The sequence below is a fragment of the Arachis hypogaea genome, chromosome 7 (genome assembly GCF_003086295.3).
Source record: "Arachis hypogaea cultivar Tifrunner chromosome 7, arahy.Tifrunner.gnm2.J5K5, whole genome shotgun sequence".
Lineage (NCBI taxonomy): Eukaryota > Viridiplantae > Streptophyta > Magnoliopsida > Fabales > Fabaceae > Arachis > Arachis hypogaea.
Window position 1 is genome coordinate 75,412,701 of NC_092042.1, and position 72,089 is coordinate 75,484,789.

General features: G+C 37.1%; 3 protein-coding genes and 1 non-coding gene across 4 annotated transcripts; 2 read left to right on the forward strand and 2 right to left on the reverse strand.

The window, feature by feature from the left end:
- Positions 1–2,903: 2,903 nt before the first annotated feature.
- LOC112704700 (small nucleolar RNA R71) lies at positions 2,904–3,007 on the reverse strand. Its single transcript, XR_003155311.1, has one exon. It is a non-coding gene; the product is annotated as a small nucleolar RNA R71 (small nucleolar RNA).
- A 22,081-nt stretch (positions 3,008–25,088) lies between these two features.
- LOC112703483 (large ribosomal subunit protein eL20z) lies at positions 25,089–27,938 on the forward strand. Its single transcript, XM_025754946.2, has 4 exons — positions 25,089–25,639; positions 26,441–26,516; positions 27,209–27,323; positions 27,621–27,938. The coding sequence occupies exons 1-4, from the start codon at positions 25,315–25,317 to the stop codon at positions 27,684–27,686; spliced, it is 582 nt and encodes a 193-aa protein (XP_025610731.1). The 5' UTR covers positions 25,089–25,314; the 3' UTR covers positions 27,687–27,938.
- A 1,080-nt stretch (positions 27,939–29,018) lies between these two features.
- Positions 29,019–34,366, forward strand: LOC112703485 (protein MAIN-LIKE 1-like). The gene is made up of 6 exons (XM_025754947.3): positions 29,019–29,156; positions 29,255–29,334; positions 30,291–30,522; positions 31,365–32,089; positions 32,185–32,266; positions 32,345–34,366. The coding sequence occupies exons 1-6, from the start codon at positions 29,019–29,021 to the stop codon at positions 32,822–32,824; spliced, it is 1,737 nt and encodes a 578-aa protein (XP_025610732.2). The 3' UTR covers positions 32,825–34,366.
- Positions 34,367–50,673: 16,307 nt separating this feature from the next.
- LOC112701609 (uncharacterized) lies at positions 50,674–51,060 on the reverse strand. The gene has a single exon (XM_025752349.1). The coding sequence runs from the start codon at positions 51,058–51,060 to the stop codon at positions 50,674–50,676; it is 387 nt and encodes a 128-aa protein (XP_025608134.1).
- Between the last annotated feature and the right edge of the window lie 21,029 nt (positions 51,061–72,089).

A 72,089-nucleotide genomic window follows, 5' to 3' on the forward strand; every position in this document is an offset into this window, starting at 1 on the left:
TTTTATATTCAATTCTCTTTTATTCTTATTCCAAGATATACGTTGCACTTCAACTTGATGAATGTGATGATCCGTGACACTCATCATCATTCTCACCTATGAACGCGCGTGACTGACAATCACTTCCGTTCTACCTTAGGCCGGGCGCATATCTCTTAGATTCCCCAACAGAATCTTCGTGGTATAAGCTAGATAGATGGCGGCATTCATGGGAATCCGGAAAGTCTAACCTTGTCTGTGGTATTCCGAGTAGGATTCCGGTATTGAATGCCTGTGACGAGCTTCAAACTCCTGAAGGCTGGGCGTTAGTGACAGACGCAAAAGAATCAAGGGATTCTATTCCAACCTGATTGAGAACCGACAGATGATTAGCCGTGCTGTGACAGAGCATAGGACCATTTTCACTGAGAGGATGGGATGTAGCCATTGACAACGGTGATGCCCTACATACAGCTTGCCATGGAAAGGAATAAGAAGGACTGGATGAATGTAATAAGAAAGTAGAGATTCAAGAGGAGCACAGCATCTCCATATGCCTATCTGAAATTCCCACCATGGAATTATATGAGTAACTATTTAATATTTTATTTTCTATTTATTATTTATTTTCGAACTTATCATAAACCATTTAATCTGCCTAACTGAGATTTACAAGGTGACCATAGCTTGCTTCATACCAACAATCTATGTGGGATCGACCCTTACTCACGTAAGGTATTACTTGGATGACCCAGTACACTTGCTGGTTAAGTTGAACGGAGTTATGATCACACCAGGGATTATTAAGATCCCAATTTATCATACTATCATCTCTTTGGGGTATTTTTGATAGAGCCAATATTTAAATTTCATACAAGTACAAAGAGATGAACTTTGAGGATCACAATTTCGTCCACCAAGTTTTTGGCGCCATTGCCGGGGATTGTTCGAGTATGGACAACTGACGGTTCATCTTGTTGCTCAGATTAGGTAATTTTCTTTTCAAAAATCTTTTTCAAAATTTTTCTTTTCTTTTTCATTTTTCCAAACTTTATTTTCGAAAAATATAATAAAAATACAAAAAAATCATAAAATCATAAAAATAAAAAATATTTTGTGTCTCTTGTTTGAGTCTTGAGTTAATTTTTAAGTTTGGTGTCAATTGCATGCTTTTAAAATTTTTTCTTGTATTTTTCGAAAATTCATGCATTCATGGTGTTCTTCATGATCTTCAAGTTGTTCTTGACAAGTCTTCTTGTTTGATCTTGATGTTTTCTTGTTTTGTGTTGTTTGTTGTTTTTCATATGCATTTTTCGTTTGTTAGAGTCCATTAAAGATTTCTAAGTTTGGTGTCTTGCATGTTTTCTTTGCATAAATTTCTTTTTAAAAAATATGTTCTTGATGTTCATCATGATCTTCAAAGTGTTCTTGGTGTTCATCTTGACATTCATAGTGTTCTTGCATGCATTATGTGTTTGATCCAAAATTTTTATGTTTTGGGTCATTTTTATGTTTTTCTCTCTCATCATTAAAAATTCAAAAAATTCAAAAAAAATATCTTTTCCTTAATTTTCTCATAATTTTTGAAAATTTGAGTTGACTTAGTCAAAAATTTTTAAAATTAGTTGTTTCTTACAAGTCAAGTCAAAATTTCAATTTTAAAAATCTTATCTTTTTAAATTCTTTTTCAAATTATTTTCAAAATCTTTTTCTTATCTTTATATCAAATTTTAGAAAACTCACTAACAATTAATGTGATTGATTCAAAAATTTGAAGTTTGTTACTTTCTTGTTAAGAAAGGTTCAATCTTTAAGTTCTAGAATCTTATCTTGTAGTTTCTTGTTAGTGAAGTAAGTAATTTTAAATTTAAAAATTAAATCTTTTTCAAACATATCTTATCATATCTTTTTCAAAATTTTATCTTTTTCAAAAATTTAATTTCAAAATATCTTATCTAACTTCTTATCTTCTTATATTTTCAAATTTGATTTTAATATCTTTTTCAACTAACTCTTTGACATTGTGTTTGTTTCTTATCTTTTTCAAAACCACCTAACTACTTTTTCCTCTCTAATTTTTGAAAATATTTCATCTCTTTTTCAAAAAAAAAAACTCTTTTTGTTTTAAATTTTAATTTTAATCTTATCTTATCTTTAATTTTCAAAAATACTAACCTCTTTTTCAAAATTATTTTTGAAATTCTCCCTCTCTTTTCTTATTCTATTTAACTAATTATTTACTAACACTTCTCTTCACCTCTCTTCATCTAAATATTCGAACCCATTCTTCTTCACTCTCCTCCCCTTTCTTCTTCTACTAACATAAAGGAATCTCTATACTGTGATATAGAGGATTCCTCTTCTTTTCTTGTCTTCTTCTCTCTCATATGAGCAGGAACAAGGACAAAAGCACTCTTGTTGAAGCTGACCCTGAACCTGAAAGGACTCTGAAGAGGAAACTAAGAGAAGCTAAATTACAACAATCCAGAAGTAACCTTTCAGAAATTTTCGAACAAGAGAAGGAGATGGCAGCCGAACCCAATAATGATAATGCAAGGAGGATGCTTGGTGACTTTACCAAACCCACGTCCAAATTTGATGGAAGAAGCATCTCCATTCCTGCCATTGGAGCAAATAATTTTGAGCTGAAACCTCAGCTAGTTGCCTTAATGCAACAAAACTACAAGTTTTATGGACTTCCATCTGAAGATCCTTATCAGTTTTTAACTGAGTTCTTGCAGATCTGTGAAACTGTTAAGACGAATGGAGTAGATCCTGAAGTCTACAGGCTCATGCTTTTCCCTTTTGCTGTAAGAGACAGAGCTAGAATCTGGTTGGACTCACAACCTAAAGATAGCTTGGACTCTTGGGAGAAGCTGGTCACGGCTTTCTTGGATAAATTCTTTCCTCCTCAAAAGCTGAGCAAGCTTAGAGTGGATGTTCAGACCTTCAAACAAAAGGATGGTGAATCCCTCTATGAAGCTTGGAAGAGATACAAGCAGTTGACCAAAAGGTGTCCATCTGACATGTTTTCAGAATGGACCATATTAGATATATTCTATTATGGTCTATCTGAGTTTTCGAAAATGTCATTGGACCATTCTGCAGGTGGATCTATCCACCTAAAGAAAACGCCTGAAGAGGCTCAAGAACTCATTGACATGGTTGCAAATAACCAATTCATGTACACTTCTGAGAGGAATTCCATGAATAATGGGACACCTCAGAGGAAGGGAGCTCTTGAAATTGATGCTCTGAATGCCATATTGGCTCAGAACAAAGTGTTGACTCAGCAAGTTAACATGATTTCTCAAAATCTGAATGGATGGCAAAATGCATCCAACAGTACTAAAGAGGCAGCTTCAGAAGAAGCTTATGATCCTGAGAACCCTGCAATGGCAGAGGTTAATTACATGGGTGAAACTTATGGAAACACCTATAACTCATCATGGAGAAATCACCCAAATTTCTCATGGAAGGATCAACAAAAGCCTCAACAAGGCTTTAATAATGGTGAAAGAAATAGGCTCAGCAATAGCAAGCCTTTTCCATCATCTTCTCAGCAACAGATAGAGAATTTTGAACAGAGCCCCTCTTATTTAGCAAACTTAGTCTCTGATCTGTCAAAAGCCACTTTCAGTTTCATGAGTGAAACAAGATCCTCCATCAGAAATCTGGAGGCACAAGTGGGCCAGCTGAGTAAGAAAGTCATTGAAACTCCTCCCAGTATTCTCCCAAACAATACAGAAGAGAATCCAAAAGGAGAATGCAAGGCCATTGATGTTATCAATATGGCCGAATGCACAAGGGAGGAGAAGGACGAAAATCCTAGTGAGGTAGACCTCCTGGGACGTCTCTCAAGCAAGAAGGAGTTTCCTATTAAGGATCCAAAGGAATCTGAGGCTCATATAGAGACCATAGAGATTCCATTAAATCTCCTTCTGCCATTTATGAGCTCTGAAGACTATTCTTCCTCTGAAGAGGATGAAGATGTGACTGGAGAGCATGTTGCTCAATATTTAGGAGCTATCATGAAGCTGAATGCCAAGTTGTTTGGTAATGAGACTTGGGAAAGTGAACCTCCCTTGCTCATTGGTGAACTAGACACCTGGATTCAGAAAATTTTACCTCAAAAGAGACAAGACCCTTGCAAGTTCTTAATACCTTGTAGCATAGGCACCATAACCTTTGAAAAAGCTCTATGTGATCTGGGGTCAGGGATAAATCGTATGCCACTCTCTGTAATGGAGAAGCTGGGGATCATTGAGGTACAACCTGCCTTGTTCTCATTACAATTGGCAGACAAGTCATTAAGACAAGCTTATGGAGTAGTAGAGGACGTGTTAGTAAAGGTTGAAGGCCTTTACATCCCTGCTGATTTCATAATCTTAGACACTAGAAAGGAAGAAGATGAATGTATCATCCTTGGAAGACCTTTCCTAGCCACAGCAGGAGCTGTGATAGATGTCAACAGAGGTGAATTAGTCCTTCAATTGAATGGGGACTACCTTGTGTTTAAGGCACATGGCCATCCCTCTGTGACAAAAGAGAGTGAGCACAAAGAGCTTCTCTCAGTTCAAAGTCAAGAAGAGCCCCCACAGTCAAACTCTAAGTTTGGTGTTGGGAGGCCACAACCAAACACTAAGTTTGGTGTTAAGACCCCATATCCAAACTCTAAGTTTGGTGTTGGGACTATACAACATTGACCTGATCACCTTTGTGGCTCCATGGGAGCCCACTGTCAAGCTATTGACATTAAAGAAGCGCTTGTTGGGAGGCAACCCAATTTTTATTTATCTAATTTTTATTTTATTGTTATTTTGTGTTTTATTAGGTACATGATCATGTGGAGTCACGAAAAAAAATATAAAAATTAAAAACAGAATCAAAAACAGCAGAAGAAAAATCACACCCTGGAGGGAGGACAGACTGGCGTTCAACGCCAGTAAGAAGCATCTGGCTGGCGTTCAACGCCAGAACAGAGCATGAATCTGGCGCTGAACACCAGAAACAAGCAACATTCTGGCGTTTGAATGCCAGGAATGTGCCTTGAGGAAAGCTGGCACTGAACGCCAGTAACAAGCATGGAACTGGCGTTCAACGCCAGAAACATGCTACACATGGGCATTGAACGCCCAGAACATGCTACACATGGGCGTTGAACGCCCAGAACGTGCATCACCTTGGCGTTTAAACGCCAGAATGGTATGTAAAGGCATTTTGCATGCCTATTTGGTGCAGGGATGTAATTCCTTGACACCTCAGGATCTGTGGACCCCACAGGATCACCTCAGGATCTGTGGACCCCACAGGATCATCTCAGGATCTGTGGACCCCACAGGATCCCCACCTAATATATTCCCACCTTACCTCCTAATCCTATAACACTCTTCCCCATGTCACACTTCCCAACAACTTCAATCTCTCTTCCCAATTACCCCCTTCACCACTCATATCCACCCACTCTTCCCTATAAACCCCACCTACCTTCAAAATTCAAAAACCCTTTTCCCACCCAAACCCACCCTACATGGCCGAACCTACCCTCTCCCCTTTCCCTATATATACCCTTCCATTTTACTTCATTTTCACTCAACACAACCCCCTCTTCTATACCTTGGCCGAAACCTACACTCCCCCTTCTCCTCCATATTTTCTTCTTCTTCTTCTTCTCTTCTTTCTTCTCTTGCTCGAGGGCGAGCAATATTTTAAGTTTGGTGTGGTAAAAGCATAAGCTTTTTGTTTTTCCATTACCATCAATGGCACCTAAGGCCGGAGAATCCTCTAGAAAAGGAAAAGGGAAGACAAAAGCTTCCACCTCCGAGTCATAGGAGATGGAAAGATTCATCTCCAAAAGCCATCAAGACCACTTCTATGATGTTGTGGCAAAGAAGAAGGTGTGGAACAATTAAGGGTGGAACATCATGAGCACTCCATCATTCTCCATGAAATAAGAGAAGATCAAAGAGCAATGAGGGAGGAGCAACAAAGGCAAGGAAGGGACATAGAAGAGCTTAAGGACATTGTTGGTCCTTCAAGAAGGAGACGCCACTAAGGTGGATTCATTCCTTGTTCTTATTTCTTTCTACTTTTCATTTTTTATGTTGTGTTCATTTATGTTTTGTGTCTTCATTTCATGATCATTAGTATGTAGTAACTATGTCTTAAGGCTATGAATAATTCTATGAATCCTTCACCTTTCTTAAATGAAAAAATGTTTTTAATTCAAAAGAACAAGAAGTACATGAGTTTCGAATTTATCCTTGAATTTAATTTAATTATATTGATGTGGTGACAATACTTTTTGTTTTCTGAATGAATGCTTAAACAGTGCATATTTTTGATCTTGTTGTTTATGAATGTTAAAATTGTTGGCTCTTGAAAGAATGAAGAACAAAGAGAAATGTTATTGATGATTTGAAAAATCATAAAATTGATTCTTGAAGCAAGAAAAAGCAGTGAAAAAGCAAAAGCTTGCGAAAAAAAATGGCGAATATTAGAAAGAAAAAGAAAAAGCAAGCAGAAAAAGCCAATAGCCCTTAAAACCAAAAGGCAAGGGTAAAAAGGATCCAAGGCTTTGAGCATCAATGGATAGGAGTGCCCAAGGAAATTAAATACAGGCCTAAGCGGCTAAATTAAGCTGTCCCTAACCACGTGCTTGTGTCATGAAGGTCCAAGTGAAAAGCTTGAGACTGAGTGGTTAAAGTCGTGATCTAAAGCAAAAGAGTGTGCTTAAGAGCTCTGGACACCACTAACTGGGGACTTTAGCAAAGCTAAGTCACAATCTGAAAAGGTTCACCCAGTTATGTGTCTGTGACATTTATGTATCAGGTGGTAATACTGGAAAACAAAGTGCTTAGGGCCACGGCTAAGACTCATAAAAGTAGCTGTGTTCAAGAATCAACATACTTAACTAGGAGAATCAATAACACTATCTGAAATTCTAAGTTCCTAGAGATGCCAATCATTCTAAACTTCAAAAAAAAAGTGAGATGCCAAAATTGTTCAAAAGCAAAAAGCTACAAGTCCTGCTCATCTAATTAGAATTAATATTCATTGATATTTTGGAATTTATAGTATATTCTCTTCTTTTTATCCTGTTTGATTTTCAGTTGCTTGAGGACAAGCAACAATTTAAGTTTGGTGTTGTGATGAGCGGATAATTTATACGCTTTTTGGCATTGTTTTTAGGTAGTTTTTAGTAAGTTCAAGCTACTTTTAGGAATGTTTTCATTAGTTTTTATGTTAAATTTACATTTCTGGACTTTACTATGAGTTTGTGTGTTTTTCTATGATTTCAGGTAATTTCTGGTTGAAATTGAGGGACTTGAGCAAAACTCTTATAGGAGGCTGACAAAGGACTGCTGATGTTGTTGGAATCTGACCTCCCTGCACTCGAAATGGATTTTTTGGAGCTACAGAACTCCAAATGGCGCGCTCTCAACGGCGTTGGAAAGTAAACATCCAGAGCTTTCCAGAAATATATAATAGTCCATACTTTATTTGGGAATTGACGACGTAAAGTGGCGCTCAACGCCAAGTACATGCAGCTGTCTGGAGTTAAACGCCAAAAACACGTCACAACCCGGAGTTGAACGCTAGATACACGCTATAACTCGGCGTTCAACTCCAAAGGAAGCCTCAGCTCGTGGATAGATCAAGCTCAGTCCAAACACACACCAAGTGAGTCCCGGAAGTGGATTTATGCATCAATTACTTACTCATATAAATCCTAGTAGCTAGTCTAGTATAAATAGGATAATTTACTATTGTATTAGACATCTTTTGATCACTTTAGATCTTAGGATCATCTTGGGACAATTAGTTCTCAGATATGGGGGCTGGCCATTCGGCCATGCCTGGACCTCTCACTTATGTATTTTCAACGGTGGAGTTTCTACATACCATAGATTAAGGGTGTGGAGCTCTGCTGTACCTCAAGTTTCAATACAATTACTATTATTTTCTATTCAATTCTCTTTTATTCTTATTCCAAGATATACGTTGCACTTCAACTTGATGAATGTGATGATCCGTGACACTCATCATCATTCTCACCTATGAACGCGCGTGACTGACAACCACTTCCGTTCTACCTTAGGCCGGGCGCATATCTCTTAGATTCCCCAACAGAATCTTCGTGGTATAAGCTAGATAGATGGCGGCATTCATGGGAATCCGGAAAGTCTAACCTTGTCTGTGGTATTTCGAGTAGGATTCCGGGAATCTGGAAAGTCTAACCTTGTATGTGGTATTTCGAGTAGGATTCCGGTATTGAATGACCGTGACGAGCTTCAAACTCCTGAAGGCTGGGCGTTAGTGACAGACGCAAAAGAATCAAGAGATTCTATTCCAACCTGATTGAGAACCGACAGATGATTAGCCGTGCTGTGACAGAGCATAGGACCATTTTCACTGAGAGGATGGGATGTAGCCATTGACAACGATGATGCCCTACATACAGCTTGCCATGGAAAGGAGTAAGAAGGATTGGATGAATGTAATAAGAAAGTAGAGATTCAAGAGGAGCACAGCATCTCCATATGCCTATCTGAAATTCCCACCATGGAATTATATGAGTAACTATTTACTATTTTATTTTCTGTTTATTATTTATTTTCGAACTTATCATAAACCATTTAATCTGCCTAACTGAGATTTACAAGGTGACCATAGCTTGCTTCATACCAACAATCTCTGTGGGATCGACCCTTACTCACGTAAGGTATTACTTGGATGACCCAGTACACTTGCTGGTTAAGTTGAACGGAGTTATGATCACACCAGGGATTATTAAGATCCCAATTTATCATACCATGATCTCTTTGGGGTATTTTTGATAGAGCCAATATTTAAATTTCATACAAGTACAAAGAGATCAACTTTGAGGATCACAATTTCGTCTACCAGTACGCGATACTCCCTTTTGCTCCAAAAGCTGTTAAGTCATTAAAAATTATTTTTATACACCTAACTTTCGACATTCATAACTTTTTCTACAAAACTTTGATTTTCACAAACTTTAAACAGTTTTAAAGCTCTAGAGATTATCTTTAATTTGAAACAAACTTCATTTAAATTCAAAGTCTGAGGCTTAAGTTATGATCTGCCGAAGTTCGTTAAAAACCTATTTTTACCAAAAGAGTTCAAAACCTCTATTTTCCAAACTCTCAATTTCAAAACCAAAGTTCACAGCATAAAATAACTTCAAATTCACTAAAAGCAATTCCCTAACCATTTCATTTCTTTCACAACCTCCCAATACTCAATTTTATCAATTTTTGTCTTACAACAGATAGCCAACAATAGCACAATTCATTAATAATTCATAGCACCACATCTCCACACTCATTGCTCAAACTCATGATTCTCATCATCATACACATTATGCATCACAACCTCACCAACCGTCATCAAGACTCACATTACATCATTATTATTAATAAGTTTCTATACAATTCATTCACACACACACACACACACACACACACACACACACACACACACACACACACACACACACACACACACACACACACACACACACACACACACACACACACACACACATTAACTCTATCAAGTTTAACAATTCAACACATTCAAGCATATCGTATGATCATTTAACCTAATTTTTCACTTAACATTATATATTATCTACGAGAAACCAAAACCATACCTTGGTCGATGCCTCTCTAGTGCCAAAGCACCTCAAATATCCTCGTTTCTCAAGTGTCCAAATTCCTGAATCCTCATCAAACAATAACACAACCTCCACGGATCGCTTTCTAGTCACTGATATCACCAAATTTATCTCCAAAATATATATCTCACTCTAATTCCACATAAATACCACAAAATCAAACTATGGTTCATAATCATTAATGGTTCACAAGAGTTAATGGTTCCTCACCTTATCCACAGAAATTCGGGATAAGACCCGGCAAGTCCACAATGCTAATTTGATCCTAAATACCAAAATTTAACAAAATCTCAACACATTTACTCAAACTTTTCAAAATTGGGGAAAGAAGAATTGGGTGTGAAATTGAGATTTTGTTACCAAATTTTTTAATGGGTTTTGAAAAGGATTCCGAGATGAACACGTGGTTGCTGACGACTCGTCAATCGGAGCTCTGGATTGACTATTACGAGGATTTGAAGTTGGAAGGGAATAGTCATCCAAACAAACTGTAAAAAGGTTCCACATCGAAACACTACCTAAAAAGTTGTTGGATTATGACTAAAAAGCCCGAACAGCGAAGACAAAAAAGTTAGAAGAAGGCTGAAAAGTCCCCTCAACAAACTAAAAGGGGCAATACCAGACTCGCACAGAGGAGAAACTACTCAAAGATCGACCAAAGTCAGGATGCTTGAGCACGACTTCCTCAAAGAGATCCAAGCTCTGAAAGCACGATCTCACAGAAAGATCCAAACTTAAGCAGGGGCAAAGTCATACAGGTCGACGTCAGCTAAAGAAGAGGCGCAAGTACGACTTCAAAAAAGAACAAGCCAAAAGGTTGGGAAACAACTTAAGGCTCAAATGTGCTTAGCCAAAAGGGATACAACTCCACTCAAAGAAGGAACAACCTCAAACAGGGCTACGAACGTCATTTGAGACTAAAAAAGGTTCTGTATAAAGAACACTAAAAAGTCGTTGGACAAGTCACTAAAAGCCCGGATATCAAGCCGCAAGGATAACTTCGCCAAAGCAGAGGGTTGTCAACACAAACTTAAAGCAAGGCGTGATCTAGAAGGCAAGGGTAGAAAACCCACACTACCACTTAAAAGAGGTTGAACTGTGAAGTACCAAACCTCTAGAAAATCTGCAAAGATTGCAAAGCAATGAAGAAATAAGCCAGACAGATGCTTGAGCACGACTTCCAAAGAGATCGAAGCTCTGAAAAGCACGATCTCACGGAAAGATCGAACTCAAACAGGGGCACTGTTCATACCGTGGGTCAAGCTATCCGACCCAGGGATGCTTAGCGACAAGCCGACCGACCTCTTCAAATTAGACTATCCGACCTCTTCTCAACGAGCTCGGCCAATGTCCGACCTCTTCACAAAGGGCTCGGACAAAACGTCACAGAGGCCCAAGTAGGCCCAAATGAAGGAACACAGCCCAATCTAAAGGCAGCTAAAGCCCAGAAAAGATAAAGGCGGTTCCCCAGAAGATAAGATGACCTCACTCAAAGATAAGATAGGATAAGATAAGATAACTAACTTATCTTATCTAAAAAGGTCATTCCACACCATTATAAATACACTGGAGCACCCAGGTATAACTCATACTCTGATTCTACTAAAAACCTACTTAATACCCTTGCTAACTTAAGCATCAGAGTCCCTTGCAGGTACCACCACCCTCCGGTGACAAAGGATTAGCAGCATAGCTAGTCAAACAAGTCAAACACAACAACTCCGGTCACCACCCACCAGCCGGACACGTCAACTCCGACCGGTACAGAAGATCTCGTCCGAGATCGACCTACGGTTTTAGGTAACCTTCGGAACACCTGTGAAAGAGTTTTCAAGCTTTTATTCAAATATTAAATTTCCAATTATAATAAAAGAATCCAAGAAGAATTAGCTTATCTCTCGATCCACTAGTCCTAATGAAGAAAGAATAACTCAATCATGAAATAGATCAATGCAAGACTTCAAAATAAAATAAATATAATGTATATTAATTATCCATAGAAAACATAAACAGAGCTCCTAACCCTTTGATAGAGAATTAGATACCCATGAAATAGGAAAGAAATAATGAAAACACATTACGGAGGAATTTGATGGGATTTGGATCCAAAAATCCTCCTCCTCGATACCTCTCTTGTGAATGAGGTTCACTTATTTATATCCTAATTCTAGAATTCAAATTCAAACTCCTAATCTTATCTTCCAGAGAGCAAGATAAGCTAACTACTTACTGACTTCAATTTCAAATTTAAAATACTAATTTAAATCAAATCCTAACAACCAAATCTCTTATGATTCTAGAGAGATTAATAATTAATCTTCTAGATTTTCAGCTCTTCTGAATATGATTAAGACTTTTGATGATGTGAATAATTAAGTTTGGATCTCAATTATTGAATCCTAAGAGTTGGACTACAATGGGCTTGCATTTTGAGTTGTCTAAGACGCTGTTTTTTTGTATCCGAAAGATGATGGTAGTACATGGCTAAAACTAAATGTCCAATATAAACATATGTATATCATTCTGAAGCTCTGCATGTTAGCTTTCTAATACAATTAGAACCATCTTATTTGAACTTCTATAGCTCAAGTTATGACTTTCTGAGTGTGAAGAGGTCAGGGCTGGTGGACATGTATGCTAGGCGTATGTGTTTTGGGTTCAAGTTTCCTTCCCTTTGGGAACGCTTTTGTTCCTTAGGATATGCTCTTGGGCCACGCTTCTTGGACCATGCTTCTATTTCCTTTGTGCTTTCTTTGTGAAAAAATGTTAATTCTTGCTATTTTTTAAGTCCAAAACTCCTGAAAACATGAAAACACTATCCCAACTCTAAATATTTGATTATTTATTAAATTCTATTAGAAATCATAAGAAATTTAATTAAAAACCTAAGAAAATAAATAAAAAAGAACCCCTGAAAATTACTTAAGATGATGTGTCATTATTTTCAACCGTCCTTGGCCTTCTATGTTTTTCCTCTAATAGATTCAGTCTGCATCCCCAAACCCTCCATCAGTCCAACTTTTGGATGGCCTTCAAAATATCTGTTCTAGTTGCATATCTGACAAAAGTAAACTTTAGAGGGTTATTCACCCTCTTCTTCTTCGCAGAAACACGTCCGTGACCCTCCCTCCCCTTCCAAAAATCTTCTAAATCCATTCAACCGTTGTGCTTAATGGGAAATTGTCAACGAACACCATAATTGAATGCCTTTCGTTCCCCTTTTTGTTTCCATTTTCCTCTTCCTAATTTTGTGACAGTCGCTGGATGCTATGACTGTGATGTGTTAATAGTTGAACCACTCTCCAATGGTTTCTAGTACGATACCTAGTCATTACTTGCCACTCACCGTTCCCCACCCCTTTGATTTCTCTCGCACTTTCTCTCCCTTCTCTTCCGCTCACGCCTTTCTCTCACATTCTCTAACAAAAGATGTTCTCTCAAAAAAAAAAATTCCTCTAGTTTAAACATATAATTTGGATGTATTTTACAACCCTCTTTTGTTTTTGCTTCAAGAATAAATTTGATACCAACAAATATTGCTATCGATGAGAAATTATTTTACTTTAAAGACAAATAAATATTTTTTAAAGATAACTACTATTTGTTTACAGTACTTTCTATTTAAGGGTTTATCGCTAGTCAATGGGTTGCTACACACACAATGCAAAATTTAAACTCCTAATACTTGCTTAAACAGACGGATGAGATGACCACTGAACCAACTAAATTAGTCGAGAGAAATACTATTTATTTTTAATGTTTTTAACATTAAAAATCGCTAAACATTAGTTTTAATGGTGACTTTGTAAAATATTTATAGTGATAATTACTATCTATATATATTTTTTTTCATTTAATTTTTTAATAAAAAATTCATATATTTTTATATATTATCAAATATAAAACATAGAAACATACACTAATTAGCGTATTGATTTTTACTTTTTTATATATATAAATTAACTATATATAATAATAATAAATATGAGATTATTTAACACAATAAATATCTTATAACTTAATTAATAATTTTCGGGTTCAAATTTTTGTATTATTTTATATATTTAAAAATATATTTTATATTTTAATATATATTTTATATAGATAAATAATTTAATAATTGATTTTTATATATACTTAATATAATCAAAATATAACACATTTAAATGTACAACATTATCCTTTAGTATATACAAGGATTTAATTATAATAATTTAAGTTTAAAATCCTTAACCACAATTAACATAATATCACATAATTAAGAAATTATTAAAATTTCAAAATAAAAATTCACATAATTTAACTTAAAAAACATGCCGAGTTGCCTTTCAACATTTTACTTTTTAATTTGTATATGACTTTGAGTTTGTTGATTTTTAAAAGAATGGTAAAATATTGTTATTTATTGATATATGATGTTCATAATTTGTCTTTGGCATATTATACTTTTAAAAAATTCAAAATAATAAAAAAGATAGCAAATTATATTAAAAAATAAAAAAAGATAATTCACAATCGATAAATTTATTTTTTTAAATTAAAAAATAAAAATTGATTATTCACCCTTTGACAAATTTATTTTTTGCAATTTTTTCTGACAAATTTATTTGTCTTTATATTTTTGAAAATCACAAAAAATTCTCATTTTTTGTGAAATTTCAACTCCCAACAAATTATATTATTTTTTCCCTTAATATTCATGTTCATGCTTTATATTTCAAATTAGGATACACTTTTTTTTTTTAATTTCTTTCTAGTTTACTGAAAAAAAAGTATGGGTTCAATTTATGTTGGTGTACACACACTTTGTTACACTATACTAATTAGTTTTGGTAGCTTAAATAAAAATTTACACATAAATATGTCGATTAAATATAATTTTTAACAATATTTGGATTGAGGTGAATCTTAATTTTTTTTAAATATATTTTTTAATTTGTGTTTTTTTATCAATAAAGCTACATGGCCAAACAATTTTATCATTTAAGTTTTCACTAAGTCAGATACACGTGTTTTTTTTTTTTTGAACGTAGTTGTCATTGTCTTTGTCTTCTTTTCTTCTTCTTCGGCAACGTCGTCTTCTTTAACGACTTTTTCTCTTGTTTAATTTTTTTCTTCTTCTTTTTCCTTCTCATCCTCCTTTATTATCATCATCATCGTGGACATCTTTATTTTCTTCTTCTCTTATATATGTTCAAAAATTAGAGCACAAAAGTTTGATTTATAGTACAAAAATTTTAATGTACAACACAAAAATTGTGATGTACATCACAAATTTTTAAAAGACCGCATGTCTAGAACATTGTACCCAACAAAAAAATAGGTACAACATAGAAATTTTGGAACACAATACAAAAAAATTTGGTGCACATCACAAAATCTTTTTGAAGAATTAGATGTCCAAAATATTGACACTCAACCAACAAAATACATACAATACAAAAAGTTTCATACAAAACACAAATTTTTTATGCACAATACATAAATTTTTTATACATAAAATGGAAATCTTTAAAAAATTATAACTGACTCACCAACCAATAAAAGATATTTGCAACAAAAATTTATATGTTATGTATACATTTTTGTGTTATATTAATTGCTTTCACTAGATAATCATGATTATTTCTATGTCTATCACTACTATTTTTTTTGTTGCTTGAAGACAAGCAACCATTCTAAATTTGGTATTGGAGGCTATGCTCTACATAGCCTAAAAGGTGATGAAGAGGACGATGAGGAAGATGAGGAAGAGGATGGCAATGATAACTAAGGTTGTTGAATTCTATTTGTCTCATTCCTTTTTAATTATGTGCATGTATGTTATCATGTTCTATTCTATATAATACATCTATGATTTTTGTCTCCCATGTGCTTATCATGATTTGTCCATCACAACCCAAAATTATAATTGTACTTGCTATAAAAATCAAGCAAAGAACATGTGCCCAGAAAAAAACACAAAGGAACAAGGTATTGAACATAGAGAGTATGACAATATGAGTTTGGAAAGCCAAATTAACTGAAATGTTCAACACTTACTGAGCAAAATTGTTTGGGACCTTAGTCTAGAACACTATTATGGGATCTTCACACTTGACAAAGCCTTGGAGAAGCAAAATATAATGAATAATAATTAATAAAAAAGGGGGTTAAAAGAGAAGTCTAAGGCTCTGAGCACCACTGACTAAGGAAATTGAAAGAAAAATGAGCTCAAAGAACCTCCTAAGTCAAGTGCTTATGGTGATTATGTATCAAGCAAAAACTTGAAAACAAAGCATTTAGAGTCACAGTTAAGCTCAAAGGTGCAAATAACCCCCTAAACAAAGAAAAGCCAAAGACTCTGAGTACCTCTAATTGGGAATGTTAAAAGGACATTGTGAACTAAAGAGCTCCCGATCAAAGAGCTTGTGGTATTTCTATGTCGAGCAAAGTTTGAAACAAAATATTAGTCACGGCTAGACTCAAGGTACAAAGCACCTAACAAAAATAAAATGTGAAAAGAAAGTAAATAAGCTTGCTTTAAGGTGATGATTCAAGGAAGGATTCCATAATCTAATCCAGATAGAGGCTTTAAAAGATTATAACCCTTTGTGTTGAATTGTGCATAAGTGAAACGGCTAACCAAAATCTTTTGAATTGCTACCATTCACCCTTGCATTTTAAGCTTTAAAACTTTGATGATTAAGGCATGATTCTTTGCTTGCTTGAGGACAAGTAAGAGCTTAAGTTTGGTGTTATGATGCATGAGCATCTTATGTACTTTTCTTGTGTGTTTCTTAGGTGAAATTGATGACTTATTGCTTGATTACTATGTGCTTTTATATGATATTCTATTAGTACTTTGAGTTCTTTGATTTCTTGTAAATTGTAGAAAAATAATAGCAAAAGAAAAGCAAAGTACAAGCAAAGGAAAACAACCAGAAAAACATTCTTCAGGAGGCAGAGAACTGGCGTGTAGCATGCCATACAGGGGGCGTGCCACATGCACATACAAGCCAAAACAGAGGACCTGGCATGCCACACACCAATGTGAAGGCATGACACGCTGGTCCAGGAGTCCAAGAAGCAAAAGAACTGCACCAAGTGGGCGTGCAACAAGCCAAGTGCTTGGGCTTGCCACACGCCCACACCAACTCGTCCCAAGGATGATTTTGAAGCCGGCATGCAACGCGCCGAGCAATGGGCATGTCATCCACCCAGTGAAGAAGATTTAAGACAATTTTAACAACCCAGCGTGCCACACGCCAAGGCAGGAGCATGGCACGCTGGGCCAACTTTTCAGAGGCTCAAACCTAAGGCAAATCACAACACGCCAAAGAGGTGGGCATGCCACATGCCTAGAAAAATGGCATTCCCATGCACACAATTGGCATGCAACACGTCATACATAGGGTGTGCCACACACCCAATGCCTCACTTCCTAGGATTGAAGAAAGGTTTAGTGTGCCACACACAGGTTCAAGACATGGCACGCAGGGACAGAACTCCAGAAAACCAACTTGAAGCACCATTGGGTGTGCCACATGCCAGCCTCTGGGCGTGCAACACTCCAGGAGTAGTGCTTTTAGGGGTGTCAAACAGAGTGGTGTGCAACACGCCAGTGGATGGGCATGCTACACGCCCCAAAGGCCCAAGATCACACACTTAAAAAAGATTCTCCTTAATCCCTTATTGGATCACCAAGTCAAGGATTGGATCATTAAGTGATGGACCTGAATCACTAAAAAGATTTGAAAATTAATTGTGAAATATTTGATTAGGTTTTTTTTAATTTTGCATTTAGTGTTTAGTTTTGTTTTAGGTTTTAGTATAAAAGAAATCCTGAAAACTGATCTTAAGGACCGGGAAGCTTTTTACCGTTTTTCATATTCTATTTTTTATTTTGAAACATGAGCTACTAATCTCCTTGGACAAGGTTAGGAGCTCTGTTGATTCCTATGGACTAATGTTATAGCTTTTCTATCTTGATTAATACATTAATTTTTTCTTAAAAAAAGTTTCCGTTCTTCATCCAAAGAATTTGAATGTGTTGGAAAACAATTCTCTTCTGACTTGAATTCTCTTAATATCTTGGAAAAGTTAATTAATTGAATTAATATTGAAAAAATTTCTCATGATTCTTAGATTTTGAACTTGGACTTGATAAGTGACATCTAGGGGTGGAAACAGGCCAGGCTTTGCTCTTAACAGGCCTGGCCTGTCATACAATTGATTGGCCTGAGCCTGGCCTGCAGCCTGTTATAGGCACTTTATAAAGTACTAGACCTGGCCTGTTATTCAGCTTGGCCTGACATGAAGCCTGTTAAAAGGCCTGATAATTTTTTTATAAAAATAAAAATATTATTTAAAAAATTTATTTTTTAATAAAAATAGTTATATGTAATATGTCATATATTTAATATTTATAAAAAAATTTAAACTTTTAACATATTTAAAATATACAAAAATATTTATAATAAAATATAATAAATTTAAAATATCTCATAATTTTATTAATAATAAATAATTATTTATATATTTAATTATATTTTAACAGGCCCAGGCAGGTCTGACAGGCCTATAAGGCTAATTAGTAAGTCTGGGCCTGGCCTATTAATGTATTAAGGCTTTTAAAAGAGTTTGGGCGTGTACCTATTTTATAACAGGTCAGGCCAGGCCAGACCAAACACAGGCCAGGCTGCAGGCCCCTGACAGGTCGCCTGGCCTTTTTCCACCCTAGTGACATCGAATCAACCAAGTTTGGTTCTTGAGGATTGTGTGGTTTTTAAATCAGTGAACGTTCTTAACCTCTTATCACAATTAATTAATCAAAAGGAATTGATAATTGATTAGGATTAGAGAAATTGAATTATCATGGAATTGGAGTTTGATTACTTATGATTTGCCATAGATACATCATTGCTTGATCAAGGTGAAAAGTGAAAAACATTTTTCCGGAAGTTTCAACATCTCTAAAACCTTAACTCTTTTGAATCATATTTCTTTCTCAATTACTTACGACTTGCTTTTATTCAATTTACTGTTTTTATGCAATTGCTCTTGAAACCCTTGATTTTGATTGTCTAACTAGAATAATCAATTGACTATTGCTTGCTTAGTTTGTTAATTCTCGTGGAAACAATAACCCACTACCGTGGTATTACTTGGTATGATTCGGCGCACTTGTCGATTGTTTATGGTTTGTAAAATCTGCATCAACCAACTTAGCTAAACTTAACTACAAAAATATTTATACGGGTAGTATCACTATTTTTTTCATTTGAAATCTAATCTATCCTTTTAATGGATTGAATGAGTGGATCGGAGTCAAAGGACATTATGCTAATCGAATTTCACTACAAAAAGAGACATAAAATGACATTAATATTACAACAATATTTGGGCATTATGATGTTTTTTATTGTTGCCATAATTGAATTGCACTTAATGGCGGTTTTAGTTGATTCTGGTGGTTTCGAAACGCCATTATCACCGCTACATAAAATACCACCCTAATCCAATTCTCATTACACTTTGAATCATACGTTGTGAGTGTGAGAGAAAGATTGGATTGCTGCCACTGTGATCTCCTCTATGACGATCTCCTTTGGCCGATCTCCTCCTCTAACGACTTCCTCCAACAATGACCTCATTCGGCGATGTCTCTTTCAGCGGCGATCTTCTCTAGCGACCTCTCCTCCAATGGTAATCTCCTCTTGCAACAGTTTCCTTTGGCGACATCTCCTTTTACGACGTCTCCTCCTGCAACGATCTCCTCTGGTGACATTCTCCTACACCGAAAATTTCAGCCATCAAGTTACTATGCTGTGAGATTCTTCTTCGACAAACTCGCGAGGTAGGTTCTTTCCCCCTTTTTCTTTGATCTCTTGAAAATATTTTATTCTAATTTCTTTGATCTCTTGAATTATTGATCTAAATTTTTGAATATAACTCTTACTTCCTTAATCTAAATCTAAACTAATAACAAAATGAAAAATGGCTATTGAAAAATCTAAGTGAAAAATGATAGTATGAGTCTGAACATTTATGTGTGTGATTTTTTTGGTAATAAAGTCTGGGTAAAATGGCCAAACCTTGAAAGTGATAATAATTTGGAATGGCATCGCACTAGTCAAAGAAGATTATCAATAGCTAATAAATTGAATCAATCTGATGAAGTGTGTAGTTTGGATTGAAGTGAAGGAGAACAAAGTAAATTTGTAATATGTGAATCAAATAGAAAGAAGGAGCAGAATGGTTGCATCTTTATTCTTCTCAAGGTGAATTAAATGGAATCTTTTTTTTTTTTATTTTGATGTCATGTTCTAAAATTTTTTAAACTTGATTAATTAACTTATGATGTACTACTATCATTGTTGAGATTACATATTAGAGTATTGTTCTACGAAGAGTACATTATGCCCCTTAGATTTACCAATTTTTTGATGTGCCTTTTTTGGTGTCTTCTCCTTGATGAATATTATGGATATTCTAATTTATTTGTTAGGTATCACATACCAATATACCAATACATTTGAGTATGAGGCATTTGCAATTTTAACCATAATTTTTTATTGCGGATGGCAGTTCATGGCGGTGAGCTAAAAATTTGTCATAAAATTATGGCAAATGGCATTGCGAGAAATGACGAATTATCTAAAAAATGAATATATATGTATAAAAAATATACAAAAAAATTGCAAATATAATAAACTGTAACATCTAATCTATATAATCATTTTTTTAGTCATAAATGTTCCGATGGTTACCTGAAACTGTAGGTCGATCTCGGACGAGATTTTTTGTACTGATCGGAGATGATGGGTTTGGCTTGTGTGTGGCGGCCGGAGCTGTCGTGTCCGATTTGTTGGACTGGCAACGCTGCTGATCCTTCGCCACCGATGGGTGGTGGTACCTGCAAGGGACTCCGATACTTAAGTTAGCAAAGGTATTAAGCAGATTTTTAGTAGAATCAGAGTATGAGTTATACTTAGGTGCTTCAGTGTATTTATAATGATGTAGAGCGACCTTCTCAAATAAGATAAGTTAGTTATCTTATCTTATCTTTATCTTATCTTCGAGCGAGGTCGTCTTATCTTCAAGGGAACCGTCCTTATCTCTATAGCCCTTATCTCTAATTAATGCACCAAAATGAGTAAATATAGTAGCAAATTTAACTAATAAACATAAAACATAGAATATAAAAACTAAAAACTTAAAAGAAAGACCAAAGCCATTGTCTCATTGGAATCAGGAGCAAGGACAGAGGTATTAAAATCAGGAACTTGTTGGAAAGTAGACATAGTAAACTGAACAGAAAAAAATAATTTGGAGAAAGAGAGGTTTATCACGGTTCATTCACGGAAGAGAGAAAAATAGTGAACTGAACAAAAAAATAAGAATAATATGCAAGAAACTACGAACCATAGAAAAAGAAACGGTGGTTTGCAGCGGTAGCAAGGAACGACAGTGGTGATGAGGGCGGTGATGACCAACAGCGATGATCAGTGGCGACCGACGACGGGCGGCAGTGACAATCGACGGCAACGAGATGCACCGAGAACAAACAGGGAGAGGAGTTTTCACGTGAAGAAGAGGCGCAGAGAACAGAGAAAAATTTTTTGAATAATTAAAGTTAGTGATATCATTTAAGGTTGCCTAATTTACCCAATTATCCTCATATTCTTTTAAAAAACCCGTAAAAACCCGATATTTCCACCATGGCACCACCGCAATCGCGGCCGCCTTTTCGCTCACCATAAAAAACACGTTGCGGCGACCTCTTTATGGCGGCGAGGCCAAAATCTGCCACGCCATAACGCCGTGGCACCGCCATTGCCGTTTTTTTAAACCTTAATTTTAACTAGTAATTGATTTATTTTCTAGCTATCTACCTCGCCGACAGAGCCTGCGATCGTGCAAGGTCGTCGCAAGAGTCCTTAGCCTCGCCTCTTTGTCCTCTGCCTCGCTGACTCACCCTATCCTTCTCCCTCACCGCCCGGCAGCCTCACAGCCACTAGCCTCGTTAAAGATATATACTTTCTTATGTTCCTATTTTCTCACATGAATTACATTAGCATCTTATGCTCATATCTTCTCACAAAAAAGATATATGTTCTCTCATATCAATTTACTTGGAATATCTCTTTCATATTGCTGGTGAAGTGCTCACTTCTATTTGGTGCTTTTGTAATTCTATTTGTACTTTTCAGATGCTGCTGTGAGACAGGCTAGTTGGAGTGCATCAAAAGTCAGAGACATATTTGCATTGCGATATTCAGTTACATGCTTCATCTGTGCATGACAGAAAGTTATCAAAAATAACAACTAAATTTGAGGTAATGGTATCATCACATCATAAGAGATTAGTCATTTGATGATGTTTCATATCTCTGTCAAACACTGAAATGGAGGCTTTTTTTGGGGTAGAAACAATTGGCCAAGGCCCTGATTGAGCCTGTGGAGTCAGAGTCACTATTTGAAGCAGGTGAAAAAGACACTTGGATTTCAATAAGAAAATTTTTTAAACGTGAGACTGAAGCTGCTGTATCAGAACTTTCAGCTTGTATTTCTGGTTTTGACTTGGATGAAGAAATAGTTAAAAGAATGCAACAAAACTTAAGGGACTATGCAAAACAAATAGTGGAAAATAAAGTAAAAGAAGAGCCAAGAAAGATTCTCTTTCGCATGAAGGATAGGTAACAATATTCTGAAGCTAACTCTTGTTATTTCTTTAATCTATGTATCAATCATGTGTCTGTATTGCAATTTGCAAGATTTATTTTATAAATTGATTTATGTTTGGAATTTGGGAATTGGATAGTAATAAAGATTGAAATTAGTCATGATGCTTTGCTATGTATTGGTGAAGTCCTTGAACGATATAGGAATGCCAGAGACAATTATTATAACACTGGTATCATCTTTTTCTTATTTTTTTTATTATGTTTATAAATTATATTTTTTATGATAGAAATTATAGACGAGAGCGAAGTTGCACCACCAAGAGAATTAAAAAGTAACGTTTTTAGAATGAACAACAAAGAAGCATGATCTATTTTTAACGAAGTCTTTATGTTTAACAGCTATATATTAAGACGTATTATTGAAAAATTATATGTTATATTTGTCCTTTATTTATAGATTATGACTTTTGGTTTTTGATGATTATGTATGAATTATAAAAATTATATGTTATATTTGATGTTTTGTTTATGGTTTATGATTTTTTATTATTACAAAATTTTAAATAAAAAATTGTTGGTTTAATACGATCAAAACGGCAGCTTTAATCACTATTTTAAATGAGCAAAAATTGTTATTTTAATTCGATAAAAAATAACATAAAATTATCATTTTAATCAGGTAAAAACAACGAATAAAATTGTCATTTGAACGGTATAAAATTGTCATTTTAATTAGGTAAAAAAGCGGTTAAATCGTCATTTTAAACAAGTAAAAAATGTCATGTTAACAAGTAAAAACAGCAATTCTCATTGTCATTTTTTAAAAAAATGCCATTTTAATCTGTAAAATGACACTTTTAAACTGTCTTTTAAACAATTAAAAAATCGTCATTTTATCTGGTTGAAATGGTAATTTTGACCGCCGTTTTAAACATAGAGAAAATTACCGTTTTAGCCATAAAAATTGTGACAATTTTTTGAAAACTGAGTAATATTTAAAATGGCGCCCATAATTATGGCATTTTTTGAAAATGTTATTTTTAGAAATAACGACGGTTAAAACTATAGTAATTACGTCAAAAAACCATCGTTTTAACCAAAATTTTTTGTAATGTCTAAAGAGTCATTCAAATTTAATAACATTATTTTTTAGTTATTCTATATTAATTTTTAATAGTTGATTGTTTCTTGTAAGTTTAGAATAGATAAATTGATGCTAATTGAAATTATTTTGATTATTGTTATTAAATATTTGATTGTTGTTGTTTTAATATAGGTTTAATACTTAATTGTTGCTATTTTTATATGAATTTAATTTTGATATACTGTCAATATAAAGTACTTTTATACGTGTATCTAATTATGCGATGTTACATAAGTAAAAATAACTACCTTTCACATTGACTGCGTGAATAGTTATCCAAAAGAACGGATGTAATTATACGACTATGTAAAACGTTTTACACTATCAGTGTATCAAAGTTAAACTATTTTTATATTTGATTGTTGCTGTTTTAATGCTTTAATGTTGCTATTTTAATGTAGGTTTAATATTTGATTGTTATCCTTATTATGTTAAATTAAGATATTATTGTAATACAGACTAATTTGATATCTATTTTTGCATTATATTATATTTTTTACTATTTTGTATTTTTATTTAAGTAGAATCGGATCAATCGGTTTAATTATTAACTCACCGATTGAACTAATAACCTAATGATCTAATAATATGGACGATTTGATCACTAGTTCGATTCTAACAACTATGTAATTAACAATATTAGCACGTTATAAGAATACGTTTATTTTTGTTATAGTAAATTAAATTCTTAATTTAAATTATATTTATCTTAATTTTAAAATAAAAATTTTATAATTTAAAAATTTTGAGTCATTTGAATAAAATTAAATCAATACGATGTAATTTGTAATAAATTATATCCACTAATACCATTTAAATAGTAACAAATTATATCAATTTTAAATGTAATTATTTAAATTTATACATATCTTAGATAGTAGATATTATGTTTTCAAGATGAATAAACATATTTTGGTTGGCTAACACATCTTGATTGCACTTGAGATTAATACAAAAGATATCTATTAAAAGCTTACGAGATATGTGTATTTATATCAAATATCTATATTTGAGATGCGATTTAAATGTATAAATTGTTTCAAAATTATATATATTAAAAAATAAAATATTTATTTTATTTATATTTAAAAAATCTCCCGTTTGCATGTTTATTTTCTAAGAAAAAATAGTGAAAATATAAGTTTCTTTTTTAAAAAGTTTGTACTTTTGTAATTTTAGTTTTGATTTGGTAAATTTTTTTTTACAAATAGTATATAAACGCTAAATTTTAAAAGATAATTTTTTAAAAATAATAATATTTATATTTAATAAATTAAATTAAAATTAATTTTTAATAAATACAAGTAATAACAATTGTATTTAGTAAAATAATTTTTAAATTTAAAAATACAATAATAAACATAATTATAAGAATTAAATTTAAAACTTAGTTAATGTATAAAGATATATTAAATTTTTAAATTTTAATAAATATAAATCATCTTTAAAAATTTATCTTAAATATTTTTAAAAATATAATTTTTTAATTTATAAAAATTTGTGCTTCTTAAAAATTGCTTATTGCCCAAGTAGTAAGTAATCAATTCAACAAGTCATGTTCAAATTATGAATACATGATTAATCCATCCACACAAAATTTCACCTTGTGGTCCACGCGATTAAAGTCTTCTCCCTTTTCCCACAATCTCCAAACCAACCATAAAGAGTGAAAAAACCACACACAACAAATTCACTGCAACAACAAACTAGTACCCATTGTTTTGATTATTAGCCTTTTAAGACTTTTAGAAGAGCTTATTTTCCACACACAAAACACACGGATTCAGCAGTCAAAGTCACACACACAAGATAAGGCCAACATGACTGCACAAGACAAACCCTCTACCGTCACATCCCATCACCACCACTCTCCTGCTCAGTCACCACCACCACCCCCCTCCAACGCCGCCGTCACATCCCACCACCACCACTCTTCACCGCCACCGCCCCCTCATTCCGCAGCGCCACCTCAGCCCTACCCTGCTGCTCAGTACGGCACCTTCCAAGGCGTCTCCAACTACCCTCCGCCTCCGCGGGATCCTCACCCAGCCATCGGGTTTCCCCACCCTGTTCCGCCGCCTGGCGCCGCTGACCACTCGGCTCCTCATCCTCCTTATTACCCTCATGGCTACCAAGCAGTTCCTGGTATCCCTCTCTACCACCATCACCTCTTTTTTATTTTTTTAGTTTTTTTCTGGGATTTGATTTGAGCTTTGGACTCGAAGGTTTTGTGATCTTAAGGGTTAGATTCGTTCCTAAAATGATTAGGTGGTTGATTAGAGTGGTGGGTTGGATTGGATCAAAGGTTGGAACTTTCGAGATGTTTTTTTTTTAATTTAATTTCTTGCTTCTAGCTTTGGCTATGTTCTGCCTGGTTGGTGTCCTATTATATGCTTCAGCTGCAGAAAGTTTTAGTTTAATCTGCGTGGAAAATGGTTCAGACACTTGGGTTGACTTGGTATTTTCATTGATTATAATTTTTTTATTTTTACTTTTTTCATCTGAAGTTGATTTTTGAAGGTTTAAAATGGTTGAGTTTGGTGATAGGAGTGATCTGGATATAAATTTGAAGGCTAGTAGTAATATAGGGATAGGGTTTCAATCATTGGATATTCGATTCTCTTGCCTGTGACTCAAGGGGCAAGCTTAGGTGATGGGATGATTTTCTAAGACTTTCTGACAGCATAGATCTTTCTTTGAACATTTTTCCATCCAAACCCAAGTTTTTGCATTTACATTAAGATGAATTAATAGGAATTAGAAAATCATGCAGCGCCGGTTTTACTAAAGCAATGTTGCTTATGTTAGAAGATGGTTATTAGACTCTGATTTCATTTTATAATAGGTGCGAATTTGATGATAATGTCTTTGTAGTGTAGCATACTCCTTTAATCATGTTTGCCACAGCTGGATTTTGATATGATTTCCTCTTTGACCTTAATCAAGGTTATGCAGTTGCTGAAGGAAGACCTGTACGAGAAACCCGCCTTGGTTGCTGTGGTCTTGGTTGCGGCTGGTGCCTGTAAGTAATTTTCCTGTATGGTAGCAGATTACATCACAACAATGACTTGTAAATAAGTAGATACAAGGAGGTTGTCTTGCATTTTCATTGTATGGTATTTGAAACTAAATTTAGATTTCTCTGTTGTTCAGCTTTCAATGCTTCATTCATACCACTCTGTGTTAATCAAATTTTGTTTGTGGGTTATTGCCACTAATCGTTGATGAATATTTGTTTTATATTTTTTAGTGGACTTAATTTTTGAGTCCTTTATTGTAAGTAAGAATACTCTTATGTTATGTAATTTAGTACAGAAATTACCTAGCATGGACATCATATTTTAATATCATATTTTAATATCAAATTTACCTGCTGGAATTGGAATATCAGAACTTGCTCATTGTGTGTGAGAAGAAGAGGAGAAGGAAATGGCATAGGATTTGCCATTTCATGAGACCCTTCTCAAACATCAACACTTAAATGTCACCTCCCAGGCGATCTGTTTTGAATTTTAGCAGTTTGCATTTATTGGTGTCTACACCTTTTCTTTATTATTGAAATGCCGCTGTAACCTTCTTCATCCTTGGTCTGTTGCCTGATATGGTTGCAATTATTATTTTTCATTTATAGGAATGTACTGGAACAGTTTTAGTCGTTTACATTAATGTTATCCAACGTTAATATTCTCATATCTGTCATTGTCTGTTGTGAAGGTTTATATTAGGCTTCTTGCTTGCTGGTATTCCGTGGTATGTCGGAGCAATAATTATGCTCTGTTCCAGAGTAGACCATCGGGAGAAACCTGGATATGTTGCGTGTATAATTGCTGTAAGTGATTCTATCCTTATTTTCTGGGAGTTATATTTTTCAGTTATCAATTTTTGTATATTCTTTTATCTATCTTCACGTGATCAAGTTTTATTCTGTGTCTACAATGGAAATTATTCATTTGTCTGCTCAAAACCTGAGCTTTTGTTGTATTATGACTCTATTATAGCTATGTGTAACTAGTGAGCTTGTAATGTGATTTTGGTCGAGATTTTGATAGTCTGAAGATTTTCGGTTACCCTTACTATCGTTGACTATGCATGAAAATTACCTGACTTAATGGTATAATCTTTGCAGGCTGTTCTGGCGACAATTGCTATTATTCTTGGCGTGACAAAGGGTGCAGATGACTGGGACTGGTAATCTTTTAAGTATATGAGTTGTACAGGTTGCTATATATGAGTGTATTTATAAGTGAATCAGTTGTTGAAGTATTGTTTTACAGTTTTACTTATGACGTATTCATTGAAAACAGCCACCTTAAGCAATTTGTATTTGTTTATTTGTTACACGGTTGCCTGCTTCTTGGCCAAGACGATATGATGAGGCAATACTTTGTGCTTTATCTTTGTATGAATATTAATTTCTAGATTATTGTGATTTAAATAGTCATAATATGATGTATCCAATTGATTATTAGAATATCAAATGGGGATGAACTAGGTGAGGGTATAGGTGTTAAATCCCCCTACGCCTTGATGATGAAAACTAGTTAAGAATGTACCAGGTGAGAATGCTAGTATCTACTTTAGGGGAAGCTTTGAATTTCAAATGCGAGTGATTTAGGCTATTACTTTGATTGGGTTCTTCTCTTCTCTGTTTTTCCCCCTTTTTTTTTCTCTATTAATTTCCGTATTGTTACATTTTGAGAACAAGACAAGATAGGACACTGAAAACAAGACACAAAGGATATACACACAAAATTTAGCGTTTTTGTACTTTGTTTAGTGATAAATTAGAAGAAATTATGAAAGTCTAATTTACTCTCATTTTTATACAAATAATTTAGGAAGAAAAATATAATGATAAAAAGTATAATTATGAAAATTTGATAAAATTAATGAAAAAAAAATAATAAATAAGTTGTGTCTTTTGTGTTTTTTTTGTCAGGAAGGTTACAAAATATACTAATTCAGTATCTTTAGACTTATTATTTCGGTCCATGTCTTATTTGTGAAACATAATTTTGTTTTTCTCTGTCTTTGTTTGGCGTTCATGCCTGGCTAGAGACATGGACAAAATAGTACATGTCTACCATTTTTTGTTGAGACAATATTTTAGATACCTTGATACATAAATACACATAAAATTCCAATTTTTATTACAATTTTATCTTTAAATGTTTTTAAAATCTATCCTGTCTCTGTCTTTCTCGTACTCTTCTCCATCTCATTCCTTCCTATTGCTTTTGCTTGTCCTACTCTTAGCCACCTTCACCTCCTCTTTCCTCTCACTTACATCTGCCTATTCTGTGCCGCCCCTACTTCTGCATAGGCTCTCCACCTTTGCTTCTGCCACTGCCAACTTCCTCTCATGCTCCCTCGAAATCTGCTGCTGCCTCTACTTTGTGATGCCTCTTCCCGAGATCCGTTGCCACCTTTGCTTCGTAAGCATTTGCCTTAAGATTCAGTGCTGCCTCACTGCCTCTGCTTTGCAACTTCTTTTCCCCAAATCCGCCGCCTCTTGTGCTTCGTGATGTGTTTGTCCCCAAATCTTCCTCTGCTCTGTGATGCGTCCACCTCAGATTTGCCACCTCCTTTGCTTTGTGACACTGTCCACCTTAAATCCACTGGCTCTTCTGCTATGCAATGTTGTCCGCCTCTACTTCATCGTGTCAGTCTCCTCCGTTCTAAATCTGGTTTTGGTGTTTTTCTTCTTTCCTCTCCCCTCCTCTTCTGGAGTTTACATGTGTTTCTGATTTTGTATTCTAGGAAGAGTTGATGATGATAATGATGACAAACGATGATGATGTAATGGCGGCAGTGGTCATGGTGGTGGTGGAGGAAGAGGAGTGATGATTTTAACTTAGAGATAAAATTGGCATTTAAGAGAACTCTAATGTTTAATGTTCCAGGATGTAGAATTATGTAACATCAAGTTACGTGCATTAACTCATATGAAGCATGTAATGTTCACTCATTTATAGATCGTAAAAGGTGCAAACTTAGCCTTTAGAAACCAATATTGTTTTTGTTTTGTTTTTTTTTTTTCCTGTTAAATTCCCAATTTTGCATATCATAATTCATAATTCTATTGTGTCAACTCTTATTTATTTATTTAAAATCCATAGCAATTTGCAAAACCAAAATACTATCTATCTAGTAGTGTTGTTCTCTTAAGTCTTAATTATAATATCACATATTGACAGCAATAATTCTTAACCATAAATATACTATCATCAGGATGGGAAAGGGCCAAGCTGAGTTAAGTTGGGTCAAGTTCAAACACTGTTTATAAAAATTGAGTATAATTTATGGCTCGATTCGTTAATGCTAAAGTCTGTTTGTAAAATTTAAACTCTGCGTACCAAAAATTCACAAGTTGGTTTGAGCTATAGTTATCAGAATCGGTCAATTCGATTGAAAAATCAGTAAATCAGTGGTTTGGGTGACAACATCGACCAAACAATTGGACCGTCTAGCATCGGTCAGTTCGACACAAATCCGCACAAAACCGGCCGATTCAACCCAAATTTGTGAACTGAGCGGGTCATTCTGTGCTCTAGCGCGTTCTCCTCTTATTGGTTTAGAAAATAATCCATAAAATGCAAAGAGAAGGATTCAAGCCCATCACTTTACCACGGAAGACTGAATGCCTTTCCACCAAGATATGCTGCTCTTTACTCCTATATGTGGTAATTATTTTGTCAAAAAATTCTTTACTCATCATAATATATCTTTTTAATAAATACTTGTAGACTTGTCGGAAATTATTTTTCTTATGGAAAAGTAATTGTTGTTTTGGGAGAATATTGGAGGATGGGGGGATTTACCGGGTGGTGGAGCTGCTGGTCAACACGCAGGGGCATGGTGACCCTGCTACGGTGCAACGTGTCCCACCACGCAGGGGCGAGATGACGTGGCCGGCATGCAGCGACTGGCACCACGCAAGGGCGTGGTGGAGGTGGCGTGGCAGAGTCCCGATGCACCACGGGGGGCGTGCTGAAGCTGCTGGCATGCAGGGGACATGTCTCACCCCGGTAAACAGCGTGCAGGGGCATTCCCAGCTCTATATAAACGGAAGCCTTTGTTACAATGAGATAAAAAGAGTGTTAGTGAGGGGAAGGAGGGCTTGCTCCATATAAACAGAAGCATTCTTCCAAGGAGGGCTTGCTGGCTGCTGCTTCACCGTGGAGAAAGGGTGAAAAAAATAGGAGAAAAAAAAATATTATTTTATTTTTATTTTAAAGAATGGTTCGTGATTATAAAGCTCCAGAGAAACATATTATAAATTATTTGGATCATCCAATCTATGTAAGTTGGTAAATTATAAGCTCCGAAGGAACATATTATAATTTTATTGTGTATTTTTATTTCTGTTTTTATGTTATTTAATTTGTTTAAATATAACTTTTTTTGTTAATTTTAAATTAATTTGCTGTTATAAAAATATTAAAATAGAATATATATTATATTATAGTTTTCTATACGACAAACTAAATTTTTTTTAAAAAATATATTTTTTTACGATAAAAATATAAAAATAATACTATAATAAAATAAATAAATAATATACATTCTATAAATAAATGTTGAACATATTCAAAAGTTTAATACATAATTGTTAAAGTAATAAATAAATAAATATTAGAAAAATATATATAGGTTGTTATTAATAATGTTAGAGAAATATATGTCGATGCACGAAAAAAAATTATTTTAGGTATGGTAATGCACTTGTAACTATTGAAATAAATAAATATGTAAATATTATTATTAATTGAAGTGATCACATACATTTTATAAATCCATTTATTAATGTTTGTTTATTAATAAATGAATATTTATAAGTAATATAACAAATATAATTTTGTTGATGCAGCCCAACAGAAATTTATTGGTGCGTAAACTGGATCTGCCACAGAGTTGGAACCCGAGGGTTGAAAACTACTTACGTGCCACCGGATTCTACCACGTATCTAGGATTGGGATGATAAGAGGATCTCACCCGTTGTTAGCTGCTCTGGTTGAAAGGTGGAGGCCGGAGACTCACACTTTTGTGTTGCCGGTGGGTGATGTTACAGTGACATTGGAGGATGTCGCACATATATTTGGCTTACCAATTGATGGAGAGCCTGTGAGTGGATGGACTGACAGTAGTAGTGATTTCGTTCAGAGTCAGAGCATGGCAATATTCGGTCGTCAACCGGTGCTCAGTCGTAATTCGAAATCCTATATAAAGCTTGGTTGGGTTCGAAGTGTCAGAGATGAGGAGCCGTTGGACACTGAAAAGTCCATAAGGAGATACGTGAGATGTCAGATTTTCTGTCTGTTAGGGTCGACCCTATTCACAGATAAGTCGACCGCATACGCCCATGCGAAGTATCTACCATTGCTTCGCGATTTCGAGCGGATCCATACTTATAGTTGGGGTTCAGCATGTCTCGCTCATCTTTACAGAGCACTATGCCGTGCATCACGATATGATACGAAGGAGATGGATGGTCCTCTTAACCTGTTGTTTGTTTGGGCATGGGAGCGAATGCCGTGTATTTCGCCCGTACCGAGGCATATCCTTCCACCTGCTGAGATACCAGCTGCCATGAGGTAAATATTTATGGTTCTTGTCGGAGAATATATTCATTATGCATGTTTCAGTTACGGTTACTGACATAAAATTTTTTCACTGTATCATATTTCAGGTGGAGTCATTCGGAACGGAGTACAGCGTGGTTAGAGAAGACTGTTGTGACATTTAGGCATGATATAGACTACATGCAGGAGGTAAATATTTATGGTTTTAATGAATCCTAGATCCAAACATTAATGTTAGGGTTCTGACATTCAAATTATCTGTGGCAGTTTGAGTGGCGGCCGTACCAAGGAATGATCATTCCCGGCGAGTTACATAGACATCTTGATGTGTGTGATATCGTTGCTTCGTTGTTGTCGTTTGAGTGTATCGAGTGGCACTCTGCGGACCGAGTGATGCGTCAGTTTGGGTTCGCACAGCCCCCACCGCGAATACGAAGGGACATTCCACTGGAGCAGCATTGCATGGCTCTTCGCGGAGTGCAGCTTTATTACTGGACAGTTTTGCTTGGGGAGTGGATAGCGGAGTGGGGCAACAGGCGAAACACTCGAATGCGGGATCTACACCCCCTTCCGACATGGGACTTCATACCGACCCCGGAGTATCGGGATTGGTACGTGCGCTCATTCGGATGGTGGAGTGTTATCGGCTTCGATTGCGGTATGATTTGTGTTCGGTATAGCCAGGCTGGTTTTGATACCGGACTGATGGTATGGAACCCACTGCTGCGAGTCGCTCAGCGTCTGTAGGATCTGGCCGACACCCTATGGAAACAAGCAGTTATTGGATACGCATTTGGATACCGGGCGAGAACTGAAAATTATTACGTTGTCCATATTTCAAAGAGGCACCTCAAAAATAGGTTTTTGCACTACAATGTTTTCAATTCCGCAAACAGATGCTGGAAACATGAGTACATAAACGATCAGTGTTCCACTCACCTCGGTGCAAGCTCAGTGTTCCACCTTGGTAAGGCCTTGTGGGTCAACTGGGGTGGACGTGATGCCACGGTTGCAACACATGTGGTCGTTCTGGATGTAGGAAACCTTCTTCTGAGCAAGATTAGGATAAACCGTATCTCAATTCAGCACGTACAGGCGATGCGTGTGCTCAATGGAATCCCACACCTGATCGGATATGAACAATTCCCGCACAAACTATCGACCATATGGTGCAAGATTGACTTGGAATCGATGTGTGTGGTCCCAAACATCAAGCTTATAGTTGCTGGTCAGTTGGGTGTTCTATGAAATCCTGTGATGATCATGGGTGATAGTGTGATCACAGTGCGCAAAAATATTCATAGACGGGCAGCAGCAGAGGCTAATGGTGTTTCTGTGACGGAGATTTCGTTGGATAATATTAATTTAGTTAGCCGACACAGAGTCACTGTATTCAAAGGTGAGTGGCCGAGTAACATGTCCTTTCAGCGTTCTTTAATTGTGGGGGTGGGTTCTCTAGTTCCCTGAATGAACGGCCGCTTGTGTGAGACGATCACACATGCGGCAAGTAGGCTGCCACGCCACAGTGACAGCGAGGCTTCGGTGAAACAACTTCCATTTATTGATTGCGTGGAGATCGTCGTAAGCGTCGGGTCGCAACATGCAACTCGTTCCGTCATGGAATGCCTGGTAGACGGCCGGCAACAACCTCGAAGGCACGTTGCAATCCATCTTATCCTCCTCGAATTAATGGATTTTTCCGCTGACCCGGGTTTAATCTTCCCATGCGATGCCTTATTTTTTTGGTCGTCCAATGATTTGCAGATAATGGATGGAACTGCTTGCCAGGGCCTCAACGGAGGGTAGCGGCGAAGCACGTTACCTGTGTTCCATGTTGGTAACGTCTGATCACGGAGAGGATGAAGACGTGCAAAGGGGTGTTCAAATGATGGAGGTTTACCGTATTTCTGGGCAGCCCGAGAGCTACACCAATTTCTTAAAAGAAATGTTTATGCGCATCTGAACGACTGTGACTATTTACCACTCTTGCCAATCCTGCATCGACTGTGCTGTTGTGGGTTTATCTTTATGTAATCCCCCAATACGATGGCTAGAAAATGCCTGTTTGTTATGATCCTTCATTAACCCCTTGCAATGCGTACTGATGGTGTAATTTATTTTATTTTATTTTACTATATTTGTTAAAAAACAATAAGTTTGATCAAGTAATTTATCATCATACTTATGTGGATGGCACAGACGACGCAATTACCACGTAGCTTGGTTATAAGTGTATAACTTCAGTGGGATATGTTCTGTACTCTGCATTATTGAACTGACGTTTGAATGGATAGAAGACTATTTTCAATCAGCCTTTTACCATCAAAAGGTTTTTTTACGTCATAAAAAGTAACTCCACATTAGCTTTTACGTCATAAACAATAAATAGGAACTCAAAGCATATCTCTCTTCTCTATTAGGAGGAATTCACTTTAGTCTCTATTGTGGTCCCACTTAATTAATTAATTAAAACACTTAAAATTAATGTAATTAATTTTTTCAATAATATAATTTAAATTTATAAATTTAAAAATAATTCACTTTTAAAAGATATTAACATTAAATAAATTCATATATAACAATAATACATAATATATAATTTGAGATTACACTAATTTGTAAAATTACTTAATACAAAAATAAACATATTTTTTAGTATAAATAAATTTAATTAATTATAATTTAATATAATAATATAAATAATATTCAATATTAATTATTACATAAATAATTAATATAAATCATTAATTAAATACATATTTAATTATCTAATATATTTAATTATTATAATTATTGATAAATTAATTACAATTTAATTATTATTTAAATAATCAACATAAATCATTAATTAAATAAAAATATAATTATTTAATATAATTAATTATTATAATTATTAGTTAATTATTATTTAACTATTTCATATAATTATTTACTATAATGTAATTATTTAATATAATTAATTAAAATTTTATATAATTATTTATTCAAATAATAACTTGCCATTTGGCAAGTTATTATTGGTTGTTCCAAGTTCCTATTCAGAGGGACTCATTTTTATTGGAAATTGTGTGGGGACTCACTCCCTTTTTCTCCAACGTTGGGAAACTCATATTTGGGGGAACTCATATTTGTCAGAAAGAGTTAAAAGGGAACTCCCCATTAGAGTTGCTTAAAACCGTGATAATTGACGATGGTGTATAACATCTGTGCAAACGTTGAATAATATAACCGGTTGAGAGATTGAATACTTGTCCTTTATAATGAACAAAATTTGTTTTTCATATTTTAAGGAGTTTTTATTAATCGTACGCATACTCCGCTACAGCGCGTTTGCCAAACGCACCCCCACATAACATAATCCACACAGGCACTTGCACAGTGGCCACACACGGCAAAAAACGAACTCCCCGGCGACATCGGGCTCCCGCCCCCACTAATGCCAGACTCATTTTTTCTGCTTCTACAAATGTGGGCTTTTGTTGCCTGTCTGATTTCCCTCAATAACACCAGTTTTTCTTAGAAGCAATATACAAACAGTTTTAACAGTACAACATAACGAGTTGAATTACACCGTACATTCAAAACAATATTCCAGTCACCAACACATTCATGACTGGAACACGGGTGTTGTTTCTACGGTGATCTTCATCGGCACATCCCTCCCAACCCCGGGATGGCACCGCGCCATCAATAGAAGAATTATTTCACAATTTTTCCATGCGATAAAACGTCGGCTAACTGACGAAGCAGTTCTACTGTCTGAGCCAAGCGCTCAGTCCTATCCCTTTCTAGTTCGATGACGCGATTCTCGAAGGACTCGACCGCATCCTATAGGTGCCGTATGAACGGGCCCACTGCAACGGTCACAACAAGGTGAACAAGAACACTTAATAGAATGAACATTACCACGCTGTGGTCTGGAAAAATGAACAAAAAATTAGAAGGGTCCCTAGACTCGGGTTGTACCTGAACCCTTCGGAGTCTACCGTGTGGCCGTGCCATTGCTCCCGCAGTCACCGCCTTTTCAGGGAAACTTCGCCGCAAGTGACATCTCCGTTCGACGCGCCTGAGCAGGGGTTGTATGGATCTGGAAGTAGTCATTCCAGGCAGTGATGGCCTCTTTGTAGGTCCGGTAGCGAAGGTGCAGGTTCCGGGCAAAGCTGTCCACCTGAGCCGACGCTGATTCCCATGTTGCGTATATTATGGGTATGTGCCCCCTGAACACGACATAGCATGCACCCTCGGGTCTCATTGCGATCGCCTGTGGTGGCTACTCGGAGATATTCTACGGGGAGAGTATTTTCTGCTTGAGGAATCAGGAGTAGGGAGCGGGGATAAGCTAGCAAGCTTGAGCCCTGCAGCAAACTTGATGTTATAATGAAGCAAAGTCAAAAGTGCAGGCTTTTGCGTGTTATAGAAGCCGTGCAGGTAGGTTTCCGTATTTACCCTTGTAAGGGATGAGATGTCTTTTCAAATATACTAACTCTTTAAATTTTTATTTATGTATACTTGTCTAGTGCTCACCAAATTTTATTTTTTATGTAATGCTTATATTAAAAAATGAAAACAAGTTTAGATAAGCGATTTTCATTTGTTAACATACTAATAATAATAACACAGTAATTGTTTTATACATTGTACGAATTTCAGTTGACATTAGTATTTCGAATTTCACAAAATAAAAATAAACAACTCACTAAATAATTATTTTAAAATGCACAAAAAATTAAAATAATTTTAGTTATGTTAATAAATTTGATTTAATTACTTTTAATCTAATATAATAATTTTAGGAGGAGTGCTAGGTAAACAATGACCATCTTAAACAACATAAACAACCACTAATCAAATAAAAATACACTACACCCTAATTTAATGCTACTAATTGAATTTAAGATTAACTTACTATGTTAACCCTATTAATTCACATTATTCACATAATGTTCAAAAATATTGTTAGTTACCTATGGTTTTACTAATTTTAATTATAATTTCAAAAATTTAATATAAATTACCGGCTAAATAAAAATATAATTATTTAAATATTAATTAATTAACTAATTACGATAAATAAATAGATTATATTTATTTAATTGACATCTATATTACTGTAATATATTTATTAATTAGTAATAATAACTTAATGATTTAATGTAATTATTTTTTTAAAGTATTATTAACAAAATAATTTGCCACATGGCAAGTTATCGTTCGTTGAACAGATTCACTTTGAGCATGAACTCCTCCTTTTTGAGACTTGTGCAGGGACCCAAGTATTCTCTCCGACGGTTAGTGTTTCTATATATATCATAAAAATGTGAAGGAGGAAGTCACCATTGGATGCGCTCTACGTCGTTTCCCTGTACCTGTGGCACCAATCCCTTCAACTTCCCTTTGGCCGAAAGTTTGAAATGCCTTCCCTAACAATAGCGCCCTGCCTCCCTCACGACATATGGACCGTCATTTCCAGCCTCGTCGCCTCAGATTCCGTCCACAGCCTGTGTGCGCTGCGGATGGTTTGTCTGGCCACGCACGATGCAGGCCGCGAGAACGTTGCGCTTGCCAGCATTTCCATACATTGTCCCATTGAGATGGCCACGATTTGGGACCGTTGTCATGAGGCAGTGGCTTTCTTCAGTCGCTGCAGGGAGAGCGGCAACCCAGAGCTCCTGTTTCGGGAGGGACTAAAGGAGTGCTTCCATCGAGGTCATCCGAATACGGGGTTGGATCTACTACGTTCTGCCGCAATAAAGGGACATATCGTCTCCAAGTACGCCGTGTCGTTGGCGTCCTTTCTTCGTCCGGTCGGGACGGGCGCCATGAAACAAGCTGTGGAGTGGTTTCATTCGGTTGCCGCCTCCGGTCCTCCGGGAGTGCATGAGATTGTGCTGCGTGGTTCTTTTGTGTCCGTCGAGGCCTGAAGTTCATATGCCCCATATAGGAGACAATTTGCTGTGTGATTCGCTTTGTTGCCCGACTTGGGGCAAGTCTAGAGTCATCTACATCTATTACCGTCGCGGGAGCGAGTACCAACATTGGCGCTACTACGAAGGTGGCAGGACCCTGTCATGCCTCAAGTGTCATGCCGACTACAAGTTGATATTATTTGTCAACTGGTGGTGACATCATCTCACATGGATATGATTGAGTTTTTTACTAGGCTTTTCGAGGATGTCCTTTTGGTCTTTTAAATTGGACCACAATGTAACTGGGTTTTTTATTTTGATGCGTCAAGAATTTAGTGTTCTGCTTCTTATATGATAACTTGTTGGCCATTCATCGACACTAAACTCCGGTAAAGACTAAGTTCCTGTCTGTCAACATGTAGTGCAATGTCAAAAGATACTTAAAATAAAATATCCCTTGATATCGTTTGAGGTTAAGTGGTTTTCTGCTCATGTTGGTAATGTTTCCTGGACGCTTCCATTCACATGTTGACCGCAGAGTCCCAGCAAACGGGGAACGCATGGGGTTTCGGCAGTCAGTAACACGTCCGTGGCCAAGGTGACCCACAGGCGGAGACCGCAATCTATCTAGTTTATCCAACCGATGAGGAATTCCAGTTAATGTCCTATTCTAACAATACCTCTATTCTACCAACTATTAAAGTACCTTGCTCCGAATCTAACTCCGTCTGACCCCAACTTCATGTCCCCATCCTCCTAACCAAATGTTTTCTTTTCAGGACCGACCACCCTTGTGACTGTTGGTTAATGTGTTTCCCCTTTCAGTCATTGTTGCACGGAAGTTCCTGACAACCAAACACGACTTCCTTTATTGCACCGTCACACTTTTGTGGATAACACATCGAGCAGCCCATTCGATCATGGCATATGCGCATAGCATTAATGCATACCACAAGCAATACAGAATGGTGGACTTTGCATTGAGCACCTCAAACGCACGTATCATATCGTGGCTCCATCACCTATTTTTCGATACTATGCAGTTCTAAGGTGCTTGGGGCCAAAGAGAGGGTTTTGTTAATTTCGGTGTACGCTTAGGCCGTAGAGTAAACAGGGAAAGTGTCATATTAGGCATACTTATAGTGTTATCCCTAGTTCTATTGTTATGGATAAGTTTCATTCTTAATTTATTTCCCATGCTTGTTTAGCCGACCCTGTAAGTCCCACCAGAAACTCGGTTTTCCTAGTTACAACCATTTTTGCACCTTGCGATCTTTCATGTTTGATTTACATTTTTTTTCCTTTTACGCACGGGTGAAGTTATGAAATACAGTGTGAACAACCAACAATGCTGTCAAGTATGTCAATAAATTGCAATATATCGTTTCAGCCAAAAAAAACTAGATTGTCGTGTGATCGTCAGGTGCTATGCACTGCTTTGGCATACCACATAAATTTTCCATACGAAATGGTGAAAAATGTAAATGGTGGTGCACAAGATAATCTATTAATAATTGGCATAAAATGATAGCAAGACGATAAATACTAATAGGACAACTACATAGTGGCAAATTTAGGTGAACCCAATTAGATCCTATCAGTCGGAGAGGTGGACGAACAGGATCAACTCATAGCCTCCACGACAATGCACACACAGAATACTACATACAAAACCTCCACCACTGCCATCTACGTGTCTGATGAGTGAATAATTTATACGCTTTTTGGCATTGTTTCTAGGTAGTTTTTAGTAAGATCTAGCTACTTTTAGGGATGTTAAGTTTTTATGCAAAATTCACATTTCTGGACTTTACTATGAGTTTGTGTATTTTTCTGTGATTTCAGGTATTTTTTGGCTGAAATTGAGGGACTTGAGCAAAAATCTGATAGGAGGCTAAAAGAGGACTACAGATGCTGTTGAATTCTGACCTCCTTGCACTCGAAATGAATTTTCTGGAGCTACAGAACTTCAAATTGTGCGCTCTTAATTGCGTTGGAAAGTAGATATCCAGGGCTTTATAGAAATATATAATAGTTCATCCTTTATTCGAGTTTAGATGATGCAAACTGGCGTTGAACGCCAGTTCCATGCTGCATTCTGGAGTAAAACGCCAGAAACACGTCACAAACCAGAGTTAAACGCCAAAAACATGTTATAACATGGCGTTTAACCCCAAGAGAAGCCTCTGCACGTGTAAAGCTCAAGCTCAGCCCAAGCACACACCAAAGTGGGCCCCGAAAGTGGATTTCTGCACTTAGACTTATTTCTGTAAAGCATAGTAGCTAGTTTAGTATAAATAGAACTTTTTACTATTGTGTTTTCATCTTTGAATTAGTCTTTTGATTAATCTCTTGATCACGTTTGGGGCTGGCCATTCGGCCATGCTTGGACCTTCATCACTTATGTATTTTTAAAGGTGGAGTTTCTACACACCATAGATTAAGGTGTGGAGCTCTGCTGTTCCTCGAGTATTAATGCAATTACTACTGTTTTCTATTCAATTCATGCTTATTCTTATTCTAAGATATTCATTCGCACTTCAACCTGATGAATGTGATGATCCGTGACACTCATCACTATTCTCACTTATGAACGCGTGCCTAACAAACACTTCCGGTTTACCTGTGAAAGCTAGAGTGTGTATCTCTTAGATTCCTGACCCACGACGCATGGTTGCCTCGCCTGATAACCGAGCCTCCCATTCCGTGAGATTAGAGTCTTCGTGGTATAAGCTAGAATCTATTGGCAGTATTCTTGAGATCCGAAAAGTCTAAACCTTGTCTGTGGTATTCCGAATAGGATCTGGGATGGGATGACTGTGACGAGCTTCAAACTCGCGAGTGTTGGGCGTAGTGACAGACGCAAAAGGATCAATGGATCCTATTCCGACATGATCGAGAACTGACAGATGATTAGCCGTGCTATGACAGCGCATTTGGACCATTTTCACTGAGAGGATGGGAAGTAGCCATTGATAACGGTGACGCTCTACATACAGCTTGCCATACCTCCCTTGTGTTTAAAGCTCAAGGATCTTCCTCTACAACCATGGAGAGGAAGCATGAAAAGCTTCTCTCAATACAGAGTCAAACAAAGCCCCACAATCAAACTCTAAGTTTGGTGTTGGGAGGCCACAACCAAACTCTAAGTTTGGTGTTGAACCCCAACATTCAAACTCTAAGTTTGGTGTTGGGAGGTCCCAACAATGCTCTGAACATCTGTGAAGCTCCATGAGAGCTCACTGTCAAGCTATTGACATTAAAAAAGCGCTTATTGGGAGGCAACCCAATTTTTATTTATCTATATTTCTATTGTTCTTTATGTTTTATTAGGTTTATGATCATGTAGAGTCACAAAATAATCGCAAAAATTAAAAACAGAATAAAAAATAGCAGAAGAAAAAGCACACCATAGAGGAAGAGCTGTTTGGCATTTAAACGCCAGAAACAAGCATCTGCTTGGCGTTTAACGCCAGAAACAAGCACCAAGCTGGCATTTAATGCTAGAAACAAGCATCAGGCTGGCGTTAAACGCCAGAAACAGGCTACATTTGGGCGTTTAACGCCAGAAACAAGCTGCAGTTTGGCGTTAAACGCCAGGATTGCATACAGATGGCATTTTACACGCCTAAAAGGTGCAGGGATGAGAAATCCTTGACACCTCAAGATCTGTGGACCCCACAGGATCACCTCAGGATCTGTGGACCCCACAGGATCCCTACCTACCCCATTTTTCTATTCTTCACACAATCCAATAACATTATACCCTTCACCAATCACCTCAATCACTCTTCCCCATTACCCCTTCACCAATCACATCCATCCACTCTTCCCCATAACCTCCACCTACCTTCAAATTCAAAATTTCTTTTCCACCCAAAACCCACCCTAAATGACCGAACCCAACCCCTCTCCTTCCACTATATAAACCCCTCCATCCTTCTTCATTTTCACACAACACCACCCTCTCTTCTCCCTCTTGGCCGAAACCCACACCTTTCTCCCTCTCCTTCATATCTTCTTCTTCTTCTTCTATTCTTTCTTTTTTTGCTCGAGGGCAAGCAATATTCTAAGTTTGGTGTGGTAAAAGCATAACTTTTTTATTTTTCCATAACCATTAATGGCACCTAAGGCCAAAGAAACCTCAAGAAAGAAGAAAGAAAAGGCAATTGCTTCCACCTCTGAGTCATGGGAGATTGAGAGATTCATCTCAAAAGCCCATCAAGACCACTTTTATGAAGTTGTGGCCAAGAAAAAGGTGATCCCTGAGGTCCCATTTAAGCTCAAAAAGGGCGAATATCCAGAGATCCGACAAGAGATTAGAAGAAGAGGATGGGAAGTTTTCTCCAATCCCATTCAACAAGTAGGAATCTTAACGATTCAAGAGTTCTACGCAAATGCATGGATCACTAGGAACCATGATCAAAGCATGAACCCAAACCAAAAGAATTGGCTTACAATGGTTCGGGAGAAATGCTTAGATTTTAGTCCGGAGAAGGTAAGGTTGGCGTTTAACTTGCCTATGATGCAAGAAGACGCACGCCCCTACACTAGAAGGGTCAACTTTGATCAAAGGTTGGACCAAGTCCTCATGGACATATGTGTGGAAGGAGCTCAATAGAAAAGAGACTCAAAAGGCAAGCCGGTTCAATTGAGAAGACTGGACCTTAAGCCTGTGGCTAGAGGATGGTTAGAGTTCATTCAACGCTCCATCATCCCCACTAGCAACCGATCCAAAGTAACTGTGGATCAGGCCATCATGATCCATAGCATCATGATTGGAGAGGAAGTAGAAGTTCATGAAGTCATCTCTCTAGAACTCTACAAAGTAGTCGAAAAGCCCTCCACCTTGGCAAGGCTAGCTTTTCCTCATCTCATTTGCCATCTATACAACTTAGCTGGAGTTGTCATAGAAGGAGACATCCTCATCGAAGAGGACAAGCCCATCACTAAGAAGATGATGGAGCAAACAAGAGATCCCATTCATGGATCTCAAGAGACGCATGAGGAAGCTCATCATCAAGAAATTCCTGAGATGTCTCAAGGGATGCATTTTTCTCCAAAAAACTATTGGGAACAACTCAACACTTCTCTAGAAGGATTGAGTCATAACATGAACCAATTAAGGGTGGAACACCAAGAGCACTCCATCATTCTTAATGAGATTAGAGAAGATCAAAGAGCTATGAGGGAGGAGTAACAAAGGCAAGGAAGAGACATAGAGGAGCTCAAGAACACCATTGGTCCTTCAAGAAGAAGGCGCCACCATCACTAAGGTGGACTCATTTCTTAACTCCATGTTCATATCTCTTTTTTTTTCAGTTTTATGCTATATGTTTGTCTATGTTTTGAGTCTTTACTACATGATCATTAGTATTTAGTAACAATGTCTTAAGGTTATGAATAATTCCATGAATCCTTCACCTTTCTTAAATGAAAAATATTTTTAATACAAAAGAACAAGATGTACATGAGTTTCGAATTCATCCTTGAAATTAGTTTAATTATATTGATGTGGTGACAATACTTTTTATTTTCTGAATGAATGTTTGAACAGTGCATATTTTTGATCATGTTGTTTATGAATGTTAAAATTGTTGGCTCTTAAAAGAATATTGAAAAAGAGAAATGTTATTGATAATCTGAAAAATCATGAAATTGATTCTTGAAGCAAGAAAAAGCAGTGAAAAAGAAGAAGCTTGCGAAAAAAATGGCGAAAAAAAAGCAAGTAAAAAAAGCCAATAACCCTTAAAACCAAAAGGCAAGGGTAAAAAGGATCCAAGGCTTTGAGCATCAATGGATAGGAGGGCCCAAGAAAATAAAATCCAGGCCTAAGCGGCTAAATCAAGCTGTCCTTAACCATGTGCTTGTGTCATAAAGGTCCAAGTGAAAAGCTTGAGACTGAGTGGTTAAAGTCGTGATTCAAAGCAAAAAAGTGTGCTTAAGAGCTCTGGACACCTCTAACTGGAGACTTTAGCAAAGCTGAGTCATAATCTGAAAAGGTTCACCCAGTCATGTGTCTGTGGCATTTATGTATCCGATGGTAATACTGAAAAACAAAGTGCTTAGGGCCACAGCCAACACTCATAAAAGTAGCTGTGTTCAAGAAACAACATACCTAACTAGGAGAATCAATAACACTATCTAAACTCTGAGTTCTTATGGATGCCAATCATTCTAAACTTCTAAGGATAAAGTGAGATGCCAAAACTGTTAAGAAGCAAAAAGCTACAAGTCCCGCTCATCTAATTAGAACTAGTATTCATTGATATTTTGGGATTTATAGTATATTCACTTCTTTTTATCCTATTTGTTTTTCAGTTGCTTGGGGACAACCAACAATTTAAGTTTGGTGTTGTGATGAGCGGATAATTTATACGCTTTTTGGCATTGTTTTTAGGTAGTTTTTAGTAAGATCTAGCTACTTTTAGGGATGTTTTTATTAGTTTTTATGCAAAATTCACATTTCTAGACTTTACTATGAGTTTGTATGTTTTTCTGTGATTTCAGGTATTTTCTGGCTGAAATTGAGGGACCTAAGCAAAAATCTGATAGGAGGCTCAATAAGGACTACAGATGCTGTTGGATTCTGACCTCCCTGCACTCAAAATGGATTTTATGGAGCTACAAAACACCAAATGGCGAGCTCTAAATTGCGTTAGAAATTAGACATCCAGGGCCTTCCAGCAATATATAATAGTTCATACTTTATTCGAGTTTAGATGACGCAAACAGGCGTTCAACGCCAGTTCGATGCTGCATTCTGGAGTAAAACGCCAGAAACACGTCACAAACCAGAGTTAAACGCCAAAAACACGTTACAACTTGGCGTTTAACCCCAAGAGAAGCCTCTGCACGTGTAAAGCTCAAGCTCAGCCCAAGCACACACCAAAGTGGGCCCCGGAAGTGGATTTCTGCACTTAGACTTATTTCTGTAAACCCTAGTAGCTAGTTTAGTATAAATAGAACTTTTTACTATTATGTTTTCATCTTTGAATTAGTCTTTTGATTAATCTTTTGATCACGTTTGGGGCTGGCCATTTGGCCATGCCTGGACCTTCATCACTTATGTATTTTCAACGGTATAGTTTTTACACAGCATAGATTAAGGTATGGAGCTCTGCTGTTCCTCGAGTATTAATGTAATTACTACTGTTTTCTATTCAATTCATGCTTATTCTTATTCTAAGATATTCATTCGCACTTCAACCTGATGAATGTGATGATCTGTGACACTCATCACTATTCCCACTTATGAACACGTGCCTGACAAATACTTCCGTTCTACCTGGGAAAGCTAGAGTGTGTATCTCTTGGATTCCTGACCCACGACGCATGGTTGCCTCGCCTGACAACCGAGCCTCCCATTCCGTGAGATCAGAGTCTTCATGGTATAAGCTAGAATCCATTGGCAGCATTCTTGAGATCCGGAAAGTCTAAACCTTGTCTGTGGTATTCCGAGTAGGATCTGGGATGGGATGACTGTGACGAGCTTCAAACTCGCGAGTGTTGGGCGTAGTGACAGACGCAAAAGGATCAATGGATCCTATTCCGACATGATCGAGAACCGACAGATGATTAGCTGTGCTATGACAGCGCATTTGGACCATTTTCACTGAGAGGATGGGAGGTAGCCATTGACAACAGTGACGCCCTACATACAGCTTGCCATAGAAAGGAGTAAGAATGATTGGATGAAAGCAGTAGGAAAGCAGAGATTCAGAAGGAACACAGTATCTTCATGCGCTTATCTGAAATTTCCACCAATGAATTACATAAGTATCTCTATCCTTATTTTATGCTTTATTTATCTTTATATTCGGAAACCATTATAACTATTAGAATCCGCCTGACTGAGATTTACAAGATGACCATAGCTTGCTTCATACCAACAATCTCCGTGGGATCGACCTTTACTCACGTAAGGTTTATTACTTGGACGACCCAGTGCACTTGCTGGTTAGTTGTGTGAAGTTGTGAAGAAGAGTGATATTACAATTGTGCGTACCAAGTTGTTGGCGCCATTGAGATCACAATTTCGTGCACCAGTGTCAACCCCATCCCATATGGTTGACGGTGGTAAATAGCACTAATATTTCTGCCGACTGGACAAGCATGCAGAACGAGTGGAAAATCTATTCGTTTGTAAATAGTGTAGACTCACGGTTGGGAAGCATCACCAAGCTTGACCTGCATCGATCATCGGGGTTTGGAAAAATAGTTAAAACGTAAACAGAAGTAAGGAAGTTCCGCACCTCGTCCTCGGCCAAGCATTGCACACACGTCACACCGAACAAGTCGCTTGCAACACTCATTGTTCCGCAGGTAGGACAACCACCGGAACGGCATGCCACGGCCTCCGCTGGGTCCGTCAGGTTTATCTCCAACCACGGGCTTGCGAACACCTGCGTGAATACCTTTCTGCATCTTTCTACTGCACCAGACTCACGCACCACATAGAAAAATGCAAGCCTGCGGCGGATGTCATCATCATCCTTGTCATCAAGCGACAGTAGCGGCATCGCACAAAGGTAACACGCCTCCACATCACCCAATTCCGCTGCCTCGGTCACGGTCTGTATACCAGCTCTACAGTGGCCATGCCAGAATAAAGCAACCATCCCCTGCCGGAGCAGGGCGGCCGGATTTCGTGCTATGGCGCATCGGCTCACAAATCCCATTGCAGCCTGCCTAGAGCGGTACAGGAAGCAAGCAACGGGCAACTCCAAAACCAGGGCATGCCTGTACACACCGTCGAATCTGCATACAGCCGCAAATAGCCTGCAAGTCGCCTGCATGTTGAACAGATCCTGGATTGAAGACAACGTAACCCTCATTGCAATACTGACCCATATGTCAAACGGAGTAGTTTTAAGCGGGCACCGGGTCCGAACGACTGCCTGCCCCTTTTCTCCAGAAGTTTTGCCCACCGAGTACTCTCTCTTCGTCGGGACTTTTTTTATTCGTTCCATTTTATTTTTTTATCCGCTTCTTTTTTTTTCATTTTTGTATCGGGGGGTTTGGGGGGGTGTGATTATCACACACGATGCTCTTGCTTGCAAAGGGGAACAAACGGCTGGTCGTCTCTTTTCGTACATTCTCCATGAATTTATTGGTTGACTGCGCGTTAATTCATTGTCCAAAGTTCTTTCGCATTTTGTATTTTGGTTATTTTGTTTAAATTTTTTAATCTAAACTTATCCATCATAAAGAAAAAATAAATGCGTATTAATTTGTTTTGTTTGATTAATGTTCCTGTTTTATTATTCCAATAAGAGATCATGATAATCTCCTAATTTTATCGGTTGACGAAGAAAATATCTAAGGAAACATGTTATGTATTGAGTAGCATGGTTTGAGGGGGATTTCACCTGATCTCTTCGACTACTGATCGAAGTGACTTCTGAATAGATAGGAAGCGCATTATTTTCAATGGATGGGGGCACACAAGGCCACTCGCGCGTTTACGGTGCCAAAGTTTGGCGAGTAACAAATAAACGGTTGTTCTTTATGGTTTCTCCGTGGGAGCCGAGCCTCGCTAACCGTGCAAAATGTTTTGGGGAAGAAATCTGTTGTTGAGTAAACTCACTTACCTCATTTGAGTGTGCTAATACTCTGATAGCATTAGGTGTGATGATGAACGATATGGTTACTCCAATTCCTACGAAAAAAAGGTCCTTCCATAGGTGCCAACCACAAAGGTCCTTCGTATATAGGAACTCAAAGCTTTTAGGTCATAAAAAGTTACTCCACGTCAGTTTTTGCGTCATAAATGGTAAATACAAATTCAAAACATCTCTCTTTTTTCTATTAGGAGAAACTAACTATAATCATTGTTGAATTAATTATTATTTAATTATTTAATAAAACTATCTAATTAATTAACATAACTATTTAATTAATTAATATTTTATATAATAATTTATTTCTTTTACATAGTTTGCCAAATGGCAAGTGTTGATTGAATAATGAGAGTCCCCATTTAGAAGGACTCCCTCTTCTTGAAATCAGCGAGGGAATTCACTCTCTCCCCACTCCAATGCTTCAATTCTTCTTTCTCTCTGACATAACAGTCATCGGGCTCCATTTTTTAGCCCGTCGAAGATGCTCTTAGTCTAGCGTATGTTGTCAAAATATATGTAATTTAAAGGGTGTAATTTAAAATAGCGATTCATGTCGGTTTACTTTACGTGGTCACTTGCATTAATGATAATTTAAATAATTAAAATAAATTTGTTAGCTAATTACATATATAATTATGTATATAGTATTAATTAATTATAATTTAATTATTAAATATAATTATGAATTTAATTATTTATTTTAAAGGTAACATGCCAGATGGCAACTTATCATTGGCTATCGAGAGTCCTCTCAAGACGAATTCTTCTCAGTCGAGGATGCATAAAGGGGCTCATCTTCTCTCCTCTCCAATGGATGGAACAGCATCTTGCCAGGAAAAGTGGGTTGGGCTCTGCCAGAAAAAAGGTGGGTTGGGGTCTCGCCCGATGGAGTTGCTCAACCATTGAAGTTCCTATATCAAGTGCTCTGCGAAGGAGTTGAATGTAATCATTACTATCAGGAGCGATTGACACAACTGATGAAACTGCTCTGGAACTCGAAAAATGCGTCAATTTTACTATGCGGATTGCCTCATCAAATTAGCCCACTGAAGTAATTTGGTTTCCCAAGGCGTGTTCCTCACTTGCCTCGCTATAGTAAACACTGTGCTCTACACCAGTGGGATATACATGTATGTGGTGTCGCGCCAGGGAAAAAAAAGAAAAGAAAAACCGTGTTTTCACCCAGTAATAAATTATCCCCATTCAGAATAAAAAATGACTTCTTTTGTCATGTCTCATCGTGGGCAGATAGCATCAGGGTATTCGTATGGTTCTTGTAACTTGTAGCGGAATGCATGGCAGGAAAATTTTGCATCTTACTTTATTTTATTTCTCACGGTATAATGTTTTTTTATTTCCTCCCATCATTTATGACGAGTTTTTTTATCGGGTTATTTCAATATTAAATAATAATAACACACACAATGTATTTACTGTTATTTTAACAGACAAAATTAATTTAGCCGTTTTGGGCCGAGGCGTGTTGTCAAAGTATCACCCAGACAGCGCGACTGGTGTATTATATACGCCCCTCACATTTAGAGAGGAGATAGTTCTTGGCAGCGAACGATACTCCTGGTTTGTAAAAGAAAAAAAACGAACAAAAACAGATCAATGCCTCAGGATTCCAGAGCAGAACCAGCCAAAGTACTTGATGCGGATGACTTCACGAAACTATCGATCAGCGAGATGTTTAGCCTCTTGCGTGGGGACGAGACAAATAGGGAGTGGACAGTGTTTGAGGCTGCCATGGTCAAAAGGGAGGAGATTCTCAAGAACAAAGTTGAGACGCTCCATGAATTGCTGAAGGCAGCCTATCTGACCATCGAGGTCAAGCTGAAGGCGAAGGAGTTACAAGTCGAGGAGGCCGAGCAGGCCATGCGTGGGATGTACGCGTTGCTGAGTGATCAGGTTAGCAACTTCGTCAACGGCATCCAACAGCTGGAGAAGCCGGGAGGGGACCTCATGGCGAAGGTTGAAGACCTTCGTAACCGGGAGCAACTTGTTTATACAAAGTTGGATACAATGCGGGTGAGGGTCGCGAGTATGGCAGAGGGGAATAAATTCCGGAAGCGGCGAAGGAGCCTATGATCCCGCGCAGTCAGCAGAGGGAGATACCCAAGGCGGAATGTTCATCAACGGCAAAGAGGCGACGGGAGGTGTTTGGCTTGGTGTGCATGCCCACGAACTCTCTGTCCTTGTCTGTTATCCTTCATCACCTTAATAAAATTTGCTATTTGTATTTATGTCTACGTATTTGGTGTTTGGTCTTTTTCTTGCTGTGTTGATGCTCTCAGTTTAGAGTGCATATGCCCCGATATACCATTTTGATGTGTGTTTATGGAAGAAATGAATCATCGAGAACGTCCTGGTTAGCGTTAAATTTTGCAACAATTTGTAACAGATTCTGCCTCGGCGGGAAAGCACATTAAAACGAATGGTATGACGCAAAGTACATTTAAATTATGACACTTGGAAATAAACTACGTTGCTCCTTCTAATTAAATCACACTTTTTTTATTTTTCACCTGCTGCATTCATGCTTGCAAAAGAGAGTCATATTACAATAAGAAAGAGAAAAAGAATACAAAAAAATAGAAACAAAAAAAAAGGAAAAATAACAAGAAATTCGTCGAACTCGGGGTTTCAGGGCATCTGGAACTTCCTGGCCACACCACGAAAAAGTCATCCACGCATGCAATACCCGAGACGCAACCAAAAGCGTCCCTACCGCCATTCAACGTCGCCGAAACATAGCCAATAACTCGCGGACCTCATGATCAGCCAGGCACCGGACACACGATACGCCCGAGATGTCGTGAGAATCACCCACGATGCCACGTGTAGGGCACATGGGGGATCGACAGGTCACGGGTTGCCTAGGGTTCGGCGGTGTGATGCCAACCCAACGCTCTGCAAGGATGTCCGTGAAGATCTCCCTGCACCTGTGGACATTCCCAGATGTAAGGATAACTTCAAACATATTGACGGCACGTCTCACGTCGTTGTCGTCATGGTGGTTACACAGTAGTAGCATGGAACATACGTAGCTAGCCTCCACGCTGCCCTATGATACAGCACTGGTAAGTAGATCCATTCTAGCGTCACGTCTAGCCATGAAGAAATACTCGTGCAATCCGTCCCTGAGAATTGCATCAGGATTTCCTGCATCGACGCACCGATCCATAAACTGTCTCTCCGCCCGGTCCGGGTACCTTAGAAAGGAAACCCACGGCATGTTCCACACCATGGCATGCTTGTATACCACGGCCGACCGCCCGGCGTCAAAAAATACCTTGCAAGTCGACTCCAAGTTGAGAAGGTCTTGTATAGAGTTATTTGCGACCTTTGTCGCAATCCTCACCCAGATGTCACGTGGGAGTAGTTTAAGCGGAGATCCGGCCGGTCCCGAACGTCGCCCATAGGGGGTTCGATGCTTGGAGGCTCCATCCATGCAGAGTCATCACCTCCAGTTCATCTTTAACCGTTTATTCCAAAGGTGAGGTCAAGAAAGAAACTAGAAAGAACGTATTCAGTGGCGCGAGACTTCACCACCTCGTTTGTTCAGTGGCTTCTATACTGTTTTTTGACAAATTTTCATTTTTTCTTTTAATATATTATTCATGGGAGCCACTCAGATAAAGACGTCTAAAACGTCTTTTTTTTAAGATGTTTTTTAATAATTAAAATTTAACACATATAATCAATTAAATCGTGTTATTTTTGTCAAAATTAGGCTAGACAAATTGATTTGACCGAAAAAAATAGTGAATCAAACGTTGAACTGGTCTAAATTAATATTATTTTTTATAGAAAATACTACAATACCCAATTATAGAAAATGTCTAAAAAATTAATATATATATATATATATATATATATATTAATTTTTAGAATTCTAAAATCTGGTATTTTATTTTTCTGTTGCCATAGAGTTTGGATTTAGAATTTTTAGGATTAATATATATATATATATATATATATATATATATATATATATATATATTAGGAGTATTTTAATCATTTTCTATAATAAGGGTATTGTAGTCATTTTTATAAAAAAATCATATTAATTTGGACCAGTTCAAAATTTGATTCACCATTTTTTTCGCTCAAATCAATTTGTCTAGCCTAATTTTGACAAAAATAACACGATTTAATTGATTATATGTGTTAAATTTTAATTATTAAAAATATCTTTAAAAAAAAGACGTTTTAGGCGTCTTTATCTGAGTGGCTCCCAGTATTCATAGCGCTCGTAATTTTTTTCTTCAACGTTGGTGTTTACAGATTCTTTTTCTCCTCTTTTTTTTCCCTTCATTTTTTTCTTCCATTTACCATGTTATATCCAAACACACTGTTACGATAAGAAAAAAACTCAGACATCATATTTTTTGCCATCCGTGGCTCAACCAGTCTACCAAACACATTGAATTTTTATTACTATTTATATTAATTATAACTTAAATAACTAATATAAATAAATAATATATTTACTAAATATAAATTACTTATTAAATAAAAATATAATTATCTAATATAACTAATTACTAAAATTATTAGTAAATTAATTATAATTTAATTATTTAATATAATTATTTAATTAATTATAATTTAATTATTTAACATATTATTATACCTAGAATTACAAAATTACTTAATGTAAACATATATGTAATGTAAAGTAATATATATATTTTTTAAATTTTTTTGATAACTTGCCACACCGCAAAGGATTATTGCCTATTGAAAGTCCCTCTTTAGAGGGACTTTTGGTCTCGGTTCTAGTGAAGGGACTTTACCCACTTATCACTCCAACGGTCTTTTTCTCCCCGTGTGTCACAAGACGTGCTTAGGAAGTCTCCCTTATTAATGGAGGCGCATAAGTTTAATAAATATCCAACTTCGGTGCTCATCACTGCATATGCGGAATAGCTTCGGGATAAAATAACTACAACACTGAGACACCCACATAACTAGGAATGTCGCGGGAATCTGAATCGGGTCCAAGCAAGCCCTTTGTTGGCATTGGTCTCGCTGGACGGTCTACTGACGAGATTCTCAACCACCTCCGCGCGGACGTGAATACAACAGAGTGGGAGATGCTCGAGGCTGCATTGGCCGAGAGGGAAAAACGCCTTAGAAAAAAGATCCTCGATTTCGGCCAGCGAGTGAAGGCGGCCACGCTGACGCAGGAGGAGGTGAAAACGCTGTTGTGGTTCGCGAGAGATACTAACGATAACCTAATCAGGGTGCTGGAACAACAGGCAGAATACATGAAGGTGAGGGTGAAAGACCTTTGTGAATGACAACAATCTGAGTTTGTAAAGTGGGCTGCCTTAGGAGCGAGTGTCAGGGGGCTAGAGGAGAGGCATGAGGAACTGCTCCGTGAAGCGGGTGTTGACCTGACACAATCAGGCGACGACGGTTCTGGGGCTAGTTTTCCTGGTGCTTCGAGCCCATGACACCGTTCGTTCTTCCATTTCAGTCCTCGCCTGGATGCTCTTATTTACTACTTATGTTGTTTCGTTGCTTCTGCACTGCTTTGTTGCCATGTGCGTTAATGCTCTCAGCTTTTGGCTTAGACTTAGGTGGAAAATTCATCCACGACCTCATGCGTTAAATCGTTTAGTGTCGGGTTTTTTTATGTTATTTTCTGGCAGACAATAGGGATGTTTTCCTTTTTTTGTTCTTCTTTAAGCACCTCGTCCTCGGATGTCAAGGTTTTTATTCCCGTTGATGAAAAAAAATTACGGAGGAGAACTTACAATTCTAACTATCAGCCATGCGATGGCCCTCAATTTTCTATTCGTCCCCTATTCAAATTCGACGATCAGTTTCATATTTTGTCCAACACGTTAGGCACGACTTCATTAGTTAGTACAGCAACATGTTCCACAATTAACCGACTGAATAGGGTCAAATTTAATGTTTATAGAATACAATAATCAATTATGCTACGTAAGTAAAAGTCTACATATCAACAATGGTTTATGTTAATTTATGAAATCGTAGCCAATACAGATAACCATTGATGCATTTGTCCCAGTTAGATGCCGAAACGTCTCCCATACGCTTCGGTTGATCACGCGCTCCTCGTTATAAATCCATTGTCACCCGTCAGTTTTCCTTCTCGCGATACTTACCACACGCTTGCCGTAACATAAATACCAGTCCAGAACTCAGGCCGAGTGAACTGACAATGTCCGAAGACTCCGTCACCGAACCAACCAACCAGAGGTGCCAGGAGGACCTAGCAGACCCGTCGGTCGCGGCCCTGATTTACATCATCTGTCCAGAGGGAAAGTGTGTAGACTGTGATATGGTTGAGGAAGTACTAGCAAGGCGGGAAGATGACTGAAGGCCAAAATCCAGGAGTACCTTGAACGGCTGAGCACCGCCAGGACTACGCATTTGATGGCTGACATGAGACTGAGGGCCACGGAGTTGGAGCTGGCAGAAGCGGAGAGAGAAATTCAGGGGAAGCATATCTTGCTTACCCCAACAAGAGAAAAGAAGGACACCATGACTCGGCGAATGGAAGCCAAGGCAGCTGAGTTGACGGCGGAGATCAACAACCTCCATCAATAGGAAAATCATCAGCTCGCCAAGTGGAAAAAAGTGCTAGGCAGGGTGGCTACTTTGGAAGAGGAGCTTACGCTTCTGGTCGAAAGGCGTGGTTATGACAATGAGCAGGCGGCTAATACCAACGCCAACCGCGACTAGTCCAGCCAGTAAGAGAACTGAGGTTAAGGGTGATCATACTTGTCCATGTCTTAGCTTGTTATGATATTTTTCGTTATTTTCCGCTTGTCGACGGCCAGTATATGGCCTCGCTGTTTGCTTTTTATGTTGGTAACACGAATGTTGCACTTTTGTTATGCTGCTAAGACTTAACAGTACCCCTTTCTTTAATTAAATCATGGACTATGCCATTATATTTGACTACACAGGTAAATAATTATTTATAACTATATTATGGGATGGGTATTTGAATAAATTAGATATATATAAAATGAAAATATTTTTCCCCCCGGGATCCATATTTCATATCATAATGGACGCTCCCTCCGTTGGTCGAATAACTTTCCATTTCACGACGCCATGTCATCTTCCCAAGTCCCAACGGGCGTTGATGGGACCAGAGAGGGTTATTCAACTGGGTTTGTATAGGGATATACTCGAGCACGCAGCGTCTCCAAGGTGCGGTAACCAGTATCCCAGTACCTCTCGAGCTGCCCTTCAATTCTACCTAGGGGACCCCACACAGCCACATCGGGAACCCAAGGCCTGGTAATTATTATCTGCTCCAGAGTGATACCCCAGGGTGGACGAGTGTCCGTCGCCTAATTTGCCTAATAACTTTATTTTCCAAAGCGAAAAATCATAGAATTTAAATATGGGCCAGTTTGTGTAAATAGCTGAATCATTCTCTTTTTGGAAAATTAGTTTGAACAATAAATGATTATTAAAAGTAGTTTGTAAATAAATAATTTGATGTTCAAATTTGCAATTCCAAACATACTCTATTTTATGAAAATTTGATGAAAAGTAAAATAATGATGAGAGAATGCATTTTTTTAAACTGATCCTAAAACTCATAAATAGCACACTAGAAAACCGCAATTTTAATTTTAAAAACTGTAACAGACATTAATATTATTACTTTTCATAATTCAAGAAAAAAATTATTTTTGAAGCTTCCCAAATGGACCCGTATTCCAACACACCTGTCTAACATTAAATTTTCAATTAATTATTATTAACTCGAACCGGTTATCCCCACATGGGGGAATGATACGGTTTCGGGCCAAATGTGTGCCGCACATCTCGCTGACTCCCGATGTGCATCAATAAATATAATTCCTGTCATCTCTGGCCACCACTCCTCCTTTACGTCTGTGGGTTTAGGGTGAGATTGCATCCCGATAGTGTGAGACTGCATCCCGATTCAACCCCGCCACCGACTCGGACAATGTCGCAGGACTCCATGCCAAAACTGACGGCGCAAATGAGTCCCGTCGCTCTGCAGGCACTGTCGATCGAGGGGTTGATCAGACTCGTCCGCATGGAGGAGAACCGTGCAGAATGTTCCATGGTCGAGGCAGCATTGGTTAGGAGAGAGGCCATCCTCGAGGAGAAAATTCGTTGTTTGTGCTCGGCGTGGTACAGCAAGGCGACTGCCAATACGGATCCAAAGGAGGAGCTATTGGAAGCGAGGGATGAAGACATGCCACAACGGGGCACGGAGCCGCCGACGCCGAATGAGATACACGATAAGAAGTCCACGGTACTGGCTCTGGAAAGGAAGGCATCTGATCTGGCAAGGGTCGTCGCCGGACTTCGTAAGCGGGAAGAAGAAGATACTGCTAAGGGGTGTTCTTTGGGACGGAGGGTCGCGGCCCTAGAGAGGAAGCTTACAAACAAGCACCGCCGTGGTGGGATGGACCGTCCCTCTCGTCGCATGCCCATAACCATTCCGTACCAACGGCCGTCGATGACGACGGTTCGGTGGGTAACTAACATGTAGACTTATCGGCGTGGTCCTAAAGCACGCCAATTAAGATTTCAATGATACAACTGTTTCCGGTAATATTGTTCAGCTCACTGCTCGGTAATTTAGACAGGGAACATTTTGTTTTGGGTGTTTTATAGTATTGTGTAGACTTAACATGGCGTTCTAAGTACTGCCCGACATAGCATGCCTACGTACACCCTAAAGAAGGAAACTAATTTTTCAGTCAGTTCTAATTAAGTGTGTCATTGGAATCACTCCGTGAAATTGGAGAATGTTTGTAATTTTGGATAAAAGTTAGTTTATGTCAACCTTTTTTTCTGTATAGTGCTTTATTTTAGTATATTATAATAATAATTATAATTATTTAGTGTCATAGTAAAACTGAATATTTATCTATGAAAATTATAAGTAGCACAATAAAATTGACAACATTTTAAGGTTTTTTTTCTTGTGTGTGACAATGAGGATTAATATTCTACAATTAATTTAAAAATAAGATATATAGTAACATATTTGAGTACCACTTTTAAAACCTGTTAAATAATCTTAATTTTGCTATTGCTCTAAATTTTTTTGTATATTGAAAAAATCTTGGTGTAATACTCGATTAACCATTATTTATGATATTTTTTTTTAAATTTATGATTTATAATATAAACAATAATACATATTATTTTGACACTCTAAGTATTTTTTTTATTCAGCAATGTTTTGGCTGATAACATTTCATTACTTATCATCCTAGAGAAAAGCGACAACCTCAGACATACGTTGAGTGAACTCGCATACCATCGGCTCGAATCAACAACAACAAACTACATTCAGGTTGGTTACAACTAAGCATAATTTGAACTTAAACAGATTAAAGAAAGTCAAGACCTCGAACTTGGCCAGGCAGTGGACGCACGATGCAGTCGACAGAGCATTGGCGGCACCAATGGTCCTGCGGGTTAGGCACATGCTTGACCGGCAGAGGACGAGCTTCCCTAGAACCAACGGTTGCACCCTAATAAACGGATTTGCGAACAGCTGCACAAACAGTTCCCTGCACGCTTCGATTTTCCCGGCAGCCTGTACATTGGCATACATCTCAAGACCAGTGCCGATATGCTCATCGTGCCCGACACCAGGCGTAAGTTTCAGCACAGCAGAGAAGTAATGGGCGTGGATATCGCCCGCACTGGTGGCCTCAACCAGGGTGTTCATCCCTCCGACTTGGCGGCCAATCCAAAAGAATTCTGTCATCCTTACACGGATTATAGCGGCGGGGTTTCCTGCGTTCGCGCATCTGTAGAGGAACCCCTACTCAGGGCGCTCATCGTAGTAGTCACCGAAAGCGATTGGTAGCTCCGCCATAGAAGCCACCTTGTACACCGCAGTTGAGCAGGCTGCATCCAAAAAAACCTTGCAGGTGGCCTGCATGTTAAATATATCCCGGATCGAGGCTAACCCAACCCTCGCGGCAATCATCACCAATATATCCAGAGGCAGAAGACTCAGCGAACCACCGCGTGGGGGAACACCTTTCCCTTTCCTTCTCTTATTTATGGCCTTGTTGTCCATTCTGCCTTTGGCAGATATAGCACCCGTTTTCACCCTACGCATGGGCATTGTTGGAGGGAGAATATGTTACAGGAGGACTTCTGTGAGTATGGAATACCTGTTGGAACGAAAAAACCTTCGTGAGGGAACATATTTGAACTGCAAGTTCTCTAAACGCCTTAGCAGTTAGCTCAGGTTCCGTGCCATATACACCTATATTTATGGCCACGATAATCGATGCCTCGTCTGTGGGTTTCGCACGGGTATCGAGGAGACTGCAAACGTAATTATTAAGGATGTGTATTGAAAATATCAAGGTGGTTAAAGCAAATCTGAGCTAAATATTGATTCAGTTCCAACGCAAATTTAAAATCAAAATAAAAAAATCTTGATTAGTTCCAACGCAAATCTAAGATCAAATTCAAAATGGAAAGTGTGAGGAAAAAAACAGAAGGAAAGAAAATGAGAGGGAAAAAGAGTGATACAAAGTCTAGAGAAATAATATTTAATAAACTTTAAATATTTTACTTTTATTTTATATATCCTATCTTTTACTTATGAAAGTAAGTTAGACAATTTAGGCACAACAATAAAAGGCACCATAAAATCTACTTTTTTATATTGCTTCAATGGAAAGACAATTGATGAAAAAGAAGATAAGAAGAATTATTTTTTTTAAGGAAATAAGAAAATAGTCTGAAGAAAGAAAATTATGACCAAGTAAGACTATATTAATATATTTATTCATAGAATATATAAATAACATTATAATGTTGTGTTTAGAAAATTCTTTCGTAAAAAATGTGTTTCAGAATGTATTTTGGAATTTGAATGTACTATCGGTGTAAACGATAAGATTTTTTTAAAATTTATCCCTTTTTATTTTCTATTAAGTATTATAAATATTGCTTAATTTTGACACTGGACACATTAGTAATTTAACCTATGACTCGAAACGTTCAGCAGTTTTCTCCGTACGTTTGGAATTCAAACTGGAACGTGGGCCCCCCACCATTGTTTATCCTGTCATCCATTTATATGCTGATCCAAAGATAGTTAACACTGAAATTTAACATCTAACTGAACTTAAACCTTAATAAAAGACAATGGCTAATCAATGTAACCAAACAGCTAAATTCACAATTAAATTATGGTGAGTAACCGTGTGTCAAACTGCTATTGTATATTAATGGGCAGATGTCCGTAACGTGTGCCCTTGGTCTCGCTAGTTATTAGTACCCATTAGTTTACAGCAAGCTTCGCTACGCTGAACACCAAACAAAACTTACCACGACACGCGAGTGGTAACTTCCCACCCGGACCCGTTCTATACACATAAACCCGACAATGTCGCATGATTCAATCAACCAACCGATCCCATTCCATAGCAGGAAGCTAGAGGAACTGTCGATCTCGGAACTGTCGGTCTCGGAACTAATCGATCTCCTCGTCAGGGAAGTAAACTCTTCAGAGTGTGACAGGTTCCTCGCAATTAACCGAGAGTTCATAGTCAAAAACCGCGGCTCAACTTCACACGCACCGTGAACAACTGGCAACGAAGAACGTGGGGCAGGCGACTCCCTATGTCGAGCAGAATACCACAGAGTCGCACGTCAACGAGGAGGATAGCGCGTCGCGCCGGCTAGAGTTGCAGGTGGGAGATGGGATACAGGAACACATGGTCACGGTTTGTGAGCTAATAACTAAGGTAGATGTCCCGACGGCCAAAGTGGGATGCATTGGAACTGCGGGAGGCAGAGCTGGAAAGGCAGCACGCGGTGCTCCTCCACCATTTTGGTGCCACACCACCGCGGTCGGCACAATACCGTAACCACCCAAGGACACCACCAGCAGATGACGACATTGCGGGAGGCCGTTGATGTCGCGGTCAAATGCACGTCTCCTAAAAAAAGATCCCTTCGCTGCCTCTTTGTTGTAGTAATAATATAGAATCTGGTTGCATTTTGTAGTACCGTGTGTACTTATGTGCTTCTGAATCTGGTTCAATGCCTTGTTTTGAACTGCACTGTAAGGAATTATAGCGTCTTGATGCAACTTAAAACACCCCACGTGATGGATTAAGGCTTTCTGCCCCATTAACAATGCTTATCGGGAATAATGACAACTAAACGTTCAAACCCGTGCCGTTAGGCTAAAGAGTTATTATGCGAGTACTTTTTTTTCTTCCTCTCTAATTATACATTACATGGACTGTGTTAACATAATCAGCCCTGTGGTTATCGCTAACCCGCTGGCAGCACGGCAGTGGCTCGCGTCAGTTGTCACTTCCGTCTAGTCAAGTCCATACCTTGAAACGTGCCCGACACGTTAATGACACGTGAAACGAGGCGAGCTCGCAAGGGATTAAGGCCATCTCTTTGAACCCCATCAGACGGTGACAAAAATGTTTCTTCCCCCTTGCCAGATTATTTTTTATTTTTTTATATTGGAAAAGTAATCATTTTAATACCACATAAATCTCCCCGCAGTCCCCAGGCTTTTTAATCTAGACGTGGAGAGAGGGTTTGTATATGCGAGAGTAACGAGGGTATATGATTTTTCACCAACTCTGAGGACTGCACAGAACTAATCTAATCATCCGATTCCTTTACTCTAAAAAAAAATAAAAAGATGAACACTGTCACAACTGTGAATATCTCAGCAGTATTTCGTAATTCAGCATAACCCTCACATCAAAAGTTAAAAAAAAGGGACTAAGCCATGACACTCACCTTAGGATTTTGGGTTTCTTAAGCTAAAAAACATGCAATAAGAATATTATATTGATTTCCTATGACAGAGAACCCATGTGGCAAACAAATAAGAGACCGAACAAATGACATGTGTGCGATTTAACATTATTAGCACCTTCTTGCGAAATATTTTGTCTGATTGGATGGGATACAAAACGATTTCTACGTGCCTCGCCCTCACCTGGTTAAAGTACATGTAAACGACCAGGCATGAAAAATAAGTAAACAACGATGTAATTTGCAAGATGACTAGCTATAACCCACATGACCATCTGAACATTAGTACAAAAGATGACCCACTATCCATAACCTAAGTGTGGCTGGTGCTGTTGGTGTAACGGGCCAACTGATCTCTCAGGCGAGCGAGCTCCTCCTCCAGTTGAGACATACGGTCCGCCAAGGGCACCATCCGTAAGCGCCACAACTCCTCAGCCTGATCCCTGAAACGACATCTTGCCGGGCCAACCACTGGTTCGTCGAGTAGCGGCCGTTGACCAAGAAATTCACCCCCTCTGGTGTGCTATGCAAGTGGACTCCATAGGCAAAATAATCCTTTTCACCGGCATGAACAACTGTGAGGGGAAAAATTTTGGGAGGATCCACACCGAGTTTTATGCAAGCCACGTTGAGCTTTTCCACTATGTCGTCCACCACAACGAACTCCGATGGGTCCCCTTCGAGGATGACATCTGCAATCAAACAAACAAGACAACAAGTCACCAATTTTACTAGACCTTACCGGAATGCAGGCAGTAAACACCCAACCCAACATGGACCATGTACTTAGCCTACCTATGCTGCCACGGTCATTGTCCGCCAGGGTCACAGCAGAGTCAAAACCCCCGGTGCCTTTCACTGCATCTCGTTGACCCCCGGAGCCTGTCGATGATGCACCAGTAGACGGTTCTGTTCCCGGTCCCATAGTGTGATGCTTGATACAACGCTGTGTTGGCAAGAACATACCCTCTTTTATAGAGAAACATGTATCGTTGCCTTGAAACACCAATGGAACGCCACAACCGCGTTGGTGGACCCACGTATTATCCAAAATGGATGTGAAACCTATTATGTCATGGTAAGTCAGACCGTTGTTGTAACCACCTGCGGCTTATTTGGTCAAAGAAACAAAAGAAACAAACGAAGCAAAAAATGCTATTATTTTTTCCATTTTTAAATATGAAGTTATAACAATGATTAATAAATAAAATCGGAGAAATTTAAAATGTGACAACATAAGAACTTTATTAATTATTTTTCCTTCTTTTAAAACATTTGCATTCTAATATATATATCTGAATACTGAATATGTATTCTTTATTAGATTGTATTTCTTTGTTATTTTTCCTTTTGTTTGCTTTTTTGTCCTATCTCATGGGACATGTATGCTCCAGTTTATTAGTTTTTTATATACCCTTTGTTTTTGTGAAATATTCTATCCTCGTCGAACAAGTCAAGCATGTGATAAAAAAGCCAACATTTAAGCGAATATATTTGAGTTTGGATAGTTTAACATTTACTATTGAGTAGCTAGTAGAAGAGGAAGTAAAATTGCATAAATAACATTTACCAGTCGATAATGAGGAAGCTGATAATAAAGACCAAAAGAAAGTAAAAAAAGCAACACAAATTAACTTTAATTCTCAGGATAAGTAGAAAGATGCGACATGTTATGCATGAGATAACGTTTTTATTATATAGAAGTATAGAACTAGTGCAAGTATCCGTGCTCTTAATGCAGGGACGGACTTAAAAATTATTATGTAACTAAGTTTTTTTATATGTATTAAATTTTAGTGTGGGATAGTTTTATGAATCAGTTGTTTAAAAACCTAATATTTTTCACCTAACGAATGTAACATCGTACCCTCCCGTCATTGTAACTTTTAAATTAGTTTTTACATAATAATATCTATATTTATTAAAAAAACCCCACCAGGAACACTTTATATTAATGTATTTAAAATCTATATTATCATATTAATAATATCTTACGTAGTTATATTTTGGCAATGACATTATGTACTCTAGGTATTCTTTTCTTATAAAAAATACTTATTAAAAGTAATTAGTGTTTGTCTTAACCAATTTGAGATTCATCCATGATCATATCAATCATACGCTTAAACAACTATTATGGGTTAGAATCTCGCATTGTGTGGGTAGTAGTCCATTGGCTAGCGGAAAACCCTCCTTAAAGGTAGCATGGGCACTTACTTAGACTTGGCCGGCTAAACCCAATGACCCTAACCCAAAGTCTTCTTACTCTTGGCTCGTTAACCGAACCCGTCATATCTCTCGTCATTGATAGTGATGGGACCACCACCGCCCACACCTTCATGGCTGCTGACTGCTTTCGCAGCGACTGAAGGTAAGATCACTCTCTCTCTCTCTCTCTCTCTCTCTCTCTCTCTCTCTCTCTCTCTCTCTCTCTCTCTCTCTCTCTCTCTCTATCCCCCCTCTCCCTATCTCTCTTTCTTTCTCTCCCTATCTCTCGCTCTATATCCCCTCTCCCTTTCAATCTCTCTCTATCTCCCTTTCGATCTCTCTCTCTCCCTATCTCTCACTCTCTATCCCTCTCTATCTCCCTCTCTCTCTCGATCTATACCTCTGTCGTCTCTCCATCTCCCCCTCTCTCTACCTAACTCTCTCTATATATATATCTCTGTCTATCCCTCTCTCTCTATATCACTCTATCTCCCTCTTTCTCTATCGCTCTCTCCCCCTCTTTCTCTCTCTCTCTCTCTCTCTCTCTCTCTTTCTCTCTCTCCCTCTCTATGTCTATATTATATCGTTCGCTCTCCCTCCCCAACCCAGTATTCGTCTCCATCGAGACATTATAATTTGTGTTGCGGAAATGCATCCAACCCAGTCTCGTGACATTACAAGGTCAATAAGTATTATAATTTGAGAAAGTATAGGGAGCCAATGGGATGATTGTACAATGTGTACAATAGAGGTTTAAGGAGTATTAAAGATATAACCACTAGTATTACCTTTCCCCATCAGCTGAAGCTTTTGGGATGAGTGGTATCATGATATGGTATTAGAACTCTAAATCCAAAAAGGTCAAGAGTTCGATCCTTGGTGAATCCCAAAATCAGTTTAAATTCTTAGGATGAGTTGTTTAGTATCCCTAGTACTCGGATGGTTATTATGAATAGTATTTTTTGCATTTTTTACTCTTCGAAAATACCGCTATAGCCACCATGGATGACACACACACACACACACACACACACACACACACACACACACACACACACACACACACACATGATTAAAAATGTTTAAAGATTATTAGCACACCAGTGCCACACTCAAATAAGTCGAAAATTGGGTAAATTTAAAGGTAGATTCTATGATGCCTTTTATTGTTGTGCCTAAATTACCTAACTTACTTTTATAGGTAAAAAATAAAATGTATAAAGTAAAAATAAAATATTTTAAGTTTATTAAAATATTACTTCTTTACCTTTTTTAGTAAATTAGGCACCATGACTTAGGCACCATAGCATTCACCAAATTTAAAACATGACTGCTATTGTCCTAACGCGCCTTTTGTTCGACAAATCCAAGGAATGAAAAATTTTCACCAATGTCATTCATGTTTGTCAGAATCTAAAGTGAAGACTCGGTAGCATCCTCATAATCCATTCAGTTCACAATCTACGGTCAAGTAAAAAATTATTTATTACTCCAAAAGTGGTCGGTTGCATATAAAATCGCAGACGGAGGACAAGATGGAAAAATCTAACAAATTTACTGCCGGTTTGTCTAATAAATGGATGAATAAACCAAAAAAGAAAAAAACAAAAAAGCTAGCAAAGTGCGAAGACAGCTAATTATTCACATGGTGCAGACAAATATATGGAATCACAACATGTTAGCAGTGCAGAACTAAACTCCGATGGATGATGCCGGTCCGAGCTTCTTGGCCGATTCATACCATGCTTTGTCATCGCGCAACCGGTCTTTCAGGAACAAAATCTCCTCTTCCATTTGGAACAGACGCTCCGGAAGACACAACATCGCCTCCCGCTGCAACTCATCTACACGTGCCTTGTACCGCTGGGCGACCTGGAAATTAAAGTCCCAAACCTTGGTTTCTGTCTCAATCAGCAGTACCTCCATGGCAACGAATGCCGCGTGTTGCCTTGCGACATATTCGTCAGTCAAATACCCCCCAAAAGCGGCGAAGTTTACCTCGCTCGGGTTGCTGAAAACGTGGACTTCGTAGCCGTGGTGCACCTTTCCACCCATATGAGCCGGGGATTGGGGGAAAAAATTAGGCGGTCCCACGCTAGCCTTGGCGCATGCCTCCTTCAGTTTCTCCTCTGGATCATCCACAATGACGAACTCGCTGGGATCCCAGTCGGGGGCAAAATCTACAACGGGAGAAAAAGATGACGTGGGAAATAAAAAATCAAGAACGGAGAAGGTAAATAAAGAAAATCGTAGGTCGAAAACCATGGCGGATACCCGGAGAGCGTACCTATATCAACCTCTTCGAGGTCGTCGTCGACCAGCCCATCCCCGACGATCCGTTCGCCTGCCACAGCATCTGTTCCAGACACTGATCCCTCCGAGGGCCAACCGTCACTGAAGGCTGTTGTCGATCCAGTAGCCGTTGCTATACTTCAACCGTGTGATTATTGCTTGCCGAAACGTTCCATTGGGAGGGGGGATTGGGTGTTACTCGTGGGAGGTTATTTAAAAGTTCCGCATCCAACTCGCCCAGTAAAACGTCACACCCGTAGAAGTGGGCCACATGGCGTTCGACTGACTGAGGTAGCGGCGGGAGTAAATGTACTTATTTATCTCCATCAGATATCGAGCTCCAACTCAAGTTACTAGATGTGTTTCTTCACGTGGCCCAAGAAGATTTATTCTTTCCCACCGAACCTATTGCATCTCAACAGAGATTTGACACGTGGCATACAACTAAAAAATGACAAATTGACATACATAACATATATACTATAAAAAAGTTAATAAAATTTTATTAACTGGTTGTATTTTTGTTTAATTAATAGTTGATGATGATAGGTTTACTGTTGAATAGTTATTCATTGCAATTATTTAAATAAAGATTAATGAAGTAAATTATCTAATACTTAACCTACTAAGAATTATGATAATAAATTATACCGACTAATTATATATTAAGTTATACAGCAATTCAAATTAACACTTTCGTGGATGTTCAGCTGCTTCTTCATTGTTTTGAAGGCATTGATTTTTGTAATGTAATTTTTTTATTTATAAAATACGAGATGATTACATAAAAACTTACACATAAGTAGAAAATTCTTATATGTTAGCTAACTATTGGAGTTTGTAAATTTTATGAATTTAAATTTTTTAAATATTAAAAAATAGTTCAGTTGTAATATATAACAAAAAAGGATAAAGCTTCATGAATATTAGATACAACTGAATTATATATATACACGCTAATGAAGCAAACATTTTTCCCCAGCAATATTTGCTTTCACACACAAACTATTCTTTCATGCAATGTTGTCTGTCTTCATTGTGACAACTTTTATGTGTCACAGACTTTTTTGAAAAAATAATTATTTTCTATTTCTTGGGTACGTAGTTATGGAAAAACTGTAGTATTTTTTCTATCTCTTGACTGATCATCTCATTGATTAATTAAACAGAAATTTACGATACAAATCATCTACAAGTTTTGATCAACTGATTAAATTTGTTGTCGACAGCCATAGAAATTAATACCAACGCATTTTCCTCTAACTAATGTAATGAATAGCAACATATCGTCGTATATTTTGTAAGTAATAATTAGAAATTTTAAAGGGAACGTAATATAGTACATAATTACTTTAAACTTCGGAATACCACTATATAAGTTTCAATATTAGTATGCTGTGCACATTAATCTAAGTTCATCGCGCTTGCCATACATACGGTCACTCTTAATAGGGTGCGGATAGGGTTAGGTTGGACCGATTATCACTCCACGGATGTGGCATATCCTCCAACACCCATTCCCGTTCCTGATAAAAATTCAGGCTGCATGACTACCGGCCCAAAGGGTTTGGTATTAACAGTACTTCATTAAGGGCTTAGGGTTTAGGACTTATGGTTTTTAGAATACATTTTAGGTCTTACGGGAAGACTTTCAATGGTTCAAATCACCAGACCAATTAACCATCGGCTCTGATAATGCTTGATGGGGACACCAGCGAGAGCTCTCGATCACCGGAAAGATTTCGGGGAGGAACCAAATGACAGAACGTAGGACGAGAAGCCGCCACCTCCAACATAGAACCTTGACGTAGTAAGTTGATGGTTAATTCTGAGTTATAAACTCATCACTCTTTCTTACCTTCTTTGATGTGGGACTAACTTAATTCACTCATCACGATGGCAACGAAATGACAATTTTTGGGTTTTATGGACTAAGGTTTATGGTTTAGACCATCTCCACTAGGGAAACTCATCCCAGTTCCTGCTTATGGCCTCCCCTTCATAGAAGATAACTCCGCATCAGCTTTTGCGTTCTAAACAGTAAAATAGCAACTCAACGTTTCTCTCTCTTCTCCATTGGGAGGAACTAACGTTAGTCCCTGTTGTGGTCCCACTTAATTAATTTTTTTCAATAATATAATTTAAATTTTTAAATTTAAAAAATAACTTTTAAAATAATTAACTTGGTGAGGCACAGAGTTTCAAAGGACGTGGAAAGACATGGATAGGTGACCCCGGCAACACTAAATTTGTGTATCTGTAATCTGCTGAGGGGACACAACATTTCAGACGCTGACTTTTTACTGTTTCGCCCTCATTAAATGTTTAATCTTTTTTATCTTGTCTATCCAAACCTTTTTTTTCTCTTCCTCTCTTTGATCCTACAACCAAATTTATCCTTGGGTGTGTATATTGTAATTCGTTTGCCTATGTGAATACATATGTTAATTGCTAACTGTTATACTTATTGTAATTGCTTTTGATTGTGCTTGAACTATATTAATTGTGATTATGTTTGATTGGTTGGTTTGTGATGAATTGGTTAATGATTGAGTTGTTTGGGCCGGGAGCCATGTTGGATTGGATGGGACTGAGGCTGTGATTGGTATGTTTGAGGTCTAGTTCTGTATAAAGTATCTGACTAATTCAACATAGACTTAATAAACCTATGCTTGGAACAGGATGATCATTTATACTGCGTAGGTAACTGTTTTCATGTTGTGGTCTGGTAAAGTATGAAAAATCAAACTCTTACAGCATAGACTTAATTGAACCTATGCTTGGGACATGTTGGTCATTCATACTGTCTAGGAAAATCTTTTGAGCTTTTACAAGGAAAAAGGTTTTTTATTTTGAGAAATTTATCAACATTTATTTAAAAAGGATTTTGGATTTTTGAATGTGAACCTAAGTGTTTTGAGAATATACGTAAGACAAGCAATGATCACTGTACTTTAAAAATAATTTTTATTTTACGTATCTTATTATAGCAATTCTGTAACCCTATAGTGAGAACCCTTTCGAGAACGATGTTCCCACTCCCCTACAGGTTTTTCCTTTCCAGGATATGGACGACAAAGTTTCAGAGAAGTTTATTGTTTTTTGTTATTCGGTATTTTTGTATTATCTTAGTTATTATTTTTTCCTCGCCTTTATCTTTATCATTTTTGTAAGAGGGATAGGAGTGTATGACCTATAAGTTTGTAAGTTATGGTTGTGTATATATATAATATTAAAGTTTTGCATCTGGTTTGTACATATATATATATATATATATATATATATATATACTTTCAATGGAAAAATCTTTTTACAAGGATATGTTGTTTTAAGTTTTAAACAGGCTCCTATATTAGTATTAAATATGTTAAGAGTCATAATACCCAAGCTATCAGAGTGACACATCCGGAAGCGTGACATTCTCATTGTGAGGGTGTTACAAGCAAATGGTTGGATTCGGTTTTTAAGCAGAAGCTAATAGAGGTGCTGAAGAGATATCAGGATTATTTTGCCTGAAAATATGAAGAAATGTTTGGGTTGGACAGATCTTTGGTCAAACATAAGCTTTCGCTTATGGATAACGCTCGACCTATAAAGCAAGCTCCTAGACATTTTGCACCTAAAATCATAGTTAAAATCAAAGAGAAAGTCAAACATTTGTTGGGAGCTGGTTTCATTTGAACAACCAATTATGTCGAATGGATTTCTAATATTGTGCCTGTCATTAAGAAAAATGGAAAGCTAAGAGTGTGTATTGAATTCGGGAATTTGAATAAAGCTATACCAAAGGATAAGTACCACATGCCAATTACAGAGATGTTGATAGACTCTGCAACAGAAGCGAAATTCTAAGCTTCATGGATGAATACTCAAGATATAATCAAATATTCATATTCTAGAAAGATGTGTCGAAAATATCTTTTTGATGCCCTGGAGCCATTGGTACGTATGAATGGTTAGTCATGCCATTTGGACTAAAGAATACTAGGGCAACTTACCAAAGAGCAATGAATTCTATTTTTCATGATTTTACTGGTAAGTTTATGAAAATTTACAGGTAGTGTTTCTATTTGAATAAGTGTGCGTGGCATCTTAGCACACATTGCTTTGCACCATACTGGCAAACTGATGCATGAGCATCTTAAGAACTTTTCATTGACATTTGTTATAGAAAAATTGTGCCTTTTGCTTGATAATTATATTATTTTTAAGGCTATTCTATTAGTACTTTGATTTTGTTAGTGTCATGATTCTTGTAGGAAAATGTTAGAAAAAGAGAAGTAAAAGCACAAGAAAGAAACAAAAATTGAAGACAAGTGCAAAAAGAATTAGTGGATGCTATCAACCCTGACCTCTTCATACTCCAACAAGAATAACTTGAGTTATAAATCTCTAACCAAAACGATTCTAGTACCATTAGAAAGCTAATTTCTAGAGTTTTCTAACGATATATAATAGTCTATAGTGAATATTGAACCTGAGGTGGCAAATCATCACTCTAAGCCAATTACAAAAAGAAGTAGAAAGGGATATCATGTATACGCATGACTCCCAGTTCGCGTACAACGTGGAGAAAGTCACATAGTATGTGAGGTGCCTTGCAAACTGACCTCTTCACCTTCAAAGAGGCATAACTTGAATTATAAAGGTTCAAATGACCTGCTTTTGGTGGTGTTAGAAAGCTAACTTCAAGAGCTTTACAACAATATATAATACTTCATAGTTGACATGAGTCTCACACAGCTTCCTCATGCAACCAAAGCACGCCACAAACAAGCCAATTTGGGTCATTCTTGAAGGAAAAATGCATGCTGTTTGACCTGGAATTCTTCACGTGCCACGGCTGAACTAAAAAGAGAGCAATTTGAGGTAACAAAGGGATAGTGTGGGACGTGAGTTCCTTACAAGGGACGTGAGTTTTCTTGTGAGGGACGTGAAAGCTTTCACGTGGTACGTGGGCTGTCAAGCGTATGCATGGTGCATGCGTACGCACAACAAGAGGAGTTTTGAGGTGTCATGCATATGCATCTATCATACATATGCATGATTACACTTTCATGTGGGACGTAGGATTTCCTACGTACAACAACTAGAGCAAACAGAGGCCAAAATTGAGGGAAGAACAAAGTCACGTACCACATGAGATACTCTACTTGCAACATGAGCCATTCAGAGAGTGAATTGGATTAAGAACAAGCTCTACTGCAACGTGAAATACCCACGTGCCATGTGAGATTCTAGCTACCTTCCAGGGACCCCAATTAGCCACTAAGTCTTCAACTCTTCATCATTCATATGGTCAATTGAAGGCTCAACAGGCCCACCAATCACAACATTAATTGAAGATTTGCAAGAGAAAAAGATTGAAAGCTTTGCTAGAAGCAATCATTAATTAGTTAGATTTGATTCTGTTTTAAACTTGATTTTGTTTTAAGTTTTGAATTTGAATTTCTTTTAGGTTATTATTTAAGGGAGAAGTCAAACACTTACAGAGGGCTCCTCTTCTTCGGCAATTTTTACTTTCAATAATTAAAGATTTCTCTAAAGAACATGAGCAACTAATTCTTCTTTATTAAGGTTAAGAGTTTTGTTAATTCCATGTATTAATACATTAGCTCTTTTGTATGTTTTACTGTTAATCTTTTATCAGTGACACGTGGTACGCCACGTGGTAGGTCAGTGTCACGTGGCATGCCACGTGTCACTTGGCATGTAAAAAAGTTTTTCATAATCAAAATAATCCTTGAAAGTTCAGACGTAAGTAATTTTCATCACTAAAATTTTAAAAATGAATCAAACTAGTCCTTGTATATTTTTTTTATTTTTTTCTTCATAATATTAAATTTGAAATATTTTTTGATACTACTAATTTTAATAGAAATGTATTGACAAACAAAATATTAGTAATTGTATATTTTCTTCTTAAAAATTTTTTCAATAAAATTATCTCTTTCCTTTAATTCTTCTCAAAATCTCTCTTATTCTTTTCTATTCTAAAACATTTTTCTTACATTATTACATTTTGCTAGAATATATATATATACTTAAAATTGAAATGTATGTATTTATTAACCTAAACAAAGTTATATGCTTAAAATAAAAATTTATGTATGTTAACCTAAACAAAGTTATACTACTATTTTTTTTACTACATCTTTTTTTTCCATTACGGTATTACTTACATATAGGATGTAATGGTAGTGATACTTAGAGTCAAAATTCAAGAAGATCCATAAATTTTTCTTCGATCCCAAACTTTACAAAATATTGAAATTTTGTTACTTAATTATTATTATTATTATTATTATTATTATTATTATTATTATTATTATTATTATTATTATTATTATTATTATTATTATTATTATTATTATTATTATTATTATTATTATTATTATGCTAAACGAATTGCTTCTTAAGCATAATACGTGCAAAGATCATATAAATTTTTGTGTGTTTCATATGTTTGAGATAGATTATATAATTTTTCTTTTAATTTCACAAATCAATGAGATAAAATGAAATAGGAAACATTATATATATGCATAACACAGGCTACTCTGCACTAGTACATTATATAAATAGATATGCTTCGTATTAAAATCAAATTTCTTATGTTTTAAATGAAATATTTAAAAAATTATATTAGAATATTAAGATTCAAAAAATTATTCCATAAATAAATCTTTCAATTATTGAGTTTTACTATATAAATTAAACAATAATAAAATTTATAATTTTAAAAAATTTAAAAGATTTAAAATTTAAAATAATTACTATATTATTTAGCAAAATTTCAAATATTAAAGTTTTAAATATATAATCAACAATAATTTGATAAACTCATTTAAATAAAAAAAATTCATATAAAAAAATTACAATTTGAAAATGTAAAATTTTAAAATACAAATGATAAAATAATTTTATAAAAATCTAATTATTTTTATTATTTTATGTAAAGAAAATTTTGTTTATAAGGTTTAAAAAATAATATTAAAATTAGTAGTATCAAAAAATATTTTAAATTTAATATTATAAAAAAATTATATAACTAGTTTGATTCATTTTTAAAATTTTTGGGATGAAAATAACTTACGTTTGGACTTTCAAGGACTATTTTATCTGATTATAAAAAAAATTTACATGTCAAGAGACATGTGGCATATGTCACTG

What these genes read in the sequence shown, in the direction of transcription:
- LOC112703483 (XM_025754946.2), top strand. Translation starts at nt 25,315, where the DNA reads ATGACTGCACAAGACAAACCCTCTACCGTCACATCCCATCACCACCAC. An exon ending in TGGCTACCAAGCAGTTCCTG is followed by an intron (nt 25,640 to 26,440) that starts GTATCCCTCTCT and finishes ACCTTAATCAAG; the next exon opens with GTTATGCAGTTGCTGAAGGA. An exon ending in CTTGGTTGCGGCTGGTGCCT is followed by an intron (nt 26,517 to 27,208) that starts GTAAGTAATTTT and finishes TCTGTTGTGAAG; the next exon opens with GTTTATATTAGGCTTCTTGC.
- LOC112703485 (XM_025754947.3), top strand. Translation starts at nt 29,019, where the DNA reads ATGTGTTTGTCCCCAAATCTTCCTCTGCTCTGTGATGCGTCCACCTCA. An exon ending in AGGGGACATGTCTCACCCCG is followed by an intron (nt 30,523 to 31,364) that starts GTAAACAGCGTG and finishes TTGTTGATGCAG; the next exon opens with CCCAACAGAAATTTATTGGT. An exon ending in GAGATACCAGCTGCCATGAG is followed by an intron (nt 32,090 to 32,184) that starts GTAAATATTTAT and finishes ATCATATTTCAG; the next exon opens with GTGGAGTCATTCGGAACGGA.
- LOC112701609 (XM_025752349.1), bottom strand. Translation starts at nt 51,060, where the DNA reads ATGGATGGAGCCTCCAAGCATCGAACCCCCTATGGGCGACGTTCGGGA.